At 39.2% G+C, this 72,089-nt stretch overlaps 2 protein-coding genes across 2 annotated transcripts in view; one reads left to right on the top strand and one right to left on the bottom strand.

The window, feature by feature from the left end:
• Window positions 1-23,228: 23,228 nt before the first annotated feature.
• On the bottom strand, window positions 23,229-60,731 carry ugcg (UDP-glucose ceramide glucosyltransferase). Its single transcript, XM_036595326.1, has 9 exons — window positions 60,551-60,731; window positions 49,532-49,673; window positions 34,723-34,825; window positions 30,267-30,368; window positions 29,217-29,329; window positions 26,248-26,426; window positions 25,713-25,799; window positions 24,177-24,363; window positions 23,229-23,438 (listed from the first exon to the last, which is right to left on the bottom strand). The coding sequence occupies exons 1-9, from the start codon at window positions 60,646-60,648 to the stop codon at window positions 23,268-23,270; spliced, it is 1,182 nt and encodes a 393-aa protein (XP_036451219.1). The 5' UTR covers window positions 60,649-60,731; the 3' UTR covers window positions 23,229-23,267.
• A 10,304-nt stretch (window positions 60,732-71,035) lies between these two features.
• ak3 (adenylate kinase 3) overlaps window positions 71,036-72,089 on the top strand; it is an 11,592-nt gene continuing 10,538 nt past the window's right edge. The window contains exon 1 of the mRNA XM_036595840.1: window positions 71,036-71,346. Coding sequence (XP_036451733.1) covers window positions 71,199-71,346 — 148 coding nt within the window. The 5' untranslated portion in view covers window positions 71,036-71,198. The remainder of the gene's footprint in view (window positions 71,347-72,089) is intronic.

The following is a 72,089-nucleotide window of genomic DNA, read 5'->3' as shown; positions in this document are numbered from 1 at the left end:
GACTTCAATGCAAACGAATGGAGCTTTTATTAGGTTATAGAAGCGTGTAATAAAACTTTATAGAAGTGTGTAAAAAAACATGGCGTGGTAGGGAGTTAATAGTCAGGACCTCCAGAGGACCACCACTGAGCAAATACACTGTTATGAATGTCAATAGCATACTGTAAAGTCATTTCAGTGTATTTTTATTGTGAACCACAACGCACTTTGGTCCTTTTGTTTTAAATTATAATTCTACAGTACATATTGCCATATTACAGCATATTATAACAGATCCAAATAAAAGACATTATTTTTCTTTTTAAAAATTGCTTAATTCTAATGGCCGTGTTGTGCAGTTTAGTAAGCAGATTCATTTGGATGCTGGATTAGAAAAATCATGTTATAATCTAAATTGTCATAGCTGGAACTTGCAAAAAAAAATTTACATATATTTCTTTGTATTTACATATATTTATATGTATATGTCAACTTTGTAATTTATTTACATATATTATACCATAGATGTAAATATAAAACGTGACACTATTACATATTTAATCTACATATGTGCATATATTTCAATATATTGACATATATGTGCACGTATTGGTAACTAAATATTATGAAAATGGCACATTTATATATATTTATCACATAGATTGTATAGCATTACATATACAGCACATATGTTTTTGCTGTAAGTAAATATTACATGTGCATATATTTTTCTTCCATATGTGATGTGCTTCTGTGTACATGAGTGAACTTGTTTGTAAATATGTTCATGTGTATGTGATAAAGATCAAGATGTTTCAAAGAGAGGAGGGTGGAGTTCAGTGGATTCCAGCACAATTTGCTGATTTTCCTGCTCAAACACACCCACTGAACATGTCAAGGAACTGTTGAGTTTAGTCAGGTGTGTTTGAGCAGGAAAATCACCAAACTGTGTCTCAATCCGGCCCTCCAGGATCAGAGTTTCCCACACCTGTTTTAGAGGTCGTCAGTGTTTGATGTTGTGTATAGACCTCTGAAGTCATGCAGTCTTTTGTAAACTAACATACTCCAAAGCTAATGTTTTGTCATGTGTATATTTTTTTCCTTGAGTGTCACTGGATCTTCTAAAACATAAGATTGTTTAGGAGTCAAAATACAGATAATGCTACAAGCTAACACTACTGAAGTGATATACTATAAAAAAAAAGTCTACTATTAAACTTCAGCACTATGATATAGCAACACCAGCCACTCCAACTGCAGCCTAAAACTGTCAAAGCCTCTAAACTTCCAAAAAATGTCTGTATGGCAAAACATATTGGCTTTAAAACATTTTAGTTTACCACTGGACACATCAGCAGCAATTTTACAAAACACTATTCATTTCTGTCAAAGAGAAAACCAGCTATACCAACTATATATTTACATGTGCTGATATTTGATTAACTGGCAAGTACAGTAATTAAAGATATTTTACAGTAGTTCTGAAAATTCAAACTTATAATTTACAATGACTTACTAGCAACTGAGCTGCAGTGAAATTACAGTAAAACTTACTGTAAAACTGTAAGTAAAATCGGAATGGCCTGGTAAATTTACAGTAACTGGCAAAACATCTACACAGTTAAAATAAGTTTACAGCTAGTTGGGCATCACTGTGCTGTACATTTACAGTGATGTCTTATATCACTTTACAGTAATAATACTGTAATAATACAGTAATAATACTAATGCACAGAAATTTTACTTTAAGCAGTTGCCAGTAATTTACTGTAAAATTACGAGAAATTTTTAATAGTGAAAATAATCTAGTACAATAGAGTGTCCAGTGAGTGTATATACATATATAGGTTATCAGTAGGTTTAAACTGAGACATTCTGTCATATGTTCTGTTATATTAATATGTGCAGCCTGCCATACCCGCTTGGCCTTAGCTGATCCTTCTGATTTGATCATCTGAACAAATGAAAAACACTCGCTCTGATGCATTCTGAATGAAGCAGTGCTTCCTCTGCCAGCATGCAGCTTTTAAAAGCTCTCTGGCTCGTGTTGTTGGTCCTGAGAGTGTGCCGATTGCAGCATGGGACGACTCCAATGCAGGCTGCCGTCACTAGTGAGAGAACAGCAGCTCTACTTGTACCACAGTGCCCATGCTTGTCCTCCTCAAGGACTTAAGTGCCTTCCAGCTCTCTGGCCTACAGCCATGCACCAAATGAAGCCCAGTTACAGGCCTTCAGTTAAAGGATTATTTTTATTTTTTGTAGGAAACACATGCTTCTTACTGCTCCACACTTGAGTTGTGATGTGTTTCAAAACTGCATTTTTACAGGCTTAAAATACTTGTTGATCCTTCCAAAGAAGTACCTGAGTACTCACTCTCAAAAGCCCCTTTCAAAGCAATCTTATTTGAAGAATTTTTAGTCATCTGTCTGAAGGAACAGATATGTTTCCATTTTAATCAATGTTTTAGTTCACACTGGCTGCACTAGGCTCACATGTTATGTCTGTAAAACCCCCCCTTGTGCTCAAGTGAAGGGTAAACTCCACAGAGATCATATCAAATCCCATCCTCACACTTATTCTGCTGTGTAGGTCCAGCTCTGCTTTGTGATTTGTCACATATAGACCACATATGTGCCGGTATAAACAATGTTTTTAATTATCTAAACTTTTATCAGGGTTTACCATAATTATCACAACATCGCATTAAAATAGACATTTCAAGAAGATGTTCTGAATGTCATTTTAACTAGCAATAGATACATGCAATGTTTACAATAAAATAATAAACATAACTCCACATAATTATTCTTAATATTATTACACAGTTTAGACTGGAACCTCACCACCGAAAACTGAGACCCTTACCAAGAGCTGTGAAGCTGCTCCAACATAAAATACAGCATGGAACAAACTGCTAGTACCTGTACTTTACTACCGCATGAATGCTGTACACTGCACTGTCATTTAATCATGAACATGCCACAACAGTGCTTGATGTGGAAACCTTTATTAGTAGCTTCTGTTTATCAGCTTAATGCTAATGTGTGCTAACAGGAATATGATATTTACCATTATATGTTAGCATCAAGCTAACCACAAGAGTTGTTTTACACACTGGGTTCAATACTACATGGCTTGATTCTATGCTCGGACTTAAAGCCTAACTCTGGATATTCTTCTGTTAACCCATTAGTAGTCTTGCTAGCTGCTTGTTAATCAAAACTAGTTCCAGTTTTTACTCTATACACATGAAGTTTGTGACTGCAGACTTTCATGCATTTATGAGACTGGGCACTTTTTCCTTCTCTAAGCTGTGTGGAACATATGTTTTCACCTTTCTGAGGTAGGGAAGTTCTCTGTCTGCTCCTCCTTCTGCCGTGCTGTGGCTGCATGCATTGCGGTTATTTGCAAGCTCAGCTCAGAGGAGGATTGTCTAACGCAATCAGAGCATGAGAGTGCAGTGTGAGCTTGTCCCTAAAAAATCTCTGGCGAAACTGCAACTTGTTTATGTAAATTGAAGGGTCCACAATAATTTTACTGCATGTAGCGTCACATTTAATTGTATTTATCATTTTGGAGCCTGATCATTTTACATATCCAAAAAAGACAGAAATAGAGTCTAACTAATGTAAGTTCCTGTGCTAATAGACAGGAAGTTCTAGGAAGTTCCACCGCAGTTCTGTAAGTTACTCAGTACTTAAGCAGTTTTTTGAGCTGCTACTTTTGCTTCTACCTGAGTCATTAGCTGCGTTCGAAAGCCTAGGCTGTGGGTTCTCGGTAGGACTGTCCTATGAAGATTCCTCCTTAGTCGCCTATTGGTCACACAAATCTTGCAATTGCAATGCAAAACTTGTGAGGGAACTGGTGAGAGAAAACAGAGCCTGTTGCATTGTTTTTGTTGCTTTTTCCTTTCTTCACAGAACTGGAGGACATGTTCTTATTTAGTACGATAAACTACATGTATACAAATACTTCTAAATAAAATACGATACATAGACAATATAAGATAAATGGACAAATAATTAATCAGTCTTTTTACACTTTATAAGGTAATGAAGACGAATTCAAGGACATGAACAACTTACATTTTAAAACAAGCTTTGCTCCAGCGGATTTGTTTTCTGTCAATTTCGTGGTGCTGTTTTTTCTTTTACATCATTGGTGCGCAGAGCACTGTGGGTACTGAAGGCCTGGCAAGATACATCAGTTGCGTCCTCAAAATCACTCAGGCTGCATTTCTAGGCTGTATACGGGTACTTCACTTTGGAATGGCCTTCTAGGTGTAGCGGCCGAGAAATGCAGCCTTCCTGGGCTGCAGCCGAGACTTTGGAACACAGCTATTATTTTAACGAAGTACAATACTTCCACTGGAGTATGGTTTAGTCTTTATTTCTGGTAAGTTCTGCAACTTGTTAGTTATTAGCTTACATGGCTTTACATTAGTAACACATATGCACCTTTAGTGGCACACTGAAATCAGTAAGAACGACATTTGGTTAATCAGTACCATCAGGTTAGCCTGTATTATTTTCAAGACACTTAGGGACATAATTAGAAGAACATACAGGCCTAGCCTACATGCTAAGAAGGAATTTCCAGTTGTTTTATGGCTGACGTTATGCTCTAGTAGAGCAGCAGGTGAGATCCAGACAAGTAAAAAATTTACCCTGCATGCAGGCTAAGTGGTTTGGAATAACTTACTGAGTCAGCCTTTACAACCACTCACATATTTAATTACTAATTACATGGCAGCTAAAGCTCTAGCAGAAGCTAATATGCCCTGAATGTGCGCCTCCTCTACTGACTCATGTGTGTTGGTCTTGCTGCAAGGTGAGTGGTAGGGGGGCACATTGGCCTTGAATGGCACTCACTTACAGGATATACTTAGAAGCATAGAGCAAGATCTAAAAGAGGAAGCTTTTATTAAAACGTATTTATATCACTTACTTTATCAGCAGCTCTTAAGAGGACAGAAGAGGCAGTGCTTTTACAGAGAGAGTGATGCTGAACAGTGAACAGGCCTTTACTCAGACCACCAGCTATACTTCCTTTCACTTCAAGGTTTTATATGATGTATATAACCTGGTTGGTACAAGCAGACAGCAGTACATTTTTATGTGTGCTAAAAAACACAGCACATATTAGTAAGAGGGTGATTTCAGGGGACACATACAAAATCTGTATGTTAAAAAATAATAATAGTTACTAAATAATTCATAGTTGTACTGAATAATTCATAGTAGTTACTGATTAAGCTTGTATGAATGAACCATTGTAGATTGTAGTATAAGAGTCATGCTTTTTCAGAGTCATGTGCACTGAATGTGAGGGGATTTAGTGAGAGTGGGGGCACAGGGCTTTTACAGCTCCTACAGCGACAAATTCAAATTTCAAATCCATATTTATTGAAATACAGTACTGTGCAATTCAATTTCTAGTATAAACAGCCATTGAGTTCAACCTAATCTACATAATCAGTGTCAGAAAAAAGCAGGACACATATTTTAACAGACAATTGCACAGAATCCTCAACATCTAAATGTAATATCAAATTTATCGGTACTTAATTTGTCCACTCTTTACTTCATGCATGTGGGATTAAGGTGACTTAGATCATGAGAAGCAGAAAATACAATCAGCTTCCAGGGCCGTAACTAGGATTAAACTTTTAGTGAGGTCCATTTTGCAGAAATGTGACCTACAGCTCATACTGAATAAACTAACTGCTGAATATGGTATTACATCAACCACAAGCTCCTTTTTTACCCCTCCATAACTGTCATGCACCTTTTCCTTTCATTTGTTCCTTCCCCATCCCTCCATTCTTCCATAACCTGCTATTACTCTTCCATAACCTGATTCGACTCCTACCCTGTTTGTTTACTCAAATACTTTTCAGTTGAAAATACATGTTGAAACATACACTAAATCAAGTGATAGTTTCAAATTGATTAAATGAAAATTTGTTTTATTTATCTCTCTCTCTCGCTCTTTCGCATCTCTGTTCTTAGTGAATACTGAAAAAGCACACATTAAACATGTTATAAAATTTATTTGCAAGCATAATATGTAAATTAGTCTCATAAACTCTTACATATTTACCATAGCGATGTTATATGTAAGCCTATAGCATGTGTGCTGCATACCTGAACATCTCAAGAAGCCAAAGTCACTCTGGTACTCAGGGCAGTGTAGCATCTCATATAGAGATGAACAGAGCCTGGCACTGCTCGCTGTGTAGTTTCATCACTTTTTCCACATGAAATCTCATAAAACCCTTCAGAAACTTCCCTGGACCTCAATGTCCTAACACTAGTCACGAAAAAGACGGGTGCTGATAATGTACAGAAGCAATTGCTCATAGCAACGGTTGCTAAGCAGTGATTGGAGGGTTTCGAAAATAAAAAGAAATTCTAAATAAAATGTAAAAAATTTTGATTGGCCATGATACAGTGACAGTGCTCACAGAAAACAAATCAAATTTCATTTTCATAGAAATGCAGCATAATAAAAATCCAGTCCCCGTTTGATTGGATAGCCTGTGATACTGTGGTTGCGCCACTTAGTAGACTGTATTATCATAATGGTGCTGTGTCTAATTTTAGTCTCACGAATGGAGAAAAGTAGAAAAACTCTGGACCTCGATGTCCTCATAGCTAGATACGGCCATGCCAGCTTCGAAGACTGAACTTTGAAAGTTTAGAGTTTCTTTGAGAGACAAAAGAAAATCAAGCTCCACACTTGCTTCAGAAGCAAAAAATGCAACCAACTTCTTAGACTGAACTTTGGATGTGTGAAAAAATATCCCTGCAGAAAAATTGAAAGCGAGTCTCCTGAAAAGAACGGAAGCTGTAACAAAGATAAAGAGTGAATACTGAAAAATGTAAGGTATATGTAGTTGAATCTGTAGTTAAATCTGTGTTACATGCATGTTTCCAGCTTTTTTCCTGATGCTGAGAAATGAATAATTTATATTTAATGGCCTTTTAGACTGGAAAATAAATCATTCATAGGGTGGTCTCTGACTTGTGTACAGTACTATATTATAAATCCAGATATATAGAGTGTGCATCTACTTACACACACATACAAAGCTAGGATGTTCTTTGCATTTTCATCAGCTACACTTTACCTTCCGTCTGAGTTCTGCTGAGCTGATCAGTTATCTCGATTAGCAAATAGCAAGATGCTTATCTCACTGGCTGCAGTATCTGTAGGTTGCACTAAAGTGAACCTGTTTTCACACATTTACACCAGAGCACATGCATGTGAGAACAAAATGAAAAATGCTGAGGAATGACTGTGCACCACATACAGACTGTTAGAGAGCTCACTATTTTAATAACTGGCTAACACTTCTAACCACACCGCTGCTGCAAACTAGTGGCTCCTTCAGTTTGCACTTTCGTAATGCTAGCGCTGCATCACTCTGCTGTATTTGCACTCCTCAAAACAGACAGTAGTAGTTTAGAGTCATTATCATGTTACACCTCTATATCTCATGTCATTTTTCGTATTTATGTCCTCCTCTTTTGGCCCTTTGGGCTTGTCTTGTACTTGTTTACCATGGTGTTGTACACACAGGAATCCACATACCACCAACGTTATTGTGTCACAGTAAAGAATCTTAAACTGAGTCACATGTCAGTTCTTCACTCTCATAACTACATAACTTACATATTAGTTTCGTAGTAGTTACTAACCGAGTAACAGCCCTGTAGTCTAATGGGTTAACAGGTTAAGCTGTGTCCCAATTCAGGGGCTGCATCCTTCGAAGGAATATGTTGGCTGGTGAAGGATCCACCCGTTGGATTCTTCGTTTCCATGGAAAAGAAGGATATGGAGGAGTCTTCGAAATGGGACAGCCTATTCGCACTGCTGTCACGCAGTCAGCCTTCAAATGCAGCCTCTGAAGGATGCAGCCCCTGAATTGGGACACAGCTACTGTCTCATAATCACTCGTTTGTGATACCTAATGTTGGATTTACTTACAATATTATGTCAAGTGGTTTCATGCAACCATGTTAAGGAGCTTCTAAGATCAGTAATATGTACATAATGAAATTACGTAAATCACACTAAAATAATCTGAATAAATTCTTATTAACTGGACTGATTATTTTTATGTACTAATCAAAAACTAAATGTGAATTTGCTTAAAAAATGTCAGGTGGTCAACCAGATTGAGCAGCTTTTAAGATGTTCAGTAGAGTAACATACAGTTACATGAATCACAGTAAAAAAAAAAAGCAAAGTTAAAAGGTTTAGGTTCTACATAGAACTACACCCCATAGGTTACATGGTAACATACATTTACAACCAACAACTAACCAGTAGTTAACCAGGAGTAAACCAAAGATGAACACACAATGGAAAGAAAGCCAAGGGAAACACAACACAAAGAGGGTGAGTACAACAAGTGAAAGAATATGCAAATAGATGATGCCAGGAGGCTTTATGTTGTGCTCAACAAGATTACACTGACCAAACAAACACTTACCAAGCTAACACTTAACAAGGATGCAAGTGTGAACAGTTTTATTGTTCTCCATGGAGAAAGTAGCAAATAAAAAAACAGAAACAAAAGAAAAGCTAAACAAAAAAGTACTAAAGAAATGAAAAGAACCACCAAAAGCTAAGAACAAAGAACAAAATACACTACTCGAACTAAGAACCAGCAAAACACACTACAAGGAACAGGCCACACCAAGGGGAATAAATAGACAAAGAACACATGAGAAACACCTGGGGCTAATGAGAGAGTGGGGCTACAGATGACACACAGGTGGGACAGATGACCAAGGGGCTGGACCAGGGAGGATACGCAGACCAAAACAACAACAAAAGCAGATGGCAAACGTAAACACAAAAACACATGGAACAAGACATATAAGGGAAGAAAAACAAAGACAGAGACCAGGAAATAAAAGCATTGCAAGACAAGATGTTACACTTATTTAATTGAAAGAGCACAACTAACAGTTTCACTGACTTACATTAACTTTTTGAAGCAACATCAACAAGAGAAAACTAATTAAAACCAACAACAGAGCAATTGCATTTTTTGAGTCCAAAAGAAATATTTCATATTTATAGAAATGCTTTTAATTCTTTTAAATGCTTTTAAAATAATCAAGCAATGCGCCTTGCTGTCCTTTACTATAAGCACTACTATAAAAAGCCATATGAAAATGTGATATAATCTTCTATAGACCAAAGGAAATGACTGAACAGCTTTAAGTAGACTTAGCAAGTAAGAATGTGCCTCTACGCTGGATCTGTCACTCTACCTACCAGTCACCACCAGCCACACACAACCAGACAACAAGCCCAGGGCCTAGAGGGGCACACAGGCCTTCTATAGGTGGCATCGGTATGTAACACAGTAAAGGACATACAGGACAAGATCATGAGAAATGCTAAGAAAACGTATAAATGAAATGAAATGAAAACCTCAGCTGTGGGAACGTGTAAATGTGTGCAGAGCAATGGAGTCTATGCCTAATTTGTAAGGCCACAGTATTAGAAACAACTACTTTGTATCAACAATACTGTGCAAAAATCAGAGAGCACCTTCATTTATTTAATTTCCAGTCAAATCAGCAATTAAAATACTAGAGCTCAAAATTATTAACCCCTCAAATGTCCTGGACCAACTGGCAGGCCCGAAGTGTTATTACACACTTTTATAACCTAAGAAAATCTCAGCCAGTTTGCATTGAAGTCCCTGTAGCTACTGAATAATAAGGGATTGTAAAAGAGACTTTGACTTTTAACCCCCTTTTTATTGAAGCATTAATAATTAAAGAATTTTACATCCTATGATAAAGAGCTAATAGTTATATTAATAATAATGAGGATCCCCAAAGAGAATCCACCCATCCACAAAGATTCACCAATGAAATGATATCACACCCAGATCACTGACAGATACGATACTTTCACCAGCACACCACTTTCTCTCAAAACAGGAAATGTTCTGAGTACTTTGGTAAAAAACAAACTCAACTCTAATGTGTGACTCTACTAGAGCTCGGAACAGTTTCAGAACATCCACCTCCTGCCCTTCAGACACCAACCTGAAGGACTTCCACACTGATAACTTCGCTTGTCCCACTAAAAAATTAGCCAAGGTACATTTATAACGCTGAGCTTTAGAATATTTACAGCCAAAGATAAACAGAGTCCGGGTGAACAGAAACCCCAGCCCTCTGAGCGCCCTGTCCAGGAGTTTGAAAAGAGGAATCAGTCTTTGACAGTCGGAAAAAGCATGAAAAACAGTATCAGGGTTATTACAGAAAATGCAAAGTGGTTGAACAGCCGGGTTAAATTTTGACACAAACCCATTTGTGGGTACAGCACAGTGAAGGATCCTCCACTGGAGGTCTCCTGACCGTTTGGGCAAGGGGCTTTTGTACAAGAGCCTCCATGAAGGCCGCAGACCCTCAGGGACAGAGAGATGGGCTCTCCATTTGGAGTCACATCTCCCCTTCAGCTCATGAAAGTGCAAGTTTTTAACACAGCTCTGGTACAAAGCCTTCTTTCCAGCTGTTGAGAAAGGCAACTTCTGTAACCCACTCAGATTGTAAAAGAGACAGAGGGTGTGATTCATAACAACCACCTGCAAGACCTAGTAGACCACCAAAACTATCACCATCAGATAAACAGCACTTAAATCTTTCATCTTTGAGAGAGAGGAGAAAACCAAGCTGCTTCAGATCTGATAAAGTTCACAGGTATTTCTGTCCATCCTTCCACTGTGAGAAGACAACTCAGTGCTATGGGTCTGAAATGATGCGTAGCTGCCAAGAAGCTCTTACTGAGAAAAGGAAACAGACACATCAAACAAAGAAGCTGCTGATGTTCTCAGAACAATGGACTCGCCACCCCAGAGTCCAGCAACATTACTGAATGTGTTTGTGATTTCTTGGATGGCGAAAAGCAGAAAAGGCAACCAATTTCTAAGACTGAACTTTGGAGGTGTGGCTGCAGGTTTGTTTGAAAAACTGAAAGTGAGTCTCCTGAAAAGAATGGAAGATGTAATAAAGGTAAAGTGTTGACACACTGAACACTGAAAATTTTCATATTACATTTGTTTGTTGAGGCTTCTTTAATTTACATTACATGTATGTTTTCTGCTTTTGCTGGTGCTGACAAATGAATAACTTGTATATAATGGCTGTTTTGACTGTAAATGTAATAAATAAAGGGTCTCTTGATGAATACTATACACTCATTGGGTACTTTATCAAAAACTGTACAATAGGTGTAAATGGAGACTAGTTCAGTCTGGCACTGAAAGGGTTGAGGCAGCAGTGCAGTAGTGCAGGGAGGTGAGAGGCTGTTGTCACTTTGGCTGGATTAGCTCAAGTATGTGAGCAGAGGCCTACAGGGGGAACTGCACAGGAGCAGCATACATAACCTGGACCAAATCTCATGCCCCACTTCCCTACACGCACACACTCCGCCTAGTTCCACCACACGCCTAGATACATCAGCACACAGCGCATCAGGAGGAAATTGGCTGTAGAGATGTTAAAGGTCTCATATCATGGGAAGAAAATTTCCTTCGCTATCGTAAAATAGTGTAGTATGTGATCTCTAAATTCTTTAAAATTCCAAAACACGACATATACAAGTTGCAAATACGTGTTCTGAATGTGTTGTGACTGTGATGTCACTACCATGAAAATATTTGCATATGAAGTAATGTGGAGTGTTGTTACTGCAGACAGTCTGTAGCAGAGTTATTGGAGTGGACATTGTACTACTCCTGGCTGCCAGGAAGCAAATGGATCACTGCAACCTTGTAAAGAATCCACACATCCAAAAGGAGCGGCTGCAGTTTAATGTTTCCGTTGTATTTAAGAATTTTATAGTAGTACAGTTAGTAGTATAGCCCTGGATGCTCTTTGAAACAAGGCACAATACAACACAGGCAATCAGAATAGAGGTCATTTACACAGATCAGTCTTAAGGGCACAGTAACGAAACACAGCCTGTGTCGCCTCTTTCTAAGCCGCCTTGGTTGCAGTTCCACTGGTGGAATGGAAATCGACTAGGGTGGCAACAACATTATCAATACAGTTGATAATAGCAAATCAAATCTTGTTGTGGATGGATGGATGGATGGATGGATAGATAAATAGATCCCAAAGGGAAATTGCTGTCTTTCAGGAGCAAGACATATAATTTCCCATAAACATACATATACTATGCAGTAAATAAGAAAATAGAAATAAGACTAGACATAAGTATAAGAGTAGAAATAAAGTATATCTATTTGCATATTTACAGAGCATAGGAGACGGATTTGCTGTATTTACACAATAGCAGGCACTGAGCGGTATGAGGTAAACTAAAAGCACAATGAGTATGGGAACATTTCACTTTGCATCATCTAAGATCACTTTTGATGGCACCTTTGACTTTTGTCATGTGTAATGATCTAGAGAAACACATTCCTGGCAGAAAATAGCAACAGCTCAGCATTGTGAGTAAACTGCAGTACTTCTGTAGTCAAAGGTTAACCCATTAAATGGCCAGGGCCCACAGGGAAGTGTTATTACACACTTCTATAACCCAAGAAAAACAGAGCCAGTTTGCACTGAAGTCCGTGTAGTTACTGAATAATAATAACCCCTTAAAATCCCAGACTTATTACATACTAAGGCGTATTATAAGTAAGTACAGTGACTTCAATGCAAACTGACCGAGCTATTCTTAGGCTATAGAAGTGTGTAATAACACTTTGGGCCTGCCAGTGGGCCCTGGCCATTTAGAACCCACATGTCATCTGCTTTTCTGCCATCTTTGTTCTGATTTAGCAAAATAAACACTGTTGGCTTAAAAATGAGCTGCATTTTTGTGTAAGCTGTGTGGCTAAATTAGACCTATTCATTGCTTATTCCACACAGATTTGATTGGATTGGAAAAGAATGGATTTTTTTTGGAAAACATGCTTCTTTCTCGGCATTTAGTCCTCCCTCCCACATAAAAAACAGTGTTTTAGGTCACTGTAAACGGAGCTTGGGAAATGCTCTCCAGAATGGAGATTTAAAAAGAAAGTCCTCTTCGTGTATTTTTATGTGGAAATATGTTTTGCTGACATCATGCTGATGGTTATTGGTGTTTCACAGGTGGTCAGCATGCTTTAGAACACTGTGTGTCTGATATGGCTGATAACCAGGCTGCTTCAGTATGCTTGCTAGTATCAAGTTTGATCATATGATAATACTAACCACACATATGAACTCATCTGCTTAAGCCTTAGAGGAGAAATTTTGTGAACAGCACTGTGAAGATCTTGTAGAATCAATCCCATATCTCTTTAATAGTACTTGGGCTGCCATGTAAGACTTGTAGATTTGTTAATGTGTTGTTTCTTTATTGTGTCTGGACATTTCACACTGAGCAAAAGCAATTTTGACAGCATTGCGGAAGAACTGTACATCTTGATTTAGAGCACATGGTACGAGTGTAAAAGGAGGAATAATACTTGTATTTTTAGTTTGTTGATTATATATACATACATATATATATATATATGCAGAGATAAAACAGACTGCACAACTGCAGCTTTCTTCATATCAAAGATAAATCGTGCAAGAGCCATAATAAAAAATAGCATTTAAGCACAATAAAAATACTTCTATAAATGTTGACTTTCTCAGAAAATCCAGTTCGCTTCAGATTTTGCAAATCAAACACATTTACATTGAAATATATTCCATCAGCAATACTGAAGAAAAAACATGCACAGGTCAGCTGAGGGACCTAAAACAGGCATGCAGGAGGGATTCTGGGGCTCTAGGCAAAAGACAGGAATGACATCTGTGATGCACATCTTTAAATTAGACAAGGCTCTAGACTCCCGAGTGGACTAACTAAAACTCACTTGGCAAGTGAAATCATCTGAAATCTAGTTGATGTATCTAATACATCCCATTTTGAGATGGTTGCAAGAATATTAAAATATATAATATTCTGTACAGTCCTGTGCAGCACTCGCTTTTAAAGGAAAAAAAAAACACAGGTTAGCTCTGGGAATGTAACAGCACTCTTTTCTTTCCTCCCCCATTTTGTGCTTCTCTGCTGCACTTGAAAGCCTTTTTTTGATTTTCCCTGTCAACTCCTAGAATATCACACTGAAGAATCTCCTCTACACAATGTAGATTACTGCCTAATTGCCCTGTCTTCACACAGACTCAACAGGAACACAGAGTGAAATAGTCCGTTATGAACATGACTGGGGTGGGGCTGCACTGACATTATGTTTAAAATGCATGTATATTTCAGAATAGATCATTTAACATCAACACATACAGTAGATCTAATTAGTACTTTCATGGGGCCCTTGGCTCACGAAGGACCTAGATGGCTGCCTCCTTTTGCTTTTGTCTAGTGTAAAGGCCGCCCCTGATTGCATTTGCAGTATTAAGGGACCAAGAGAGGGAGCCTCTTGGGAGCTGTTAGACTCTCTCTCACTTGGTCCCTGAACACCAGCAGCATCCACAAAGAGTGGTTGCATCATGGTGTGGGTAGGATCTCAGACTCCTACAAAGAACTGTCAGAACTGCTTCCTAAATCACAGGCCCTGACCTCCCACAACTTCAGGACATTTAGGCACCCTGTTGCAAGGTGAAGGCACAGTCTATCATCTCTGATTCCTCCCACTCAACTTATGCTGTTCTTCCTTTTTACATCAAACATTTCCAAAGCATCACAGTGCATACCACCAGCCTCAGAAACATCCCCCCCCAGGCCATCTCATTCTACCACATCCCAAAGGTGTTCTATTGGATTCAGATCTGGCTGGGAAGGCCCCTGACATCTTTTGCTTTGTGATATGGTGCATTGCCATGCTGGAAGTAGCCATTAGAAGCTGGTAAATTGTGGCCATGAAGGGATGCACATGGTCAGCAACAATACTCAAATAGGCTGTGGCATTTAAGCAATGATTGATTGGTATTTATGGGCCCTAAGTGTGCCAAGAATCCCCCCCAAAGCATCACACCACCTCCACCAGCCTGGACTGTTGACACAAGGCAGGATGGGTCCATGTTGACACCGAATTCTGAAAGAAAAGATTCATTAGACCAGGCTATGTTTTTCCAGTCTTCAAATATCCAGTTTTGGTGAGTCTGTGCCCACTGCAGCCTCAGCTTTCTGTTCTGGGCTGACAGAAGTGGACCCTGACATGGTCTTGTGCTGTTGTAGCCTATCCACCTCAAGGTTTAATATGTTGTGCATTCTAAGATGCTTTTCTGCTCACCACAACTGTACAGAGTGGTTAACTGAGTTACCATAGCCTTTCTGTTAGCCAATGTTGACCTCTCTCATCAACAAGGTGTGTCCTCCGCAGAACTGCTGCTGAATGTGTTTTTTTATTATTGCACTATTCCAAGTACCTGAATAAATTAGGGGGTCGTAACGGAGTGCTCAGTTAGTGAATATTTGATCATGCATCTTTCTCCACTGCAGTAGTACATACTGTAGCATAGTCTAGATAATAAATTGTTATTGCTGGCACGCTTGTTTAGTACGTTCAATACTTCCTCTGCTATTATACCTATTTATATTTACATCTTTGTAAGTAGGGGCATGCTCCTGTTGTACAAGAACTATTGTGAAAGGAGAGTATAATGAAGTACAAAGTAAAATGACCACGTAAAATTGAATGACTACAATAAACCCCACATACGATATGAGTGGACTTAAGGGGGAAGAATACATAGAATACGTCTACCTAAAAATTTATAAAATTGATGTCTGTCAGAGCACAAAATACAATAAGGGTAGGTAGAAACAGGTCAGGTGGTAAAAGTGTATTGCACAATGTATGCCAATAGGTCACCATAAAGCTGAAAGGAGTGAACAGTGAGCAGGTGGTAAGTAAATTCTAGTTCAATGCCCACAAACAGTATTTACCCTGGCTGATGCGTTTCCTGTGGGCATGAGAGAAACTGCTCCTCCCGCAAATGAGTCACTTGTTTTCTCTCTATGAAGCCTGGCACTGGAAGGTGAACCGGTAGATTAACATGCTGCCTTTGAAGTGCACTTCTACCTGAGCAAAGACATGAGATTTGCAAAGTGCCATTGTGATACAATGCTGGCCAAACCACACAGAGCAGATACAGAGCAAACAAAAGACACAACAAAGCACAGCCAGCAAGGCATGTAGAACCACATACAAAAGATCTAATCAGCTCCACCTAAACAGCCATGGAGGATAACAGAGGACAAGCAGGACAAAAACACCCTTCTGATGTTGGTTTGATAAAGCTTTAATTTCTCTGTAATGGCACAGTTCCCTGCTGTGGATTACAAGTTCATCTTCTGAACACAGTACAGAACAATCAACATATCTACAAAAAGGAACGATTTAAAAAACAACAAAAAAACAAGTTTATCCAGGTTCTACACTGCAGACAGATAAAAGAACTACAAAAATCAAAAAGAAAACAGTATGTCCAGCGAGAATAAATTAAGCTTCAATAAGCATTGTATTTGACAGTCATCAAACAAAATTCATAAATATAACTGTACATATGTATTAAAAAAAAACATTTTTTTTCCTTTCATCTTAGCGCACATAAAATAAATAGTGGATCATGACTGGATCTTTTCTTTCCCGCTCAAGTTTGGCTGGTGGCGTTATGGCAAGCTAAGTACCGACAACTTCTCAGGCAAGGTCATTCTGAGAATTCAGAGATCAGAAAAAGCAACATTCATTCATGAGCGTTGTATTTAGAGGTGGTAATGAGTGATATGGATATGGTTTATATCTCCCCAGCAACACATATAATGCAATTTATGATGTGTAGAACAGCCCAGTCCCCTAGTTTTCTCTTTTTTTGGGCCTTAAGAAAAAAAATTACAATGTAGTGCTCCTGGAGAAAGAAGAAAGAGATATTAAGGGTGCAACCATATAAACATTTTTAGGTCCAAACACACGATCAAGATTCGAGTTGATAACAATATAAGCCCCAAATATTGCAACCCCTGAAATTTATAACAAACTTCAGAAAAAAAAAGGAAAAAAAAACAATTATCAGTCATTTGACTGTGGGTGCATACAAGGCATTAGCCTCTTGTTCTCCCCACCCACTTTACTCTGACAGGATGAACCCAGATACATAGTTCTGATCATTGACTTCTAAAAATGATAACAATTAGGTTTTAAATGTTTTTCTGCTTTATGTGACATTAAAATAAGTTTGGCCAATAAATTTACACAATTTCCACTTTTACCCCTAGATGTAGTCAGCGAAGACATGATTGGTGCCCAAATTGTTCTAATTTTAGTTTATAATGGGAACTGTGAGGCTAATATTGCTAAGAAACACTAGAATAGTCATTTGGGTTGCACTTCATTAAGGTTGCACAGTCTAGCTGAAGTGGTTTCAGACAGAGTATGACTTGCAAACTGTAAAAATTAGCAAAACTAAATACAGCCATGTATTTAGCAAAACATCAAGGCTGACTGTGACAAATTTGTCAAACTGTGAATACAGACTCTTGTCACTGACGTGTTCAGCTACACGGTGAAGTTTTGTTCCATTTTATTTTTCACAGTAAGTCATACTGCTGACTAAACCACACTGACAAGTCTGCACAACCTTAATAAAGATCTTTTGGTGAAGTATTGACAGAAAGGATTTGGGTGACTACTGAGTTCTAGTGTTTGTTAGAAACATCAGATTTGTAGCTCCAGCTCAAGCAAAATTTGGACACCAAACATGTCTTGGCTGACTGAGTACATCTGAGGTACATAGAAAACAGCAAATTTGATTTCTAATCCATTTAGTCTGAGGGATCTGGAGTGCATCAGTGTCTTTATCACCACAGATAACGGTCTGCTCATGCAACTCTGCTAAAATTGCACATAAAAAGCTGCAGTTTGTTCTTGCATACTTTCTTGTTTAATGCTCTGGTTTCTCAACTCACTATTTTCAGTCACAAGCATGTTTAGAAAAAAGCCAGGAGATGTTTGTTCGTAATAGAGGCCACACCACCAGCCTTCTACAAAGCACATGAACCTAACACACATGCACATGATGGAACCTCATACGCACATCAACACAATCAGACATAATCTAAAAAAGCAAGAGGGGAAAAAAGTCCAGTTCCCCACAGTACATTACAATAATACAATCATTTTCAATAGCAATATGAAAAAAGGCTGTCAACAGAACACAAACTTGCACTCAGAGCACATACAGCACATATACATTCATACATACGCTCACTCTCACACGCGTATGCGCAACAGGAGATGTATAAACAAAGAAAACGTACAGTGCGTTGTAGTCCTGCTGTCAAGTGAGGTGGAAATAAACTAAGTTGCTTTCTTTCTCAGCCAAAAAATCCAAAAAAGAAGGCAAGGAACAGCAGATTTGCTTCAGACAGCTGTTGCAGAAAACATCCACCTCCTAACCTCCTTTAACCCACTGTGAACTACAGCTGCATCTACTGTGGCATAATCTGATTCACTGCACATGAGAAAAGAGCATTAACACTTATTTACATGCAATGGTAAATTCAGTTCTACTTTGCTGAAATATGCTTCTTTGCTTCTGAAGATACAATGATTTGAAATGGTCAATAAAATCTGAAATGTTTACTATACAGATATACAGCTATAACCAGTTGTAGTTTCACAGACTAAGCAGAGCATGACTTTCAGACCTTATTGCTGACTGATTGGCGAGCATGCATTCGTACTCACTGTCAAGGTAAAATGACACTGGTTTCTCATACCTTACAAAAAGAATTCACCTGATTAGATGTGTGTTGTTGTAAGTGGTAGAACGACTGATGAAAAACCTGACAGCGGCTGAGAGATCGGGGCTTGTTTTCCAGACATCGATTAAGCCTTTTAAGATGACATATTGGCCTGAATTGTGGTGACAATGGGGAATCTCCGCTGGAAACTCTTCTTAGTCTAGGAGAAGGCTTCATCTGGATCTGATAAACTGGCCCCAGAGGTTTTGCCATTGGACTACAGTACCTAGCTTGCCTTTGCAAAGAGGAGGGCGTGAGCAAAATGGCAGCTGTTAAGCTGAATCTCAAGTGGCTCCTTTTTCCTACATAGGGCATAAAATGATGGCTTCTACACCCAAATAGTGGACCAGTTGCTAATCCTAGACTAAAAGGAATTTTCAATGGGGATTCACCATTGGCACTGCAATTTAGTCCAAGACTAGACTTAACTCATGTCCAGGAAAGTGAGAGTAGGGCTGCACAATATATTACCTACTAATTGTTATTGTGCTATAAGCCTTGACAACATTTAGCAAATGAGCCTCTAACTAGTCTAAGCCTAAGCTTATGACTAGTCAAGTCTCAGCCTAGAGTAAATTTTTAATGGTAAAGCATTAGGCTGAAAAGCTGACCAATCACAGATAGTTGTTTGGATGAATCCAGGCATTTACATGATTAAATACATTTAAATAGTTGTGGCCAAAATAACACATATCTATAACCATGTCACATTAACGGTTTACTGGTAGCTTTTTAGTATATCGCATGGTATATCGCAATGGATATGTAGCAATATAATCGCAATATGGTTTTTTGTCCATATTGTGCAACCCTAAGAGGAAGCCATTTGGGATTTAGCCTATGCTAGTGTTACCCATCTCCAGTCCTGTAGTGCACCTACACTTTCCTTGTCGTAATGTCCCTGATTCAACTCGTGGAGGGCTTGATTGTTAGCTAATGATACAATTTATTTGCAGAAAATCACAAATCTGTGCAGCACCGTGCAGGACTGAAGGCAGGAAGCACCAATTTAGGTCATGGGTCCCACTGTTTGCCAACTTATTTTTGTTTGTTCCACTAACAGACCAAAAAAAGTTCCACTAAACAGATAATCTCCCGCATAACACTGTCAGTGAGGAACCTGAAAGAATGAAACTGAACAGGGTGAGAGGGAAGCTGAAGTATGAGCAAAATGTGGCTAGGGGAAGTTTTTGTGTTTGTTTTTAACCCCATTTGTTTCACTGACAATGCTAACGCTATGATAAAGTATCAGTGAAGTGTTGTGATGAAAACTGCGCACCAGTCTATGAGGAAAAGAATGCAGATTTACAACCCCAAACTCTGAGCGGTTTGGCCATTTACGACACTGGAAGTGCTTTTATTGACTGCTATTTGAAATGTGTCAAGGAAAAAAAAAATCAACTTGTCAGTTTAGAAAAAACAGTGTTTATTCAACAGAAACCATAAAAAAGGCCTAATTAATCAATAGATCCATGATGAAAAAAATGGCACAAAAGGCTCTGGACTAAGTTTGAAATGCAATAGGAATAAATGAGTTTTAAAAAAAAAATAATAATAAACTCAGTGTGCAATTTAGAGATCGCACTTCAAGTCCTTTGGTGCACACACTTCCATGAAGTAAACATCAAACGACTCAGGAAATACTGACAATGCTTCTATAAGGTCGATAAAGCAGCATTGGGGGGGGAGACGGGAGGGTGGATGTCAGGGTGAGTAGGGATGAGGGGGTGGATGTCGGGGGATGGGGGGGTCTGGTTAATGCCCTGTGTGCAATCGATTCACACTGGTGCAGGAATGTGTGTTCTTTACACATTGGCACGTTAAGCAAAAAGCCTTTAGTGAGGGTATGCTGTTCTGTTCGTTAGTCCCTTGCCTGGTCCACATCTAGTAACAACACAGCAAACTCTGGAGAGGTGAAAATGACAGAGGATCTGAAACACAACCACGGCTTCCATGTTGAACACTTGTGTAAGCAGGTGCGCAGACGCTGACCACATGTGGCCAAGAGCGTGGGTTTAGTAGGGATGGGCAATATGACGATATTTTATATATTTTATCATTACTGGATAAATAACATCACAATATGCTTTTCTGTGCATATGAAGGATATCATCAGTACACCGAGCAACTGTATGCTCCATTTCAAAGAGAGTATAATTAGTCCTACTTAATTGGATTTAGCGCAGCGCAGTATGTGGACACACACACACACACACACACACACACACACACACACACACACATTTTCTGAGTCTCTTAACCTCCCGGGTCACAGGGGGTGCTGGAACCTATCCCAGCGCTCACTGGAAGGAAGGCAGGAAATACCCTGGACAGGTTGCCAGTCCATCACAGTGTATGTGAACAATTAAATAAAATTAAATAAAAGTAATTAAATTCATAGTTTTTGATAGAATTTTTAACTGGTATTTTATATTTTACTGGATCTTTTTGTCTGTTCCAGCTTATCAACCCTCAGAAAAACGAAATGGTGATAATCTTTGTACATCGTGAACATGTATTGAAGTATTGTGATGTTGCCATATTGCCCACCCCCATGATGGGCTAAATTCTGAAATGCAACAAAGGGTGTATATATCCTGTAGCAGCTTAAGTTAGTGCTCACTGCAAGGCTTTAGAATAATTAGTAGAGCTGCACAATATATAATTTGTATATATAAATATATAAAGTGATCTCAATACCAGCCTTCACAATACTGATATTGCAGAAGGCTGCAGTATGCAAATGAACAATCACTACATGTTTTAATGTGTGTTGTGACCAATCACAGACATCTCTTTTCACATTTGGATGAATCAATAAGCTGATGTGATCCAAGAAACTATAGTAAGATATAATAATATATATTGTGCAGGCCTAATAACAAATACAGCAATGCAAGAGGCAACCATTCAGAGGTCCGTTATGTCCAACTCGAGAGTCAGTTTTGGACTAGCCGTGGAAGTGTTTCAGCAACTGGGGATTTAATTCCTACATTGGGTACAAATGTTAATCAAGCACACAAGTTATTTCTGTAACGCTGTCTTCATTAGACTATATGACACCAATTTAAGCTTGGCATGACAAGTGACATAAACCTACATAACCATTTATAAAGGCTTATTCCAATAGGTGTTGTCTAGGTGGCATTGAACCTTTCTGACATAACTGTGTCATAACATTTTCTTGGGTGAAATAGTGTGTTACATCAAATTTGTAGCTGACGTAATGCTGACGTTGTGCCATAGCTTGAAACTTGAATCTAAGGGCCACAGAAAATGCTCACTTTTATTCAACCAGCCTGACTTGACAAGCTGCTATATTATCATCACTATGTGACTGTGACATTATGACTGAGCTATAAAATCTGAAATTTCACCCTATAAAAACCATGACAACCTAATTTTAGAAAAAGATTAAACGTTATGTCAATGACCTACTAAAATAAGTATCAATAAATGTTTATGTAGGTCTATTGTCATGAAGCACTTATGTAGAGGTCACGTGGCCTTACGAACACAGGAAAGTGTTACCATCACCTGTCTAACAACAGATGTTGATGTGAAATTTCATTTCGTACCTCTGTTACTCAAGTTCTCCAGCCCTGCACATTTTTAGTGTTTTCTCTACTGCAACATAATTAGAACTAATTCGACGAGTTCTAATTCAACTAATCAGCCGATTAACAAGCCTGTTCTGCTGAAATGGCTGTATTAGAGCAAAGAAAACACTATATCTGGAGGGCCTACAAAACCAAAGGAACTGCTCTAACCAGTAAATGCAGTATTGACCTGTCTTTAAGGTTCAGTAAGCCCCATGTTTTTTAAAAAGATGGCAACAGAGACTTCAGTTGAGAGCAACACTGCATTAAGCAAGTGATCCAACCACATACTGAACTAAAATGCCTCCCTGAAAGCTATCCACAGGCAGTTTCTTAAGATTATTTTTGTGGCAAACTGTGATTATCTTTAAAAAAGTCCTAATCTTCAAAAGGCTTGGTAAAATGCATCACATATGCAGTGCTGTTCATAACCACAAAACATGTTACCAGCATATTAAAAAAGAGGGTAAAAATTCCTATGGATCATCATATAGGCTTCCGGAAATCCACTGAAGCACTAAGACATGGCTCGAGCAACTTAGCCCTGCATCCATCCACATACCTGGGCATTGTCCTGTGTCATTACCCCTTCTGTTCCTCCACTCATCTGTCACTATTGGCTCATTTTGGAACTCAAGCCCCCTGACTGGTCCAGAAGACCACAACGAGGCCAACGAAAGCACCGAGAACATAAATACTCAATACACGCTCTCCAACACGCCACAGGTTTTTAAAAACAATTAAATAAAAAAATCTAATTTCTCTCTTAAAACTCACACAAATCAAAACAAAAAAACAAAGTTGATGCAGTTTTTTTTCTGTGTGTTCCGGCTTCTCTTGTTTTGTCCTAAGTCTTTCTCTAAGCTCCAGGTGCTTTTTTTTCTCTTTTTCTTTTTTTTTTTCTATACGTCCAATATTTCCTCAGCCGTGCCGCCGCAGCGTAGTCTGTAGCGACCTGTTCTCCAGCTGATGGTGGGGTCCCAAAGAGCAGACAGGAAAATCTGGATGGTCATGGATTCCCTGATGAACCAGGCAACTGCGTAGTCCAGCTTGGAAAAGGATGGAGGGCCACCCTGAGTGGGGAGAGGGAGAGAAAACAAAGGCAAACATTATGAAGGTCAGCCAATTAGAAATTTGTACTAGAGAAATGCAGGAAGAGCAGATGAAGCCTGCAGGGAATATGTCAGCTAGCAGGTTCCTTTTTACCCATTTACCTGAATCAGAGGTATTCAGTCTCTGCCCTGAGGAAACCCCTGAACTGCAGTTTGAGTTTGTTTAAACTCAAATTATTCAACTCATGAGCTAATTGCCAAACCCTTTGAGAACCAGGACTGAGACTGAATAGCAGTTACCTAAATGACTATTCTCCTTCAAGCTAATGTGCAATATGCTGTGTGTACGTATGAAACATGGCTTTGTTTGCCATTTGTTCACTTCCAGTCCAAAATGTCTGTGAAGCAGTGTTTATGTCTGTAAACAACACTTGTTTGGGTGAATGTACAGTACTGTGCAAAATTCAGACCATGCTTCATTTTATTTTATTTAAATAATTTTTAAATAAATAAAATTTACATTTTAAATTTCTCAGAAACGGTTCTTAGGTGTCCCATTGTCTTTTAATCATTTTTTGAACTCCAGTTTTGGAAACTCTAGATTTTTCTCTTGATTTTCTCCTTCCTTATGTACGTGGATTATTATATATCTAATCAGAAATATCTCCTGAAAAATGAATAACTTAATTTGAATAACTTAATTTGAATGGCCTGAGTTTAGCACAGTAGTGTATGTAAACAAAAGCAAGGTGTTATTACTTGTACTCCTCGGAGCTGGATGTAGTCAGAGATGAACCAAGCCAGGCAGTGGCACATGAAGAACACCATGATGTCCCAGCGGAACACGTGGTGAGCAGCCCAACCGATGATGAGGCTTGCCACGAAGCACTCGGAGATGGGCTCGATGATGGTGGCTGGCAGCATGTTGATGCGAAGCTTGGCCCATCTGAGTGGCAACAGACACCGAAGATTAGCAAGGTGCACATGCAATGCGTGACATTCAGATTTTGGTACATGTGTTCTGTACACTTCATTCACAGTTTCAATTACAGCGTTTCACAGACATTATTTTCATCACTATTATACAAGTTATAGAAGTATGTGATAAAAGTTTGGACTTGTCCACAGATCCTTGCTATTTGAAGGGGTAAATTATGTTGCAAAGGTAGGTGAACACAGCATTAGGCATCTTGCATAGTGTGCTTGCCCATGCTGGAATCATGTTTCATTCCTCTATGCACATAAAAAAAAAAAATTAAAACCAAAAAAAAAAACAAACAAAAAAACTTGCTATTATAACTGGAGGACATCTACTGAAAATGTAAAATTAACATTAAGTTGAAAAAGTGATTAGAATTTATAGAAGATTGATTCTCCTTCAATTATAATGAAGTATGACAGAATTTGTGAGAACTTCAATAGGGTTAAAGAAAATTTTGAACATCTCATTATGAAAGTACATTAAAGGGCATACATTATGAGGACGTGACTTTTCCTTGCTTTCTAAAAAAAATCTTGATGTAGTATGTAAATATAAAAGTTTTAAAAATGTACCATTCACTCCCCAATTTATAAATGGAAACTAAGCCGCAAAAAAACAGCCTATTTTGAATTCAGTTTTTGTGATGTCACAAAAATAATGCATTTACATAGATCTACCTATTTAGTCTAGAGATGTTTAGCCCTGCCCATTCACACTGAAGTTATAAAGAGTGTTTCAGCCAGGATTCCTTTTTTGTTTAAGGCACAATACAGGACAGCCAATCAGAACAAATATTTATATAGAATCGACCTACACGCACTGTAACAAATGAAGCTTATTAATACAGCAAATACAGTTTAATTGTAATCTTGCAAATGTTATAAGGGGGCCTTTGGGGAAAATGTAAAAGAAAAATGTAGGACATGGGCATAATTATTAAAATAATTATTGCCACTGGATTAGGCAAAAAGTCAGTTTTTCCCTTCTCATATAACATGTCCATTTTGAGGTATACAGCTTTTAACAGTGACATGCCTTTTTATTTAGGTTTAACAATTTTGATTAACAATTTACACTGAGTGTAGTTCACTATTAACATGGCCACCATGTGGCCTTCAAAATCTACGTTAACATCTACAATTTCGCACCTTGTTACATTAAAGAACACAGACTGCGGTTGCAACACAGTCAAAATCGCGCTGCACAAGCATACACAGTCAGAGTAAACTGCAGAGCAGCCGCACCACAAAGCGGAAAGACCAGAGAGTAGCTCGGCTCCACAGACGAGACAAGAATGGCTGACTGCACAATACCTGATCATGCGTGACTGGAACTGGGCGATGGAGTATGAGCCTGAGTTCTGCATGGCTACCTGCGTTGCCATGGAGAATTTCCATCCTCTGCAAGACAAAAAGGAAGGGGTTATTGGCCACCCGGAGGAAGACGTGACAGTTCAGCTGACAGAGTCAATAAAAGCAAACAACACTCTCCTGAGGAGGCAATCTCCATGAAAGCAAATTTCCTCCCAAAAAACCCCAGAGGCAGAGGCAATGAATTCTGAATTAGCTGTAATTTGCAATAATAATAATATTCTTATTGATTCCGTAAAACACATGTAAGAATGTGAGGCCTTCAGAAAGCATCCATGTTCACATGGTTTGGTTTTTATGGTATTTTATAAATGGAGAGGGGAAACGAGTAATAAAAAGACAGTTTTCACATAATTGGTATCTTAATCACTCTTTATTGCCGTTCCTGCTGCATGTGGTGATGAATAAATCTACACTAAGAGCCCCACTCTGAAGACTCACTGCTACAGCTTCATTTCAGTAAAAAGTCTGAGCCAACCTGTCTGCAATGGCTTTGGCCATGAAGTAATCTTCAGCGATGTACTGGGCGAAAGCAATGAGGCCTCCAGCCTGGTCCAGGACGTCCTTCCTCATCAAACAAGACATCCCTGTCACGCACTTAATCCCCGTCACGTTGGCAGATATGTATGAACGAGGGTGTGATGTTCCAAAATACACCTGCAGGATTACACAGTTAGACACACCTTGAGGATTACACAGTGGACACTGCCTGGAGGATTATGCTCAAGACTCTTACATCAGGTTTAGTTGTTGAATAAGTTTACGTAGTTTCTGACACTGTATGACATACCATTATCTTTAAGGGTACTTTCCCCCTATAACCTTTAACTTTAAATTAACAAAGTTCTTCACGTAAGTCAGAGACCATCCCTCAAGTATTAAAGGTCACATTTTTCAGGAGAAATAAACTGAAAGTGAGTCAAGGCGAAGCATGGAAACTAAATACTAAAAATCTTACATAATCTCTGCTTGCTATAATTTTCTGTTAAATATTCTGTGCTTTTTCCTGATGCTGAAAAATTAATAACTTAATGAAAGAACTTAAATAAAGGTGGTTTCTGACATTCCCACAGTACTATAAACAACAAACAAACAAAAAAAAACATGGGTTCCACTTCAAAGTGGCAGTTATTTGAGTGAATATTTTATTTCATCATCATACTTCAAAAAATTCAGTCCTAGAAGCATACTGTTGATGAATAATCCAGCAGAGGCAGCCCTCAATAAAATGAATATTGCATTGATTTGGTTGAGGGGCTATAAAACCCCATGAGGGAAAAAGATACCATAAGGCTCCTCCTCCACTTTGGGGTTGGAATGTTTCTACTCAAAACTCATACGGCCTCTATAAAGTTTCACAGTCTTCTGACAGATTACACTCACTGTTCATCCCTCCCTGTCCAGCACAGCCACACCACTGAACATGTCCACATTTTCCACTCTCTGACACACCTGGACACACCTAAACCTGGATAAAGTGATCTGACTGTATAATAAACAAAGGAAACAAGAACATTAAATAAAACCGGGAGTGACGACTACTGAACTAAACTAGCATGCCCTTATTTACAATTCGGCATGTTCAGTTTCTCACAGTCGGGTGAACCAGAAAGTCCAGCTTCATAATGGAGACTCTCCTATTGAAATAACAAATATCTCTCACACACTCCAGGCTGGTTTCTCTGACGTGGATAAGCACAGTTCTGGACTAAATCAGCCTCAGCATTTACTCCAACTTAGCCTGGCATGATGTTTATTCCTGAGGTGATGCCAACTGCAGGCCAGCTCTGTGTTCTTCACTGTAATTTAGAGACCATAAATCTCCAACAGAAGTGTGCTTTTTGTTTTTTTAACAGTCTAAGGCAAGACTCTAGCTGGGCCAAAAGAAACTGGCCCAAATCTGACGGATCTAAAGCCATTAGTTATAATCATTCCACTGTGATTATAACTGAAGTGCACTGCTTTCAAAACAGTCCAACATAGTCTAGCAAGTCAAGTAATGTACTGATTAGGTCAATGATTAATGGAGTAATCAGAGTTTGAAACAAAGGACAAACAATAAAAATTAACTGGACAGTAAACAGTAAAAGTCAAAAGTAAACAGTAAACCTTCAAAAATCTCAAAATACTATATCAGAAAAAGCCAAGAGGGCAAACGTTAATCAAAATTTTTTAAATCGAGTAATTGACGTGAATCATGACCGTCATAGTGTACTGTTGAGCCCAACTGCCAATCCTTCAATTGCGAAAGACAACTCAACAATGAGTCTGAAAGGATGTGTAACAGGTAAGAAGTCCTGACTGAGGAAAGGAAACAGACAAAAAGAAGAAACAAGAAGGCTGCTGGTGTTTTCAGAAAAATGGACTGACCACCCCACAGTCCAGACCTCAACATCAAAGTATTGGGGATTACTTGGATAGTGGGAAGCAGAAAATGCAACCAACTTCAAAGACTTATCTTTAAAAGCTTGGAAAATTGGGCTATTCCTGGAAATTTCTTTGAAAAACTGAAAGCAAGTCTGCCAAAAAGAATGGGAGATCTAATAGAGGCAAAATGTGGACACACTAAATACTAAAGCACTGATATATTGCAAGTAAAAAAAAATAAAATAAAAAATCCAAAAACATAGACAGTTCCATGCCATTCCTCAGTGCCAGTAGGGAGCCCAATCAGAGACACCCTCAGTTGAACTATTTGACACCAATACTGGCTGATGTGGTGAATTTGTACACAAAATAGCATCATGGTTATATTATTTTACTCATTTAACTATTTATTCCAGTCTAACCTTAGAAAGGTTGAGGCGGTGATTCTGACCATTTCCAAGTTTTGAGATGTGATAACTATGATGTAATAAAGCTCCCATGTCTACTGTTCCCTACATATTTTAGTCTGACATGGTTATGAGATCAATATTACAAAGCACAAAAAAGTTCTGAGTATTTCCACCATAGCTGCTATACAGCGGATATATATATATATATATATATATATATATATATATATATATATATATATATATATATATATATACACACACACACACACACACACACACACACACACACACACACACACACATTAGACTGCACTTCGTTTCCATAAACCAGATCCTTTTCCCGCTATTCCAGCTAGTCGGGCATTATTTTGGCCGTGGCTAATCAGACGCCTACTCACCACCTTAGATTTACCTAAAATATAAACTACATCTTATCAGTTATCTACATTTTTACCCCCTTAAAATGGGCTACAGCCACAAAATGTTCATAATGGTTATGCCAGTATTGTACAGTATTATTAGACAGCTGGTATGAGTCTAATATTAGCTTGGTAATAAACAGTCTTGTCAGGAGCATTCAAATAAATCCCTGCAGGCCATTAGCACGCCATTAGACAGTGTTCTGTTGAAGAATTCCAAAGGTCAGAGTTGACAAGGGCTCCCTCACCTGCTCCAGTGTAGCGGCGAAGCCTTGTCTGTCTGCCACGTACGGCAGGCCGTGAACCAGTCCCACCTTCTCAGTCATCTGATTAGCCATATCAGTTAGTGTGTCTGGCCTCACTGTGGGAGATCAGCACACAGTCAGCAGAGCAGCTACAGGCAGAGTCTTTCAAACCTTACTATTGCTGCTCATACTCATAGACCTTTGTTATGCCATTGGCATAGGCATTAATAAAGGTATAAAGCTACTACAGAAAGAGTTATAATTAATGAAAGCATGACACTACAATGTCTGCATGTACTTTTAGAAGTTATAGAATTAACTATAGGTCCATAACCACATTAGTAAAGGGGAATTCCACTGATTTATTTAAATGCATGCATGATTTGGAGTGGTTTGATGTGAAATGCTCTATTCCAGAGAACTTAAGTTCACAGTGGTGGTGATAGGAACCAGACACCTGAAGAGATTAATGCCTCTAAAAGCTTCCTCATAGAATGTTTGTGACTTAAATTGGTTACATATATGCTGCCTTATGTCTGAGACATCGTTGCACAATAGTTTTGAGATAATGTTATAGATTAAAACATATAATTTAAATACATTCATAGTAGAGGCTTACACACACACACACACACACACACAAAATAGTGCTCACAGAACACATATTTTGCAGATTTACTACAACTATTTTACCATTATTAACATTATATATAAAACTATAAAAACTCTGATGATGTGATTTTGGACAGCAAATAAAATGCCAAACCACTCTGAATGACATTGTTTACATCTCAGCCACTGAATTAAGCTGAATTTTTGACAAATCAGTGGGATTTCCCTTTAAATGGAAAAGACAATCTAACAAAACTACACGGGTATATAGCTTCCACATTAACAGTTATATATAGATCAAAGTATGCTATTAAATCCCTAGCATTTGTTGTAACACTGTTTAAAAGAAAGCACTTTATGATTCTCAAGAAGGTTGGTCGTGTCATTGAATGAGTTTCGTTTCCACAGCGTGTTTACATGTGAAACCTGTGGGAATCCTACCTCGAATGCCACTGTCACAGATCCACACCAGATCGTACTTTGCACCCTCGTAGCCTGGCATGAGGTTGTTTATTTTTGGATTGATGCCGACCTTCTTCCCGCCTGAGAGAAAAAGAACAGAACAGAAGGATAAGCACTTCACTTCCTGTCTCATAACTCATTAATATGGCTCTCCCTGACATGGGCCTGCTTTGAACGGACGTCTTTCTCCCAGCGAGTGTTTGTCCTTCATCCAGCACATTAACTACATTCATTGATCCATCTGAAAGCACCAGTTATGGACATCAATAAAAATAATTTATATATATGCAGAATTACACATGCGGAAGATTACAGCTTCTAAGAGCCGATCGAACGCCTGGAGGCCTTCTGTCTGTGATCGGTCCCAGAGCAGGACTGAGGTACTTCTGATGGGAATTGCTAACGCACTTAACTTACCATTTTTACGCATATGCAGATTTTAATAGCTTTTTTTGTCTTAAATACAGATTCACACAAGTTTAGGGTTACAGAATTTAAAGGCTGATCAGGTACTTGCTGTTCTATTTGAGCCAGGCCCTCACAGAAGCCTAAAGAACTGCTTCTTGGCCAACAACATACAACATAGCACCTACACACTTCTTCAAGGGTTCTTTAGCAAAGAAAAGGGCTCTATATAGAACCATGAACACACAAAGAACTTTCTGCATGATTAAAGGGTTATTTGCATTGTAATGCATTCTTCAGATTGATGAGGAATGTGCTGTAGATGGATCTATACAGAACCTTTTTGGAAAGCGTTCTATATAGCACCAAAAGGAGGTTCTTCTTTTTAACAAGCTTGACTTTGTAACAACAGAACCCTTTTTGGTGTTTATCGCTTTATATCTATATGTCAAAACCTTCAACAACTAATGAATTTTGTTGACCGATTGACTGTGTTCACTTTTAGCTGCGACAGTCTGCTGTGGATGCATTCTCACTGACTGCAAAGCTAAAGACCACAAACATCGACCAGCTCACTTTATAAGCAAAGTTCAGCAGGTGAAGGAGTGGTTATGTTTTAATGTCCAAACTGCAGAAGAGCAGTGTGTCAAACACAAGGCCCACAGGCCAGGTCAGACCTGTGGCACATTCCTATTCGGCCCGCAAAATTATTTTAATTTTCTGTTAATATTACCCCATTTCACCATGAGCTGCACTACAGTTCCCAGCATGAACTGTAATGTGATGTGTGCTCCCACCCCCTACCCAACAGCAATCTTTGGGACAGCACAACAAAAACAAAAGGAAAAAGGTGCCAGGCGTCTAGTTCAAGTGAATGGGCAGTTTTAAAAAATCTACTGTGCACTGGGGACATTAAAAGAGGTTTAAGAGTCTATTGTTTTATATAAAACAATTCATTTTTACTTAATTATTTTTAATCGTTCAGGTATTCAGTGCCTATTCTTTGCCATATTTTGAACAAGCAATGGCCAGTTGTGGTAAAAGGAAAATGTTAAGTAAAAATAAAATAACACCACTGATCTAAACCATGGTCTGAAGTTTTTGACCCTAATCACAGTTATGGCAGAAAGACATACATGCTTAGAAAAGGAGATCAGGGAGCAGACAGTATTGTTGTACAAGTCAACGGAGTCGTAAGCAATGTGCCTGAATTTAACGTTGGATTTACTAAGACTGTAGCTTATCACGCAAACTGTGCATCACTCCGCCCACTTACTGGACACGAAACAGAACATGAAGGTTCAGTGATGACAAGAAAATAGTGTTAAATTTAGTTCTTTCCCACAAAATCATTCTACAGGCGTGTTACTTTACTTCAGCTAAGAAACTAGATTGTGTGAAACAATAACACTGATTGTTTGCGCATATTACAGCCGCATCACTGCATGGTTTGAGCTGTGGTTTTAAAAGGCGAGGGAAAACCAATGGAACTAGCTGCTAAAACGTCAGTAAACAGAATTAGTCACACATCTTCACCCATGTTTTGCATGACCCTCCCTCAAACGCCTCCCTCAAAACATGTGCACATTTGGATTTTCCAGGCACACGGTACAAAACTGTGTGTTCAAGCTTGTGGTTTTGACCGTAACACGTGGGCAGAATGTGTGTGATTTCTCAAGAAAGTCTCAAAAGCGGAATTCCACCAATTTTTCAGAGTTTCTGTACTATACCACAGCTGAGATGTTAGAGTGGTTTGATGTGAAACGGTGCATTAAAAATTGAACACTTGCTGACTTTGATTTATTTACAGTGGTGGAGAAAGGAACCAGAGGTTGAGATGTCTACAATGCAAATAAAGCAATTTTATTCACTATCCAAATGACCAGTGAGCCTACATCATCAGTTTTACATGTTTTGTTGATAATGGTACAACAGTGGTAAATCTGAAAAAAAAAAAAAGTTTACTTTATTCACTATTTTGCCTCACTACTCCCTGCATCAGCCTTTTAGTAGTACACACACACACACACACACACACACACACACACACACACACACAAAACTTCTACTACTAAACTATGAACCTTCTAAAAATTACAGTAAAACAATGTCTCAGGCATTAGGCAGTGTATTTGTAACCATTTCATGTACTAACTTTCTGACTATGAGGGAGATCTGAAAGGCATTAAACTCTTTAGGCATCTGGTTCGTATCACCACCACTGTGAACAATTGTGACTCTAGAACAGAGCATTTCATATTAAACAACTGTGAATAATTCAAATACAAATTAAAGATTTTACTACGCAGAAATGTTGAAAAATAGGTGGAATTCCCCTTTAATACAACCCTCTGACTCCAGACTCGGCCCACTCTGTCTTGGTCTTCTTCAGTAGCATAGAGCTCCCATCAGGTGCTTTAAAACACTGAAATTTTAAAATATTGTTGATACAACACAAAACTTCAGAGGACTGGTTATGCTAATCATAAAAAATATATGACAGCAGGAAGTGGTACCAAATTAGCTGCTGAAATGAAGTCTGGGGATTTACAGGACGTGCGTGTTTGTTTTTGATTAACAAGTTTCATTATCTGTGGACAATGAGGTTTATCTCTAGGGGATACTGAAGACTCTCCAAAAGCTTTTTTTAGCCAAGTTAATGCATTTCTGCTATTTTATCTGCTTTCATCTCTCCAATTGCCAATTATCTGCCTTTCCAAAGGGCATCTAGATTTTTATGTAATCCTTCAGATATTTGGCATATTACACTTCTCCCTGGTAACAGTGGAAGAAATGGCCAATGGCTTTGAAATGTTGGGACTTGAGCTGTTCACTTTAAGTATTAAAGAGTGGGATTGTTCAATTTACAGTTTCAGTTTTTAAACTCTAACATTCATGGTGAGTATTCAACATTCTGAGTTATGTTTTCCACTTCCATAACTTAGAGGAAATTCCACTGATTGTTCACAATTTCAGCATAATTCAATCAGTAAGATGTAAACAAAGTTCTTCAGAGAGGCTAAAGTGAAAAGCTCTGTTCTAGAGAAACTAACAGTCAGAAATGTTCACAGTGGTCGTGACAGGAACCAGACATCCGCCTCTAAAAGCTCTCTCACAAAAGATTATTACATTGTTTGGTTCTGAATACACTGCCTGAAGCATCGTATTTTTAAATATATATTCATGGAGAGGTACATGCAGGGTGAAGTAGTCCTGAAAGAAACTTTTTTTTTCAAATTTACCAATATTTTACCATTATCATTACATACAAAACCTCAGAAGATGTTCACTGGTCAGTTTGGAAAGTAAATAAAATTATTACATTTGCGTTATGATTATTACATTTGTGACCCCTGGCTCCTATCATCAACATTATAAGGAAAATCAAGTCAGCATGTTTCTCAAGAATTAACCATTTTACATCAAACCACTCTGAAAGATTTTGTTTATATCTCAGTGATTGAATCATAAAAAGTTCCCCTTTAAATACATGACAACTCTTACATTCTGCAATGTCTTTTGCAAATTTTGCTAATTTGAAGGGGTTAAGTAGTATGTGACGCCACCCCTACACAGTAGTAGTCAAGTTTGCCAAGCTGCATTAGCAGCAGCTTACGTCACTGAGCCCGTCTGCCTCCCCTGACTCTCTGCACATTAACAGATGGGCAGAATGAGACAGAATTATGAAAGGAGGATAACAGGACCCTGGAGAACGGTGCAAACGGAGTCATTGCGTGCTCCTAATGAGCGCGAATCAATATTCCGTCCCAGAGGTGCATCCGTAGACGCACAGCTGGGCTGGAGTCGTATACACATAGGCTCACTGCGCTTAGAGGAGACCTTTTTAAATGACACTTATCTGCCCTTGGGTTCTGCCCACGCAAACTAATTCCCTTGCAAAGAAGCCATGGGGGGACAGGAGAAAGGGGTGACACACTCATTATTTTCCCCTGGCAGCTTTATTTCACTTAGGCAATACAGCAAGTGGCTGTAAAATAATAGAAAAACAATTTGTTTATAGAGTGCTTACCTATAAATAATCTGGCATCAACATTGGGATATTTGCCCAGCAGCTTTTTACAGACGTCGATGGCTGGATCGTCATGGTCTTGGACACAGAGTAGAATTTCATACTGAGAAAAAAAGAGGGACAAAGGGGCGTTTTTAACGATCTCTCCCATATCATCATGGAAAAAACAGACAAACAGGAAGGCAACACTGGCTTCAAAGTACACATTAAATCACTGACAATTAAAAAAGCTGCAGCATCTAAAGGAAAGCCAACTGCATGTCTGTGCACTTGCCCACCAAAACCACACATCGTCCCCATTTAGAGAAAGTGTCAGCAACTACAGTGCTCTCAGAAACCTACACTAAATCCACCACAATACACAACAGAAACAGGCAATAAATGTGTCATTCATGTGATGGTTGGCCAAAAAATCTCATTTACACAATTTTCATCTTAGCCCAAAAGTAGGCGATCAACCAACGACAACATTTGAATTCAAAAGGAAAACTGCATAAAACCTGCACTGTATAAATGCGACAGAAATAAGACAAAGATATAATGAAGCACTTGCGGAGAGCAGAAAGTCTTACTGTATCAGGCAGTGTATTACTGATCGATTAGCCTTTTTTTTGGGTAGGAGACCAAACACACTCAACCTCCACTTGTATTTGTTAGCTTCTATTAGTATAGCCTCGCATTACCAGACATGATCGCATAACAAGAACACACATCTGGGGAAAACTGGTCAACTTTTGGTGGATAATCGCAGCTCTAACAAGGGTACGTCACCTTTAAAAACTAGCCCCAAATGCCTCAATTTCGTGCTCTTTTAATGTAACAAATACAACCAATAACACAAGCAAACCAAGCTAGCTAGCAAAATGCCATTGTTGGTGGACAAAACAGTTTTTTTCTTGCAAGAGGTAAATGTTTATTTTTATCATATCTACATCCACACACTTAACACATCTACGTGCATATTTGGAGTTTTCTGGGGGAATTTTTTAGTCATGCTGACTTACACAACAGCTTACAAGCTTGTTGTCTGTCTGACAATAATGACAAGCAAACTATTGCCCCCTACTCTGAGCTCCACCCTCACAAAAAATTGGATTGGGTAAGAAATTTCACGCTCAGTTTATTCCCACCTTAGTGAGTCTATGTTCCCATGCACATTTATCCCAAGGGTATAAGCTTCCAGTAACAAACATGTCTTGACTCATCAACCACATTTAGGTTAAAGGCATATTGTGTAAATTTGATTTCTTTCTCAACCATGACTTTAAGAGTCCTTGCAAGATCTCTCTGTACATTTCAGCATTGCACCATCTGCTGACTGCTTAGTTTGCCAGTTAATCAGTTTACTAACTGAAACATGTGGGCCACTTCATTCTGGCCTGAGCAAAACGCATGGGCTTTTCAGAGCTGTTGACATCTGGGCTGACAAAAGAACGCCCTCATTCAACACTCCCCCCACTCTTTCCTGCAATAGTCACAAAACAAGCCACTCGTAACATGAACTAAGAGAGACCATTGAGGAGAGAACGCCTTCTCTGATACTGAGGTTTGGCTCCGAGCCTCGCTAAAAGATGGCCAGAGGAAGAACAGGCACACACTATGAGGACAGCCTGTCCGACAGCAGACACCACTCCAAACTGGACTGCATTTAGTCCTGCACGCTGCCGTCTTCTGAGCCCAGGCCATTGAGACCATGTTGCCATGGCTATGGCTGGGGGACCTGGGGGCTTGGAGACAAAGACCCTTTTTCTGCATGACCAGGGACACAGGGAATCCACAATGGCCCAGGGCACAGTAATGGAGCTGTGCTGAAAGAGTGGGAGGGCTTTAATGAATGATTGATGAGGCAGATCCTAGACCAGTGCTCTCAGCAAAAGGACAAGCAAAACTCAGCATGATGAACTGGCCTGAGACCAGACACAAGCAGGGGAATTCTGTGCACTCCATCTGTTCATGCTGGACGGACGATTCGGCTGCAGTGCTGATAGACTTGCTCTGGGCTGTGACCCCGCATGAAGTGCAGCATTAGTAATGAGGAGTAATAAAGTTTTTTGTTGGTTTTACTGCAACAAGTATAGATTCAGGGAGAATATACTAGACCTAATCAAGTCAAAACAACCATTAAGTACAAGATATTTATTTTATCTGGAGATATTTTTGAAGAGATTAGATAATCAACTTGCATAAGGAAGGTGAAAGTCTAAAGAACAGCAAGAGGAAAAAAAAACAGTTCAAAAAAGTTCAAAAAATGAGTTAAAAGAATTTTTAAAAGTCACAGAGACAATGGGACTTAACACATGCAAGACCTGGCTGACCATCAAAACCATTAGATAAACAGCATTTAAAGCTTATCTTTGAGAGAGAGGAGAAAATTGAGCTGCCTCAGATCTGAAAAAATCCACAGGTGTTTCTGTCCATCCTTACACTGCGAGAAGACAACTCAACACTATGAGTCTGAAAGGATGTGTAGCTGTCAAGAAGCCCTTACTGAGAACATCTGACTTGCCACCCCATCACTGAATGTGTTTGGGATTACCTGAAAGGTCTAAAAGTCTTCTAAAACTTTGGAGGTGTGAAAAAATATCCCTGCAGATTTCTTTGAAAAACAAAGTGAGTCTCCTAAAAAAGAACGGAAGATGTAATAAGGCAAATGGTGGATAAACTAAATACTGAAAATGTGGTATTATATTCAGTTTGCAAATGCAGACCACACCTTGGGTTGAAGCAGATAATGAGAGGAGGGGAACTCTGAGGAATTTGGGGCTGGAGTTCTGTCACTAAAAGGCCGATCCCCCTGTATATACAGATCATGTGAAGGCATGGATAAAGTGGAGGAGGGAAAAGGTGAGGTGCGAAATTTCATCACGAGAATGAGGAGTGAAGGACTGGTATTTATAGGAAGCTGGAATTGAGAAGGAGGAGTTTCAGGAGTGTTCTTTTCTCAAGCTTCAGTTTCACCATAACTCCATTTGTTGGGGCTTCTGTGTATTTTTCTGTTAAATACATGGAAATTAAATAAATGAAGGATGCTACAGTACTCTATATCTCATTCCAAATCTCACCCACAGTGGTTAGTATTTCTTAAAACTTTTGGCCCCTTTTTGTTCTCCTAAAGAAGGAATTTATGACCTCAAAACTTGTCTAGGCATACTCAACACTTGAGGAAAGCAGAAAATCATGTAAATCTGACTTCTTACTGAGCTGAAATGCCAGTAAGAGATTCTACCAAAACTACAAACCAAACTGAGACCTATAAAAGGTCAATCAAGTTAAAAGAGAAGACTAAGCTTCTTTTAGCTGACATCAGCAACACACTGAAATCATTACTACTGCTAAAACGAATTCTTCGTCCATTGCAGGGCTAAAGTCTTTTACCGCCTTTGCCCCAACAGCAGCGTCTCCACAGCAACAACTGTCCAAACATAGCTTCAGTGAGCTACTGTAACTAGTCATTAGCACTGGCTTCTCTGTGCTTACTTCAAGAAGAAAGACTGCCATACAGGCCCATTCTTTTCCTGATGCCAGAAGAGTTCACAACAGTCCGGCGTGGTTTGACAAAGGAGAGTACAATGGAAAGGTGTATGGCGCAGGGAGCTCAGCCAAAGTGTGGTCAAGATATCCACAAAGTCGCAATGCACTACAGCCATGTTTAGATTCCTCAGAGGTCAGACCACCACTGTTTGTGGGCCCATTCCAGAGAAAAACAAGAAATAGGGGTAGAAATACATGAAAATGAAACGTAAGAGGACAAAAACAGGCTATTTCAGATGCTGAAAACTGAACACTGAAGTTACATTCGTCCCATTGATGCCATAATCACGACCATAGAAAAACAAAACTACTCTGAAACAGCATTCACTCACTTTGTGTGTTATGATGGTGTTAGTTATGTAAGTCTCCCTATAGGGAAGTTGAGTGTTTTAGCATGATGGCCTAGTTATAGATGCTCATTCTAAGTAACTCATTTTAAAGCACAGTCAAAGTCATTGTGTTGTTCTAACGTAACTGCTGCATCCAAAGCATCCAGCAGTTGACACTGATTAGCACATGGCAGAACATGGATGAAGGAACGGGTTAGGCTGTGGTCTTTTCTCTGGTCCTTTATGGATGAGAAAGCTGTATAATAAAAAAGCAAGACAGGAAAAATATTGATGCCTTTGGACTTGACCAAATCAAGCCTCACCTCTCATTCGAAGCCCAAAGTGAAGCTCCTATTTTGGACATATTATTATCATCATCATATTATCATTGGAAAAGACAGAACATTTGAAGGTAAAAGAGGAAGAGGATGGCCAAATAAAAGATGGAATCACAAACAAGCAATTAAGAAGCCCAAACAGATGACAAGATATTATAGAGAGACACCATCCACATGGTCGCCTGGAATTGGAAGCAACTTGATGGCACTTGGGGGAAAAAAAAACAAAAAAAAACAGTGGTGCTACAAAGTGATATTTATGCAATCAGAGTAATAATTTCACACACTTCTCTGCTCAATGACGCATTTCCTGTGTTTGTGCCAGTCTGCCATCTTCACTTGACAAACCCAGCGAACACCAAGCCACTGTGGCACTTTTGCACAATTACAAGCAACCATGAGGCATGCATGATAAAAAAAACAAAAAGCTTCAATAGCTTCTACTCTGGCTCTTCAGCGAGCCAGTATCTGGTGGAAAGGACTAGTGCTGGGGAGAACTGATAAAATATAATATCACAAAATGTTCCAGATATATCACAGTATCAGACGATGGTTACGTTTATGTTAGTAAAGTTTGAGCATATGCTTTCTGAGAGCTGCTACTCTACACTAAAGGAATGCTTTACAAACCTGACACAGCCTGTTTTAATTAAACTGTTTTGGTCTTTCTTCCATTTTCATAAAATTAAACTAAAGAGAATCTTACACTACTGTTAACCAGAAAGAAAACACATCTCCAAAAAGGAAACTTAGTATGCAGTTGTCTTTAACTGTCCTTTCAAAACAATCTGACGCACCCAGAAAACAGGCAAATGTCTCAAAATGTCTCAAACAGTCTATTCAGTTATTAACAAAAAATTAAAGCAATTGCAAAAATATTTAGTAACCACTATGAAACTAATACGCAAATGATGCAGTTATGAGAGGAGCTGCAGAGCATGTCTACATCCACACATTCACTAGATCTAAAACTACACATAAGCCATCTGCACTCACAAGGGTAGCGGGGAACAAAACAGTAAGCCCTCATGTAGCCACTTGTTATTCAAGCAGGAGTTTACCTTCAGTGGTCATGAAGGGGCATTAGCTGAACTAAACTGAAGTCAAACACTGTCTAGCTGAATAAGTATTTCCCACTAAGGCTTTCAATGTAAAGTTAAACAAGATAAGACCCTATTTAAGCATGTTTGCACAGGGACAATGTGTTAACACTCACAAAGAAATGTGCTTTACATAAACATTGAGAAATGGGTGTTAAGTCAATGTCACATTCTTACTTGCGACAAAGCTGCAACATAGAGACTTTGGTGGTTGAGTGATTAACATGATACTCAGCTGAGTGCTAGCTGACAAGAGGCTGGTTAAAAATGTCCACGAACTACTACTTTTTAAGATAGCCAACAGGCTTTTGTCCAGTTTATAGATAACAGTGCGCCATACAGTGTCAGAAACCAGACAAGCAAGTCTATTTGAGGTTACTTAGGCTACACTCACACTTCATGGTCACATTCATGTGTGTGAACGACCTTATCTGTTTATATGGTGTGAACGAACCTGCGCTCTGAAAGTCCACATCCTAAGTAATAGTATCACATGAATGCACACCATGTCATCAACAACAGCAACAAATGAACAATGAACAAACTTGCAGCACAAACCTTTACAGCAAAGAAAATGAGCTCTCAGCTGTTCATGATTAGTTCTGAAAGTGAAAACAGGCCAGAGGTTTTGATGGTTTTGATGTGTTTACTGCCAGAAGCTTCAAGTTAGCCACTGCTACTACATTGTGAACACGAGATGATGGCCATAATATGTGCATGGGCATGGATAATAAGGAAAAAAATGATTTGGTTGTTCTCATTAAGGTCGCAAGTGAAGTGGCCATGGATCAGATACATATCTGATCTTGGATCACACATGAAAGTGGCTCTGAAATCAGATCTGGGTCACACTATGGCAAAAGATCAGTGCCACTTTAACCTGGTGATGTGACTGTAGCCTAAAGGTCAAGCTGAAATGAAAAGGGACCTTGTTTATCTTGTTAGTTCATGTCTCTGGTGCTATTAAAGGGGATTTCCACAGATATTTCAAAACACTGATGATCGGAATCGATTCAGAGTCAGAAGTCATTCAGAGTGGTTTGATGTGAAACGGTTCATTCTCATGAAACCTACCGACTGAGATTTCCTTACAGTGGTGGTGATAGGAACCAGGGGTCACAGTGTGTACAATGCAAATATAGCCATTGTATTTACTATCCAAAACCACTAGTGAACCTACATGCGTGTTCTAAGTTTCTATATGTAATATAATAATGGCAACATAGTGGCAAACCTTTGTGCACTATTTTTCCTTACAATACCATATATGCACTTCCTTGCCAAGAATGTGTGTTAAAAATACATTTTAGGCCAAAAACTTAAACTGTAAAGCAATGTCATATTCATACCCATTTCATGCAATAGCCTTTGGTGATGTAGCTTTTAGAGACATTAAATGCTTCAGACGTCTGGTTCCTATGACTACCACTGTGAACAATTCCAAGCATTTCTAATCAAATCACTCTGAATGACTTTGTGTACATCTTAAAAGATTTAATTGTGCAAAAATTCCCTTTTGAGCACAATTCACTACATTAAATCATCAGAGACAAAACTCTTGTTTTCCTTTAGTCTTCAATCATGTAGTGACTTTTGGCCACCTCTGACACATCATCTGAGTTTTGATTATATAATCATGCACTAGCAATAACCAATATCATGCTTCGTCTGCCTTTCTCTTTAAGCTAAATGCTAAGCTAGCCGATGTAAAACCACTTTTCAGTAGGAGATTCATCATGACGTGGGATGAAAATAAGTTATGATCACATTCAAGTTGACTTTAATGATTAACATGGTTCGAAGCAAGCATGTAATGATTTAGGCATGCAGCTGGCATGATTTAGAGCTGGTGTACATTAGCTTCCATTACTTGTAAGCCACACAGGCCTCTAGTGCTAAAGACACTAAGCATGTCTTCAACTATCAGTCACATTAAAGGTAACGGGGAAAATTTGATTTTTCACCAAATTTGCTCATATCTTATGACTTATAGCTGCTCAAACATATGACCTTTCTTATGACTGTTTCAGCAGCCTGTTTTGCATACTGCAGCTCTTTCATTTCAAAGGCCACAGGTGGTAAGAGGAACGTCCTTTAAGTGGAAAAATGATCTTGACTGGTATCAACATCAATGAAAACCACAAAGTCATAACTCTTTTTTTCTCACTTCTCCCATCAGAGACATGACATAAACTCCTGGGGTTATACTGCGCTACACAGGCCTGTCATAATCACTACATAACTGCCATAAGCAGGCTGTTTACTACATGATCCCAACTATTTTCTACAGTTGTTGTTCAGAGTCATATGTTTATGTCACAACAAACAATGTTGTCATGGGTCTACTAACCTCTGACTGGTACCTTTCGAGGCCAGTGGTGAATAAGTTTATTTGAGCTCAACCTGTTTCTGTTGCCACTTGGGAGCTACTAAGTATCGAAAGTTAGATAGCAAGATAGCTAATCAGCCAATTTGGAAACCTGTACTTTCATCGTTACACACAAACAAAAAGGCAAACTGTTAATTGGAATGATTTATATGGCAATTAATCATCAGTTAAAACTTCATGATTGCAACAGGCCTAGCGCCAGCCTCATGTGGAGGGCAAATCTGGACTGTTACAGAAGTGTGTTTGCATTATGGACACACCAATCCCATTTTCTGAAAGCCACAACAGAGGCAAAACACTCCATTAACAGTACCGGCTGATACCAAGCACCATTTTAAGCACATTCATTTGATCAGCATCAGCGTCAGTCAGCAGGCAATTCATTAGCAATCAGAGCAGTTCTGTAATAGAGACTTTAGCATGGCGCCGACATAGAGAGACACACATCCTGCCCAGCTGAGAGATCTGCTGTGTTCTACTCAGCTCGCTGGAGTTACTGATAGCACAAATATGCCACTGGCATGCACATGTCTTGCAGATCTGAGACCAGATTAAATGAGATAAAATAAAGAATGTGCTGCAAAAACAAAGCTCGACATGAATAGAGTGTTTATTTTAAGAAACGAACATTACTGAAAGTGGCTTCATTTCCTCTTTGTAATTACAGAGCCCTGGGCTTCATTTCTGCTTTTTTGGAAGAAAACAACTCCATCGTGGTTGCGCTGGGTGGTTTTGTAATTTGTTTTGGCCCTCCTGTTGACGCTATCGGATCAGTTCAGAAAATAAACCCTAAATGACTTAACATGAGTATAGGGGTCTTATTTCCTAGTCCCTGAATTTTGAAATTATCTCAAAATGAAAAATGTCTCAGGGTAGAAGTGCTAATACAGGATCAACTGTTGACCTTTTTGTGCTATTTAACATATCGAAAAGAGCCTGATCGAAGATCAGTTTTCTTATTCTGAGGCGATTTTTGTATATGGGCTCTGGTCCTCAATTAACCTGCAAAAACCTTCAAAAGAATTTAATAAGGATGCAAAATCGGAATCTGGCAGATTTTTTGCTACAAACAAGCGATCAGCCAATTTATTATTTTGATTTTGGCTGATCTATATTGCAATTTTATGATAGAAATAACAACTGCATGCTGCTGCTACACCTGTACCAAAATGCATGCATAACTACGCATGACTCATTGTGCTAAACAGCCAACTGCCTTTTATGTTAGGACTTTATTTTATTCATCCAATTTAAATAGCTAACGGATTTTTCAATTACATATTTAAACTGCCAGTTTGGCAGGATAAAGTATTGCAAATGTGTTTCAATTAGCTCTCATGTGAGCTTTGGCTTAAAAAAGGCTAATAAAAATCATCCCAAAGAGAAATTCTGTCGTCAGCCAATTTGGTTGTTAAGAAACCAGAACCGGCTATAAAAATCCATGCTTGGTGATTATCTAACATCTAAACTATCTTGCCCTTTGCACAAACCTTCAATAAATTATTCATAAAGATGAACAACAGTGATAACTTTAACATGCATCACTGTGAGAGATCCTAGAATGGATGATAGAAACTGGCAAAACTTTGTCTCTTCTTACAGAAATAAAGATTTTATTTTCCTTTTCTTGCTCACCATCTCACCACATTGTAGTAGTGGTCTGGCCTACTAACCTACTATCCTAAACCACCTCTCTTACTCACAGACATGCACAAACATGTACAACCCCATTTCCAAAAATGTTGGGACGCTGTGCAGAATTTAAATAAAAATAGAATGCAATGATATGCAAATCATGTAAACCATATTTTTAAAGGAAAATACTACAAAAACAACATATCAAACGTTGAAACTGAGAAATTTTATTGTTGTTTGAAAAACATATGCCCATTTCGAATTTGAGGCCAACAACACGTTCTAAAAAAGTTGGGACAGGAGCATGTTTACCACTGTGTTTCATCACCTCTTCTTTTAACAACACTCTGTAAGCATTTGGGAACTGAGGAGACAGAGGCCTTCTTTGAGGAAGACTTCATCAGCATATGTTGCCAAAACCTGTATATATCGTTCAACATTAATGGTGCATTCACAGATGTGCACGTCACCCATGCCATGTGCACTAATGCCCCCCCACACCATCATGAATACTGGCTTTTGAACTGTGCACTGATAACAAGCTGAGCGGTCTTTAGCCCAGAGATTTCCAAAAAGAATTTCAAATGTTGATTTGTTGGACCACAGGACACTTTCCCACTTCCTCCTTTTTAAAATGAGCTCAGGCCCAGAGAAGGAGGCGGCGTTTCTGGATCCTGTTTATATACGGTTTCTTATTTGCATTTTTGAGTTTTAGCTTGCATTTGTAGATGCAGCGACAAACTGTTTTCACTGACAGTGGTTTTCAGAAGTGTTCCTGAGTCCATGCAGTGATTTCCTCTACAGACTCATGTCTGTTTTTAATACAGTGCTGTGGGCCCAAAGATCACAGCCAACAAATACTGGTTTTTGGCCTTGTCCCTTGCATACAGAGATTTCTCCACATTTTCTGAATCTTTTAATGTTATTATGTACCGTAGATGATGAAAAGCAAAAGTTCTTTGCTATTTTATGTTGAGAAACGTTATTCTTAAATTGCACTAGTTGACCTTCAGTTTCACAGAGTGGCGAACCCCTCCTCATCTTTACTTCAGAAAAACTCAGGCTCTCTGGGATACTCTTTTATACCCAATCATGTTACTGACCTGTTGTCAATCGACCACCAGATGTTTTTTCTAGCATTACACAACAGCCTTTTGTTGTCCCCTGTCCCAACTTTTTTGGAACACAGGCACAGATTTTTCAAAAAACAATAAAATTTCTTGGTTTCTACATTTGATATGAGGTTTTTGTACAATTTAAATCAAATATAGGATTTAAATGATTTCCACATCATTGCATTTTCTTTTTGTTTACATTTTGCCCAGCATCCCAACTTTTTTGGAAATGGGGTTGCTGTAACACAGCAGCTCTGGTAAGGTGGGCCACAGACTAGAGCTTGCCCAAATCCAACGGGACACAACTACTCACATCAGGTTTGGTCATGTTCAGACATTGCTTTGCCTTGGGTCAGCTTTAAATTACACACTGACATTCATTTTCACAGCCTGTCTATCACCTTCAATTGACTCTAGCTTGCATTTACGCTTGCTTTAGTTTTTCTCCCTACTTCCTCATTACTTTCAACAATTTATAATCTGACACACTGAACTTACTTGTATTGTTGCCCCAGAGGTCCACAAAGCCAGCATGAGAACATGTAAATTATATCCAGACTGAAAAGCTTTGGGATGCTGGTAGAAGGCACTGACTGATGAACAAATTCATCAAGTGGAATTTAAAAGTAATTTTGGTTAGGTGATAATAAGGATATTCATTCTGTGTAACAATGATCTGTCAGGGTTGCTGTAATTTAACAAGTACCATCTTTAGGAATGTGGAGTTTTCCACAAGTTTCCGGCTGATTGCGGTTGGGTTGGGACAGAATTCTGTCAAGCTACAGCTGACTTCAGACACATTTTTGTATGTATACAGTTGGGCTCAGACAGAATTTTCTCTCTTTACTCTTGGGTTTCTGATTTTATCAGTCAGGTTCTGACTGAAAAAAGTTAGATTGTAATAGAACTTGTTGGGCTACAGGGAACTTGAGACAGACATTTCTCAGACTACAGTTGAATAAGGACACAATTTTGTCAAACTACGGTCGGACTGAGACAGAATTTTGTTGTGTCACATTCGGGAACTAAATTTTACTGGTCATCAGTAAAGTCCAGACAGAATTTTTTCAGGCTACAACCGAAAAATGTTGCTGTCCTACAGTCAACATCAGAAAGAATTTTGTTGGGCTACGGTTGGGTCGAACTACAGTTTGGGACAGATTTTTTTTTTGGCTACCATCAGGTTGGGACAGAATTTTGTCCAGCAGTCAGGTAGTGAGAGAACTTTACAGTTGGATTTGGACACGAAACCTGTTGCTGTGGGTCAAATCAGACTCATCGGATGATCTTGGGCCATAGTCTGCTTCGGTTCAAAAGTTCAAGCCTGACTGAAGCTCTTCTGGAGACGAAGAGCCAATCTCTGTCCAGCAGCAGACAAAGCAGGACGAAGAGGAGGGTGAGGATACCCCCGTCTCTTTGAATCAGCATCAGAGCTGCTCAGATGGCTGTCTGATGAAGACTAAATGAAGCAGAAAGGCCCATCTGCAGAACTGCACAGCAGAACCCGACACAGCATGGCTACTGCACACAGTCACTCTGGACACTGAGAAACATTAGGTTCAACATTGAAATCACGTGTATTCAAACCAGTAGAATAACAAGAACAACACGTTCCAGATGATGCGGAGTACCATGATATGTTCCACATGAAGGCCTGTCTTCCTCTACCAGCTGCTTGAATTGAATCAATTGTTTATGTCCACACCTATCATTTACATTCAGGCTTAGAGGCGACTCCTTCATCTGACAATGTGACTCATCCTTTTATGACCCCAAGTCTTTCATGACTTAATGTGATGAACTTTCTTCTACAGTTAATGCTGAAAGTTTAAGTCTATAACTAGTTCTAGCTTTAATAAGCAAGATTCCACTTCTATTCATGCAACAGTTGGTAAACACGGCTGTTTTTTGAAGAGCTTTACTGGCAGGTACTCTTTGCACCTGCAAACACTGCTGATCAGATTACTCATCAGATTGAGAGTATCAGCAACAAATCCACAGCCTTGCACTGCAATTAAAAATAGAAACCGTCTCATGGCTGCGCTGTAATTATGTGGTACTAATCTTCAGCTAGTATAAAAGACAAATATGCAGTCTCAAAGACTCTGCTTCTCAGTCTATTCTGCAATAAGCTGTTTACTATAATGTGACTAAACCAAAGGGTGGGAAATAAATACTTTTTAAGGGGCAGTTTTTACCTTTACTGTTTAATATACAGTGGTGTTTTGTACATAAACTGGGACAATTAAAAACCTGCAAAATAACGTTTATTTTACAATTGCTAACTAGCAAATACATTTCAATTGCCGCAGTATGTGATATGTATGTTCATTTTAAGGACGGATGAGCATGTTTATGCTAACAGTTCAAGCAATGTGTGACGTATCGGCTACTTTACTGCTGTGATAGTTACATTTATTTATTACATTCAGAAGGTAATTCATATTGCGTAATTACATGTTATTTTGTAGGCCTGTAATTTATAGGACAGGTTAAATATTTCATTAACACAATGCACCACATGCATGACTGTATACTTTCACTTGAGTACTGGTGCCCTTCAAAGTAAGCAAATGGACAAACCATTGGTGAGTTTTGGTGCCAGCTCAGATAATACAAATGCATTTGCATGGGAAATATTTTGCATTGCACCTATTCAAATGAAGAAAAAGGCAACGCAAATTCTGCTGCAGCAGTGTAGTCAAGAGCGCAAACACTGTTGATTAGCTAAACCTTGCAGCTCAATATCGTAACACTCTATTGCATACCAGAAGAGTACTGCAATAGTGGTGACCACACCCACTCCAAAGCAAAAACAGTGAATAGTAAACGGTTACTGCCCTGCAATCACATGTTGTTGTAAAAGCCATACCAACAGCCAAACCACCTGACAGGAGTATCTGTCATAACAGGTCTCACACAGATGTTTTGAGAATATTTCCTTTGACAGGAGATACCAGTCACACTATTGCAGCCTGTTTCTGTTACAGCCCTGTTTCTTAATGAGTGGTTTCTTAACAAATGGTTCCTGAGGCAATCGCAGAAAGTCCATGGGATCTTGCATGTTCGTCCATTCACAAAACATAGCAGTAGGGTTAAGCAGCGTTAATAAAAAATTCAGTATAAGAGTAGCTTCCAAATATATTACATTATCAGATCATATTTAGGTTTGTGTTATTAATTTAAAGAACGTTATTGTGTTGCATTATTAATTTAATTAACTCATGCTTTTAGATACGCGTTACTCTATGCATTTAATGCATTAAAAATAGCTCATTTTGAAGTAACTGTTTGTGTGATGTCACAAAAACCAACACATTTACATTTTCTGCCAATTCAGCCGTCAGCAGTTTAGCTCCACCCACATATGCTGAAGTTCTAAGAATATTTTAGCCTGGATTGCTTTTTGAATGAGGCACAATCAAAACAGAGGTCATTTAAATATATAAATCCTACAAGCACAGAAGCAAACCAGGCACAAAAAGGGGTGGGAAAACTGTCATGTAAAAAAATCATTTTGACTGTTTTTGGTGGTAAAAGTACACAAAACATTAGCACTGGATGGAAAAAAGCACAACATAAATACATGTAGTATATGGGTCTTTTAGAACCTGATATAGTACATACTGATTGTTTTGTACTATTTATTTAGCTGTTATGTATTTTAAACTGAAGAAATAATCTAAAGTTCCCAGTAAATGACAGAAATTACAGTTATCCACAATTTTGTTTGCTATCAATCTTATCCACCTCACTAAAACTATGAGTTAATACTGCTGTATGGCACCATTACTGCTAGACCGGAACCACCCAACACTACATGACAGACACGAATGCAACACCGCAGGGCGGCACGCAATATTTTAACATTCGGAGCCAAGCGATACTGCTCTTTAATCTCACTGGTGTAACCCAGCAACAATGAGTCACAGAGCAGTGGGAACATCATTAATGCTGTTTGCCTGGGCACAGTTTGAGGAACGCCCATCAAAGTGACTGAGGGAGAGCGCTCAAGTTCAGCACCATATGACCATATGACAAATCTCTCTAGTGAACTGTAGCAGCAAGGCTGATGGAGTCATCCATTAAAAGCGGGTTTTTCCAAACCCAAGACGTAAAAAATGGCAAAATAAGTGTTTTTTTGAAACAAGCTGATGGGGAAAGTATGCAGCCTTAGGCTAGTTGCCATTTTACACATGTGCGAACCCTCTAAAGGGCAGCAGCAATGCACACAAATAAGCGGTGCTGACAGTGTCTCAGCTAACAGAGCAATCATTATCTTTTGAGGCAAGGTTTTGCCCTTCAGCTCTGGGTAATAGAACAAGTTAATCTGAATGATGGATGGGTCAGTGAATACCACAGGTGACCTTACCTTTGGGTAATCCAGCTCGAAGAATGTCTCGAGGTTATTTACTAAGTTTGGGTCCACTCCTTTCAGGGGCTTCAGCAGCGAGACCCCTGCAAGTTTGCTGTATGGCTGCTTATCTGTTGTCTTCTTATTGAGATGCAAGCGGCTGCAAAGAAAGAAAAAACAAGTGCAGTAACATGAATAAAATGCAGGTATTTCAGCAAAATAAGCCACAGTTGCCTAAGCGTTCATAATAATAATACATCATCAAATATCAGTCAAAACTAAACATCCATTCTGATAGAGATAATTGTTTTAAAGCAAATATTTGCAGACACCGATATAACTCCAATATCACTGTACATCCATAAAAAGCCATGGCCAACATAGCTATCCATGTTATTCATTGCTATTGATCAGTGACTGATCAAAACTGCAGCCCAAAACGGTTCTGATGGGCTCACTGGGGAGTTGGGAATGCTGTGAAGAACATGATTAGCATATGTTTTGCTGCTGTTTTGTCTGCAGCTGTAATTGTTAAGCTTCTCAGCCTAATTCTCCTTCTTTTCTCTGCATGACTTTCATGCATTAGCCTCCTCAAAGAATAATCTTTTCAACCGAATGATGAATTGTCTTCTTGGTATCGTTTAGTCTGATGTCATTTTCTTCAGTTTTGACTTTGTTATTTACACTATAAGTCAACTGAAAGCAGCAAGTATCGCGCACAAGGCCATACAGGAATGTGATAAAGGTAGACAGTTTATGAACACTTTAATGGTAAGAACTGAGCTAAAAAATACAATTATAATTAGGGGTGTGGGAAAAATAAAATCGATTCTTTGATGCATCGCGATGCAGACGTGGACGATTCTGAATCGATTCACAAATGTCAAAAATCGATTTTCTAAATATTTAATTTATAACGTAATGTTGACGGAACGCAAAGGGCGGAACTTGGAAGTGCGGAAGTGCAGCGCCCGGACAGTCTGTGATGGCACATAACAAAAACACAACTGGATGAGCGAGAAATCTGACCGGCTCCCTCTGCATTAAAGCCAGGTTAGGTCAGGAGTCACAACCCGAATATTAAGAAGAGCCGTTTTGTCCTTTCAACAAAAATCAAACCACCTTGGGAGCCGCAACATTTAATGTCCAGTATGTCTCAGTATGTGATAATGTCCTAGTATAGACTAAACAATATAAACGAAAACGCGGACTTACTCTGCTCTGCTTTAAGCTTTAGCTATAACCGCTTTCCTCCCATCTCCGCCAGAAAACTTTTCCTCAAAAGTTGAATAGTTTCTTGTAAAATGTCTCTCAGCTTTCGGCTGTTTTACGAGGCTGAAGTCGCTTCTCACTTGCCAGCTTCTTGCTGAACTTTCCCGTTCCACCTTAAATTCTGACTGAGACGCTGAATGTAATTGCGGCACCATTTAAGGTGGAACGGGAAAATTAGACAGAGAAGCGACTTCATCTTCGCAACATTTTAGTTAGTGTTTGACAGTCTCTCGTTGCAGATTTAACGTACCAGGAAACCAAGTGTGCTGCTTATAAATGCAAATAAGTCCATTTGTCTCCAAATGTTTGTCTGTCTTTCTCTTTTCCTTTTTCGTTCGCTACTAGCTCGGCGAAACCTCGTTGCTACGTGACCTGCAGTCTTTGCCCCCCAAGACCAAAACCGAAGTTATAAAATCACTAAAGAATATATAATGTGCTGCGTGGTCATCCATTACCACTGGATCTTATTTCACCATAACAGCGCATTTTATCACAGATGAGTGGCAGCAGCGTCTCCAAACAAGAGCAGTGAATGAGAGCCTTCTAGTTCACTTGCCACACCACTTCCATTTGATTTATTAATAAAAGATATTGGATGTAAATGCATTACAAATACTTTGTTTTAAAACTACTAAGTCATCAGACAGTAAGAAAACAGAAATCATGTATAGAAAAAAAAAGATGCATCGAGATGCATCGATAATCATTTTATAATTGCATTGCAGCCCTCTGTATCGTAATCGAATCGAATCGTGAGGTGCCTAAAGATTCCCACCCCTAATTATAATCATATATCCATTAATAACAATAATAAAATAGAGGCTTTCAACAGTTATGCTACTATCCCCCCCCCCAACTAACTGCTGCATTGCTGTGGTCTAGTGGGGACCTCTGTTACTGATGATTTTCTTCAGACAGAGCAGTTCTCTTTCCCATGTTGAGCATCTGCAATGAGGAAGTGACAAACACGCAACAGTATACCAGTTGGACAGTCTAGCTGTAGCCATTTACTGCACTCAGTATTTTGAAATTTGGGTAAATGGACAATGACTTGCACCACTCAGAGGCAAACTAAAGAATCAGAAGAAAAAAAAAAACAAAAAAAACAAATCACATTCTGCTAATAATGAAATGTAGTACTTAAAATTTCAAAATGAACACAGTGGAAAGGAGGCTGTTTTTAATTAGCTATGCGTCAGTCATGTGATCAGCTCTGCACATCGTTGTGGCATGAGGAATCAGCATGCAGAACTCTTTTCTATGAAAAATCAAACGCATAATCCATAATACAGTCACTGTGTGACTATATTGCCTAAATGTTCACTGTTCTGCATCAGGGCTCATGCTAAACTACGTTAAGATAAATGCTATGCGTGAAATCATAATGACACAGACCCAATCAACTCTTCCTCACTCTTAGACATGCATGCTAGTCCGCTGTTTGGTTCAGATCATAGAGTTCAGAGGTTAACTGGCACTAACTGGACCTTAAAGGGCCCGTATCAACACCCAACACCCATATGGAACACCCAACTATTCTAATTTTTTTTTAAAAAAAAACAGATTTTGATATGGTATGTAAACATTGCTAAACTTTCAAAACATACCATTCAATCCCCAGTCCATATATGAAAATTAAGCCTGCTTTGCATTATTTGTTTTTGTGATGTCATTAAACACCAACACATTTACATACATCGACGTATTTCCCCATCAGCAGTTCCGCCTGCTCATATTGACGTTATACGGAGCGTTTCAGCCTGGACTGTTTTCTGAATAAGCTGAGAAAAATAAATTATGGCTGTTTTTGTACATAAAACTCACACAAATATCATTAGTGAATTAAACACTAAAATCAAAGAAAAACGTAGAATATGGGCCCTACATATTTGTTGTGAATTGAACGTCAGCATATTTTCCATATCGTGACATATTTCCAAGTGAAACACAGTTTCACAAAGGGTCTCAGAGCTAGCTGAGTGTGGGTGGGAGGAATCATCATGTGGTAAAGTGCAGGTGGAACAGTACTGTCCATGAACCTTTACGAACTAACTTAGATTTTCCAATTACCCACACAGAAGAAAGCGTAGTTAAGCAAAACCAAAATAATCCCACAGTTAAGTGAGTAAAAAACACCTGTCTCACAGACGCAAAGTGATCCAACTGGTTGGGTTGCGGATCTAGTTTCATCAAGCCTCCCACGGTTTCGTCCTGAGACTTTTTACAACAGACACAGATGTTCTAGACAAGCATATAAATGCTCCACATATCAAATTGTGGTTCCATTGACTTACATTAAAAGTAAAGTATGTCTTCTCCTGTAAAGGAGACAACAGCGAGATTATATTGTATGTATATATGTGTGTGTGTATATATATATATATATATATATACACATATATATATATATATATATATATATACATATATATACACACACACATATATATATACATATATATATACATATATATACACATATATATACACACACACACAGAAAGGCCCCAAAATTAAACAGATTAAATACTTTTGCTATAGTTTGTATAACAGTACTGCAAATAAATAAATAACTACATGCAGCCTTTTTAATCTCTGTACATCTGTATATCACCACTGTATGTTTCTATGCTTCTGCTGTGTGGAGGGTTCCACTTGATCAGTGGCATTAATATTTAGCATTTATGGAAACCCTTCATCTTTGGAGAAACTGCAGGAAATAAGGCTTTTGGTTTGATGACTGCAGCTGCAGCTGGTCCTATTCAAACCAGAAAAACTGGTGAAACAAATTTAAAAGAAAAAAGAAAAAAGACAAATGGTATCAAAGACATGGGGGGAAATACACAGTCCTGGAGAAGGCATTTTAGAGTTCCTGATTTCAGCTCCCCACCCCTCTTTCCTTTCGTCAGCTCCACATCATTTCCCATCTATTCATTTTTGGCCCAGTGTCCAGGAAGAATCTGGATTCCATCCTGTTTCACTCTGTGGTTCACCAGCACTGTGCAGGAACAGCTGAGGGGCTTCAAGAGCAGCCACATCCGTCAAAGCCAGAGCACACTGACCTAGCAAATGGCAATATTCTAATGTTATCACTTGACTTTAGTTTGGCTGGAAACAGAACTGACCAGCCAAATAAACCAGTGTGAACAATACGGACAGCAATAAACCACTACAAAAGGGTAAATGGGAGGAAAGTCTATAATGTGAATGCCAAGGGACTCCATTCTTCAGTGTAAAAGGTGGCAACATTCTAGAACAGTGTAAACTGTGTTAATATTCTAGAACAGTGTGAATGGAGTTAACATTCTAGATTAGTGTAAATTCGGAGATGGCATTCTAGAAAGGTGTGAACGGGGGATACCATTCTAGAACACTGTGAATGGAAGGAGAACATTCTCAAACAAAATGAATGGGCATAACGTTCTAGAATGTTAAAACAATATGAATGGGGATGTCATTCTAGAACAGTGTGAACAGTGTCTGTTGGGTCAGTGTGCACTGGGCTCTAGACGTGTAGAAAACTCCTATGCAGGTGAATTAGATGCATTTGGTTCCTTCCAAATGTAAGAGTTTGGGCTGAGTGATACAGATCAGTTAAACTCACATTTCATTTGAAAGTACTTGCATGATTATGGCATCTCTTACTTTTTAAAGGCTTCCTAACTTCTACTTCTAGTCCTCTTTCAGAACATTAGAAATACTATGCATGATTTGTTAAGGTTCAGGTAAGTCCACTGTTTCTGTTCTAACTCTGAATTCTCCTTTCATCATCCAAAATCACTTGATTACTGATATAATGAACAGCGACAGCACTAACCATATCTTGATCTACATATTGAGACCGTGATACATTAAAAACACTCTAATGAACACTTGATGTGGTTAAAGATTAATCTCCGTAATTTGGATTAAAGTTGATTAAATGTGTTGGTTCAGGTAAACGCCTTTGTTTGTCAAAATAGCAAAGTTACACTCATCAGATTCTCAAAGCACACAACAAACAATAGTGTTACTGGTTAGTGGCCCATTTGTATATATAATACATGCCCCCCCCCCCACCCCCACCCCCACCCTCAAACAATATATTGTGCTCTAACAAAACCAAGGCTCAGCATCAACATTTCTTCAAGGCTTTCTGGCTGTCGGTTGAGCTTGACTGCTAAGGTACCAGTATGCTGCAGACGTTCCCGGCGACATTTCATTTCTTAAATGTCAAACAACAGGGCTTATCACTTATACAGGGACGCATGCCGATAGAGAAGGGCTGATATGTAAGAAAGAAAGTGCAGTACTAGGACTGAGTCACCACACACACACACACACACACACACACACGTTACAGTTTTCCGCTAAACCCCCCCTCTCCTTTGTGGTATGTGACCTCTACATATCATGAAGTCTAAGATGAGGGAACATGACTTGCCAAAGCAAGATAAGAATCCGACCTACCATGTTCTGTGTTACAGAGCCACTAAGCCTAAAATTAGAATGCCCACGAAACCGATTCTTTGTTACCAGGGCTTGGGAGCGGGAAAAGGGGCTCGAGTTCACTGTACCACATTTGTAGACCTAAAGAAATCATTCTTATATTTCTGACCTACAAACCTATATATCTGCATAGGCAGACATGCATATCGAAAATATATCAGCATAAGCCCACAACTCCCATACTGGTGTATTCGTGCACTATGTTGTTTGTTAATCATTGCTGGTCTTAACAGTAGCGATATCACAAAAAGCTGCAATATGCAAATCATGCTGTTTTTACAGTGTGTGTTGAGTATTTTGACCAATCGCAGTTCTTATTTCTGGTGTTCTGACAAATCAAGGTATTTAGTTAAAGATTCAGTTTTGTTCAACCTAAAACAGGGCAGTCTTTAACATACAATTAGTCCAGCAATGTTTTAGATGCTGTTGAAAGCACAATTTATATCCATTTGCTGAGTTTAACATATTAGAAAAAAATAAAACAAAATACTAAATGTGCCATAACTTTGCTTGGGCCACATTTTATTTTACTTTTCCACAATATGCACAATTCAGGAAATACACAGTAACTGTGCAGAAGTATGTTCTCTGTAGAGTGTGTATACACCTAGAAAATCAACATAACATGTAATTTGATGGTAGATGCCCAAACCTTTGCATACAACTGTGTATCATGAGGTGCATCATAACTGCAGTATGAAGTAATAAAATTGGATTGCTGAAAATCCAAAATTTGAGTGCTGACTTACTAAAAATTTAGGGTATTAGTCCATCTTTCCTCTAGTAGTAATTTTAGTAAATTAGTAAATTGTTTCCTTATTCAATTCAATCAGTTACATTAACATTTTAGACGATCCAAAGCAACAAATTAAAATGGCAGCACATCTAATATGAAGCATCATCTTTGCCAGCTTGGTGGTGCGTGAAATCCAGGCAAGCCAAAGCACAGCTTCAGACTAGCCAAGGGGAAGTCAGAGACTTGCCAGATCAACACACACACACACACACACACACACACGCACACACACATGTTCAAACTGCATCCAGAAAGGTGATATCTTGGAGGCATACATGTGACTAAAGCTGCCAAGTAGGTTGAGGTCAAGTAGGACATATTTCACACTTGACTCTCTAGCACAAGCCCGGCCATCTCTTCAGTACTAGAATACTAAGTCTGAGACAAAGAGATTCCTTTTCTTCGTTAAGAGGAAATGCATTTAACTTCTCTTTCAGCCTCAATGAAGTAATTGTGCTCCCGACTCCAATCACAGAGACTGCATTATAATCCAGTAAAGCCTCCCTGGCTCACTGTATAGAAGCCCACTCTGGTATTATGTTCAGAGATATTAATTAATTAAGGTCACTGATGACCATTCCCAAGAAAACAGCAAGAATAAGGAGTGACTCTCTGCCCAGTAGTACCAGTGGACAAACAAGTGGCCCGTTGTCTACATATGCTCAGTTCCTGGACAGTCTTGTTAGCTAAACAAACCCACAACAAGCAGATCTTCATAAAAGAGCCTTTAGCACCAGAGTGATGTGAATGACCTCATGAGTAAGCCGGGAGGTGGAAAGTGTGCTGGCAGCGGGGGCATGACCGAGCACGTCGGGCGATGCAGTCAAAGAAAGCCCACAGTGTGGATCGCAGGAATAGCTCTTCACTTTTAAAGGTGTCCAACAGCAACTGTTCAGTGGACATCCCGAATTTTACATCAGGGATGACCAGTTCTGGTCCTGGAGAGCTGGTGTCCAACACAGTCGCGTGACCGTCCTGCTGAAACTTATCCTGGTAACGACCTAATGAGGTGAACTAGGGGTGTCTGAGCAGCTGCACTGGACACCAGCCCTCCAGGACTGTAACTCATGACCCCTGTTGTACAGGTTCACTGACCTACAAACATAATACCCACTGACAGTGTCTCATAAAGGTTTTTTTAATTTAAGAAACACTTTTAAGTGACTAAATGCTGCAAATGTGTCAGAGAAGTAGCCATCTCTGTAGGGCTGAAAGATGTGGAGAAAATATGTGATTTTCCTGACCAATACTGTGATATCAATTTAAATGTGCAATTGTATTTTTTTTCTTTTTCACCAAAAATACTAATTTTACCAAGACTGGCACCAGCATTGATTTTTTTAGGTTTCAGACTTTAACGCAAAACACAGTATGCCAGACTGCTTTCTCTTTAATAGGTTAAATTTCCCCATAAAAATTAGAACAGCACAGAATAATGAAGCAAATAAAATTACAGCTTGAGCCATTTAAAAATGGCACACTTGTAAATTGCTATTTCCACATAAAAATTATTCATTGCTCAGTCATACATCTCTGGTACTTTGCCCAAAAATAAAAAACACCAATTGTAATACTTCTGACTGGAATTTAACAAAAAAAGGGGAAAATAAGTTCACAGAAGTTGCCCAGACTTGTAATGGAACATTCATAATGAAACACTACAAGCGCACATTTGATGAAATAAAACTGAGTCATAATGGAAACAAGATGTACTTTAAGATGTACTTTAAGATAATGTGTGCTCAACTGGGCAGGTATCATGCACAAGTGGTGAGCAGAAGGTCAACAAAAAGGATTTTGTTGTTGTGTTCTTACACTATTATTACTGACCAAGCTTGGTCTGAAAAGCCAAGCTGGTAATTATTCGTCCAGCACACTTATTTAACCACTGTACATAAATAGAGTAGGGTACGACTGAAAAAAATACTTTGTAGGCCGAACAAAAGATCTGCAGTACTATTATAGGGTACTACAGTCCTACATCACTACTACACTACTACTACAGGAATCCTATAGCTTCCTACAGTTTGACAGGGTACCAGATATATACAGTATTACTGGAATATAATGCAGAGGTGAAAAGATTATAGATTATTCTATAAGAATTAAACAGCATTACAGAAAATTATACAGCACTCACAGTTGGTTATTGTAATATTACAGTTCTTTTTATAAGCGACTGACAAAGTCTTTAAGTATAAACGTGTGACTGCGGTCAGCAGGCGCATGGTCTTAAGACTCGAGACCCAGTCAGAGTTTTTGACCTTGTCCTATTACATCTCAGCATATCTACCTTCTGATTAGCCAGATCAGACGGAGGCCCACGGCAAGGCATAAAGCTTAAGACAGTAGACTGTGTAGTAGAACCTCTACCAATCGAGGAAAGAACGCATTGCCAAAGCCGTTTAGTCTGCAATTCCAGCAGACAGACAGCAAACTGAGCATCACTGATGAGAGTATAATGTATGGTAACTGAAGGACAGTCTCATTTACAAGCAGCGCAGGGCAGACCCAGATCACATGATCATCACAGAGAGGTGACAAGAGAAGGAGGAAGTTTCAGCTACAGCAGTGTATATACACCCACCTCTGTCTATATAAACAGTGAAATGTCATTTTCCTTATGCTAAAAAAATGCCATAAGATGCCCTTGTTATCTAAACTACACTCATAAAAAAGATTTTTTCAAGGGTTCCTTACTAAAGGGACTGGCTCTATTTAGAATCATGAGTTCTATATAGAACCTTTTCATGCTTAAATGTTTCTTTGCATCCTGCCTTTCACCCAATGACCGCTGGGATAGGCTCCAACATCCCCTGCGACCCAGAAGGATAAGCAGCTTAGATAGTGTGTGTGTGTTTCTTTGCATGGTGAAATCGATCTTCAAGGAGAATGTGTTCCATACGGTTCTATGTAGAACCTTTTTGTAACAATAGCAGAGGCCTTTTTGATGCTATAAAGAAACCTTTTCAGAAACATAGCACCACATACAACACATTCTCCATCAATCTGAAGAACCATTTCACCATGCAAAGTACACCCTTAAAAAAAGATGGTTCTTCAAGTGTTCTTTAGTAAAGAAAATGGTTCTATACAGAACCATGAACACTCAAAGGACCCTTTGCATGATTAGAAGGTTCTTTGCATCATAAAAGCGTTCTTCAGATTGAGGAGGAAGGTCCTGTAGATGGTTCTACTTGGAACCTTTTTGAAAAGGCTTCGATGTAGTACCCAAAAGGGTTCTTCTATTGTTACAAGCTTGACACTGTAACAACAGAAGAACCCTCTTCTAAAAAAATGTTTTATATAGAAGCATCTACAGCACATTCTGAAGAACCTTCATGATGCAAAGGGTTCTTTGAGTGTTTATGGCTCTTTATAAAACCATTTTCTTTACTCAAGAACCCTTAAAGAATCTTTTTTAAGAGTATACAATCCAAGTATAAAATGGTTCTATATAGAACTCACGGTTCTTCCTTTTCTAAAAAAAGATCTGAAGAACCATCTTTTTTTAAGTGTGTATATGATCAGTTCAGCTGCATTAATCCAGTAATTGATTCCACAGAGCCTCAGTGAGGACAGTTCAAAGAGCAGCGACAGCCGCTGCATAGCGAGAGAGAGAGAGAGAGAGAGAGAGAGCGAGAGAGAGAGAGAGAGAGAGAGAGAGAGAGAGAGAGAGAGAGAGAGAGAGAGAGAGATGACTAACACAAATACGACAAACACCGAGGCTAACGCGTGTTTCTTAGCACTAACACGGTCTTTCTGAGAGGTTTCGGAGCAGACTGGATCTACAGGATCCCAGCTCGGAGTCCCAGAGGCACAGAGAAGACCACATTAGCGCTTGTACTAAAACATGCACCTTCACACACATAGACTTCAAACTAGCTCGCTTCCCGAAAGGAATATAAGATACAAGACGGAAATAATAAGCCTTTTATGAAAGACGACTTTCAGGGGCTGCTCAGTATATCGCCAGTAACCGAAATTGAAAGAAAGCCGGCTTGTACTGAGTTCCTGAGCCCGGGCAGCTAGCTTAACTAAGCTAACGCTAGCCAGCTCCCCAAACGAAACCCCATTTAAAGACGAGTCAGTCACAGGCTCAGCGATTAACTTACTCACTGCCCAGGGGCAAAAACACCTTTTTGTAAGGCTCAGACCCAAGAAACCCAGCCACTACCTGAACACACTGCAGAACGTTACCAGCTGCTAAATCTCCACAGAATGAACCTTCACGTAAGTTAGCTGTTAGCCATTTAACTAACCCAGCTAGCTTAGCCACTACCTGTGATAAAACCCATATCCTGGTCTTCGACAACTCGTTATTATTCACAAACACCCTGTTTATCTATCTTCTACAACGACACAGAAATGACAAAATCATTAAAAATGGAAAATCCGTCGGCTAACTCGTCTCATTCGGGGTCCCACGAGTCAACGCTGTGTTATGCACAAAAATGAGCATTAACGCTTTGGCTACTTACACGTAGATGATGGACATGAAATGCATGAGCCAGAGAACAATAAATAAGAGAAATCCGAAGATGGAGAACGCTTGCATAGCGACATCGAGCAGGGCCATGGCTGTGCCTTCAGTGCAGTGACAGACACGGCTGTTTTGGCCCTGATTAGTGAAACGATGCGAAGACGAGAGTCAGACTAAAAGAGGCGGGACCTGCTGCTTAGTAAGCGGGTGGGTTACGGAATTGGAGGTGAGTTACGGAGTTGGGGGTGGGGCAGGGGGCGGTCAGGACTAGGTTTAGATTTAAGGTGGAACTGGTCTTAAGGTGCTCCTAGATATGGGCTGTGTTAGGTCAGAACTGGATTAGTGGTGGGCTTGTGTAGGGGTGGGTTAGTGTCAGGCTTGTGTTGTGGTGGGTTAGCGGTGGGCTAGTGTCGAGCTTGTGTTGGGGTGCGTTAGCGGTGGGTTTGTGTAGGGGTGGGATAGAAATAGGCTAGTGAAGGGGAGGGTTAGTAGTGGGCTTGTATTAGGGTGGGTTCGTGCTGGGCTTGTATTAGGGTGAGTTAGTGGTGGGTAAGTGGTTGATTAGTAGAGGGCTTGTGTTTGGTTGGGTTAATGGTGGATTAGTGTCAGGCTTGTGTTGGATGGGTTAGCGGTGGGCTAGTGCCGAGCTTGTGTTGGGGTGGGTTAGCGGTGGGTTTGTGTAGGGGTGGGATAGGAGTAGGCTTGTGTAGGGGAGGGTTAGTGGTGGACTTGTATTAGGGTGGGTTAGTGGTGGGCTTGTGTAGGTGAGGGTTAGTGGTGGGTTAGTGATGGGCTTGTGTTGGGGTGCGTTAGTGGTAGGCTCATGTTGGGTGGGTTAGTGGTGCTGAGGTCAGTTTAGGGTGTTATGGAGTTGGGGTTGGGTTTGCAGTTAGTTAGGGTTGGGGTAGGTTTGTAGTGGGTTTAAGGTAAACTTGGATTAAGGATGTTCTTAGGTATGGTCAGGGCAAAGTTTGAATTTAGTAGTGGGTTTGTATTGGGGTGGGTCAGTGGTGGGTTTTTGTTGATGGTATGGTTGTATTGGAGTGGGTCAGTGGTGGGTTTTTGTTGATGGTATGGTTGTATTGGAGCGGGTCAGTGGTGGGTTTGTGTTGGGATGAGTTGATGGTGTGCTTGTGTTTCGGTGGGTTTGAGCTGGGGTTAGAGTTGGTTTGGATTTGGGGTAGGTTAGTGGTGGGCTTGTCTTGGGGTGGGTTTGGGGTGAGTTTGGAGTGAGTTTGGGGTGGGTTTGGATTTGTGATGGGATTGAGGTGGGCGTAGGATGAGCAGACTTGGGGTGGGTTTTAGATTTGGGGTGGGTTTGTATTTGAGAGGATTTGGAATGGGTTTGGGATGGGCAGTGGCAGATGTTTTTTTTTAATTTTAGAATGTTGCTTTATTAATACTTCTTAAATTAAATTATTCAACTTATTTACAGGTTCAGTTTTTCAGATCCCGAGTGCTCACCTGCCTGCTTATGTTGATTATAATTTATCGTCCTTGCCACACCCTCCCAAAGTTTCAGATCTAGAATCAATGTTGCAATCTGCAGTCTCCAAATAGATGGTTTGCTTTCAGGTTGTGTTTAGAACAAAACATAGGAATATAGACTACACAAAAACAGTACTAGAAAAAAATACTTTAAAATTAGTTTTCTGAAAAACCCTTATATAATTCTTCCACATCTGCTTACTGAGCCTCACATCCACACAATGAACTACAAACAACAAATCTGCCAAGCCTTAAACATGTGACACAGGTAGATGTCAAGGACAGCAAACACGAAACCTGATTGTGATTATATGATAAAATGGTTTACATGCCACAGTACATTTCTAAATATATCAACATCTGACCTGTACAACTGACAGAGAAAAGGGTGAGGACCAACTTCGGAAGGACTGCCATACTTAACATATGGCAGTGCAATACTGATTGGGCCTCACAGCTAACTCTCTATTAATTAGCAACTGTAAGCTGAGATCAACTTTCTGTTTTCTGAGCAGCAGAAACTTAATGTGCATCAGCTTTGAAAGTTTTGAAATTTCAAAGCGGAAGAAATGTGAGCACTAAGAAGAGACGATTACTTCTCAGAAATATTGTATGTGAGGAGGACACGTGACTTGTGTCTTGGTAAAAAAAAAATGGAGGCTCAAACCTGCTCAGGTTTAAATAACAGGGGAAGCTCATTCAGTAACAGGTACCGACACTGATCCAGATGTATGCCTTTAGGATTTAGAATGCCAGCTGCTCAAAGTGTTTTGTGTAAACCCATTAGAACAGTTGGAAAATTGTGCCTCTTTTGGCCACACACCTATTTATTTTATTCACAGTGGAATTTCTGTGAATATGACCACTGGCTCCACTATAATCATGTTTGCACAAAACATCTCATTATGTCATATGATATCTTCTGGACCGAGGCCTTTTCTTGATGATAGTGCTGGATTTTGTTTCTGTGAAACTAGCCAGGAATGAACTAAGTGAAAACAGTACAGTCATGGCTGTTCCTTTATCAGTCATAAGGCTATGACATCACTGCTGACATCACTGTTTGGAAACCAGCATGACCTGGTGAAGGGTGACACAGAAAGAGAGGGTAAGTACATTGTATTCAGGATTTAGTAATGCTGCTGCCCTGAAGCAGTACTACTACGCCCTAAAAACATGGTTCTTCAAGGGTTCTTTAGCAAAGCTAGTGGCTCTATATAGAACCGTGAACACTCAGAACACTGTGAATGCATGAACAGTTATTTGCCTGGTCAAATGGTTCTGATCTATGATGGAACAGTTGTACATGTTTTTTAAGGACGCTTTTTAATATTGGTTTTATATAGCGACATAAAGAGCATTTTATGGTACTATATAGAACCTTTTTGCTAAGAGTGTACTTTTTGGGCATTAAAAAGTGTGTTTAATTTAAATTTGACAGTGATGTATCGTCACTCATTGATAAAAGTTATTTAATCATAAGTGTTTAAATATTTATTATTATTATGCCTAAAATTTTTCTATATAACACCAAAAAAAGTTCCACTATCGTGTGTATATCTATATAATTAATAATAATTATTTAATCTGAATAATTATACATGTACATATATATTTTCTCACTATTATGATCTTTATTTCATTACATTTATATTATATTATTATAACATCCACAAAATGGTTCTATATAGCACCAAAAAGAGTTGTATATATATATATATATATATATATATATATATATATATATATATATATACACATATTATTTAATCCAAATAATTATATGTGTACATATCTCAAGATTATGGTCTTTATTTCATTATTATATTATAATTATGTCCAAAGAATGTTTCTATATAACACCAAAAAGGTTCCATTATTGTTGCAAGACAAATAACATTTTATTTTCATGGTACTATATAGAAATATTTTTTGCTAAAAGTGAACTTTGTGACATTATAAAAATATCATTACTAATTCCTGAATAAAATGTAATTTCCCTTTCTTCCTGTGTCACCTTTCACTAGATCATGCGGGTTTCTAAACAGTGACGCCAGGGCCAATAAAGGTGTGGCTGTTATCGTGTGGTTTCACTTGATGCATTGTTGACCATTGTTGTTGTTCTTGTCCTTCTTATTACTATTGTTACTACTATTACAAAGTGCTTTACAGTAAAACTAAAACCACAACAGAGGAAAAAGAAGAAAAAGGACTAAACAACATATAGTAAACTACAAAGAGAAGAAACGAAAAAAATGATGCTAAATGATGAAAGCTGTATGTAGCTCTCTGAGCATTGTCCAATCTCGGTTGATATACCCAAACTCAGAGTCAGGAGACCTGATCAGATGGGAGTACTCCATCTTTGCTCTATTATGTAATAAAAGTTGAACAGGTTAGGTTGCACTGTAAAGACCGAATTGTGAAGTCAAGTTCGGATTTCCATTTGTGGTGCGTGTTGCAATCATCTTATGCAAATCATTTTTTTCACTCAGCAGGAAGTTGTGCTTCATATGAATACATACCAGTGTGACTGAATCATGTTTGTTTCTATCTACAACAACGCAGTACTTTCTGTGAAAAATCAGTTTTCTGAAAAACTCTCATTGAGTAATTCTTCCATATTTGCTTATTGAGCTCCATGTCCACACCTTGGCATACAAGCAACAAATCTGCCACCCTTAAACATGTGACACAAGTAAATGTCAAGGACAGCAAAGGCGAAAGCTGACGGTGATTATGTGATAAAAAGGTTTACACGCCACAGTGCATTTCCAAATATATCAACACTTGGGCTATACAACTGACAGATAAAGCTTTATTAGTAAGAGTAAAGGACGAGGGCCAACTTCGGAGGGAGTGCCATGCGGAACATACGGTGGCGTGATACTGATTGGGCCTTACAGCTAACAGTCTGTAAGCTGAGATCATCTTTGTATTTTCAGTGGAAACTGAACATGTCTAAAAAAAAACTAACCAATATCACAGTGTGGTTGAATCCTCTTTGTCTCTACCTAGAACAGCGTAGTGGTTTCTGTGATGGAAAGAGACAGCATATCCCCACTAATGTTTTGAGTATACAGCTATAAAGATTTCTGGGAAAGTGCCTTCACACTCTCACACCACAGAGCTCTACTCCAGGGCTTTGAGGATTAATTTGGTGTGTCTAGTTAATTAACATAACTTTCAGGGTGAATAGTTTTTTCAAGAGGTTTCTAACTATGACAGGCCTACATATTAGTAGACTATCATAATAACAGCCTATTAAACAATCACTTTTAATACTGTGGCAAAGACTATGACACAAATCAATAGTGAATGAAAAGGTAATACAGGAATCTGCACTAACATATCCATCAGGATGTCCACAGCGAGAGCCATAGATTTTCTAGGAAGATTAGACACTGCCATCTTGTGGTCATGTTAAAGAGTTGCAGCTGTTGCGAGAAGGGTCTGGCTGCAAGACATGCACTCTCAGCCTACATCCGCCGCCAGCCTATTGATGACGTCAGTGCACGCTCTGCCACGTGTTTTTGTCGGTTTTATGAGGAAAAACAGAGAATCACGTACTGTTTGGACAACAAGAGTTACACTGAATGTATATTAACGTTACCAGACTGATAATAAGATAATCAAATATGGAAACTTTCAAAATAAAACCTGCCACGACGATAAGAGTTAAATGTTGGGTTTATTCGCAGAAAAAACAAACTACTGAAAGTAATGAAAGCCATGCTGAAGACGGTTAGAACCGGTTATCAAAAACTGTAATACTGAATAAAATAGAACTTATTAAGGATTCTGAGAGGTTGTGCCAACATACAGTCAACGTAGTATCGATTACCTTTGCTGTCTCGTCAACGTCGTCACAACCTCCTAGAAAGTTGTCAGACAACGTTGTCTTAACTTTCTGAGGAATTACATTTCAACGTTGTGACAATGTAGAGAGCACCAAGCAGGCGACGCTGTGGGCACCAAAACAGTAGTCACAACGTACCTGTGTTTGCATGACCGTTGGTTTTGCTTCCTAACGGGAATTGGCTTGATGGCTGCTGTTAGAGGCCATTAGGAAACGATCATATTTATCTGGAATCAGTCCCAAAACACCTGATTAAACGACCAGAATCCTTTACACCGTGCTATCAACCCATCAGGAAAACACAGAATACCATTAGCGACTACTGAAAACCACCAGGAACCAGCAGACACTTTAATGGTTTCTATGATTTTTTCAGCAGGGAGGTACATTAAATGTAACTTTCTAGCCGTTTTATGGATGAAAAATGGATTACGTGATGATATCGCTAAGCAGCAGCAGCCAAAAGTTACCGCGCCTTTGGGCTGTTTCTGCTATTGTGGCAGAGAGTGCACGTGCCCATGACGTCACTGGGGCTGAGAGTGCATCTGGCTGAGAGTGCATGTCTGCAGCCTGACTCTATTGTGGGGGGCTGTTGCAGCTATAATAGCTGACCACAAGTTGCCTATTTATAAGAATATAGGGGCTTAGTATGCAGAGCTGTCCCTTGTATAAGCATTTGCTTAGGGACTCCAAACCCCCAGGGGGCTCCACAGGTACAGTTATGTGCAAAGTCACAGACCACCCTTCGTTTATTTCATGTCCAGTCGAAAAAGCCACTAAATACAAGTTCGAATTTTTCAGGAGATACTGAGGAGATATAAAATTATACACTTGCACAAAGTTTCCAAAACTGCAGGTTAAACATTTAACAATTAAATCTTTCATCTTTGAGAGAGAGGAGAAAATCAAGCTGCTTCAGATCTGAAAAAGTTCATGGGTGTTTCTGTTCATCCTTCCACTGTGAGAAGACAACTCAGCGCAATCAGTCTGAAAGGATGAGTAACTGTCAAGAAGCCTCACTGAGAAAAGAAAATTGATAAAAAAAAGAAAATTTGCACCAAAACTGGACATCTGAGATGTGGATAAGTCCAAATTTGCAATTGAAATTTCTTGAATTGTTAGAAAAAGAAAATGCAACCAACTTCTAAGACTGAACTTTGGAGGTGTGAAAAAATATGCCTGCAGATTTCTTTGAAAAATGAAAAGTGAGTCTCCTGAAAAGAATGGAAGCTGTAATAAAGGAAAAAAGTGAACACACTAAATTAGGAAGGCATCGATACTGACACTGCTATTGGGCCGATACCGTGATCATTTACTCAGTACACAGAATTCACAGACACCAACACACCGATACCCCCAGATACCTTGAGACGTAAGCTGAGTTTAGCTGCCACACTAATGAACGAACACAGTGAAGAGTTACTGATTGTGACAGTTGGGCACAAAGTTGTCGATCACTATAAACATTCTGTCTTGGCAGATTCCCACCAGACCTCCACTGTGTGATTTTAGCCAGTTTTAAACACACAATCACAGCCACTTCCCCAATATGAGTGGAGACACGTAGGCCAGCGAAACAGAGACAGAAAAAAAACTCAACGTCTGCTACCAAAGTCTGACTTTACTTTGTTTGACTGAATAGAATTCTTGTAAATAGGCTGCAGGGAGACTGTATTGTACTATCGTGTACATCACCGCCTGGTTTTAGCTTCAATGCACAGTGTTAGCAGCGCTGCTCAGTTTCTCAGTGTGTTTGCGCAGTACTCGGAGCTCAGAATATTATTTTGAGTGAAACAGCTTTATTTGGAATTGTTCATGGACAGAGCTGACTGTATAGGCTGCATTTCAGACAGTATGAACAGAGCATTTTGTACAGTGTGAATTTAGAAATTGTTGGCTTTGTCTGCACATGATGGACTGTTTAAATGTACAAACTCACTGAAGAACAAGATTTCTAAAATTGCACAGTGTATGTTTGGTTTAGAGGACATTCAGATACAGCTCAATCTGCCAAACAAAAGACCCCAAGAAGACAAACTCCTCAACTGAGCTCCTCAGATGCATTTTCTGCGGTCACTGTTGTTGAAGGACACAGATGAGGAGCAAAACTACAGCTGTACAGAAGTGCTTTTCTGACATTAAAAAAAACAAAGCCCACTCTTTTTCTACTCAGTACAAGGTAGCGTTAAATAATATAGCATGGCTAGCTGATGCACTTCATTTACACCACCAGCAACTTAATTGTAAGTAGATTACACAGTATGGTGTCGGACTCGCGATCGGCAAGAAACAAAAAAATATGTATTCAAATGTATTATATTGTTTTTAGTTGATAAAGCCAAAGTTTTCTGTTTGTACTTATGTACTTATACTTAATGGCCGTTTTAACTGGAAACTTAGTTAATGAAAGGTGGTCTCTGACTTTTGCACAGTACTAATTGTATTGTTTATTTACTTTGTTTTCTGTATTATTCATGTATTTTATTCATATATAAATTTTCTGTATATGCTTATTTATTAGCTTTTTTATGTATCGGTGGGGTGGGAAGCCAGTCCCCAAGTAGGATGCCACTTAAATGTGACTCAAATGTTCAGGAACACTTATGTTAGTATGTGTATGTACTTGACGGTTCGACTCAGGTGTGTTAGAACAGGTAAACTAGGAAAATATGCAGTGTGGGATGTTCTAGTCTGGAAGTCTGTTTTTTAAGTACAAAATTAAAGTTTCAAAATATATTATTCACTTTCTGGTTCATACTATCCAAATAATGAAAAAAAAACCCAGCCCATTTATAATTTGTAACGTCACAAAAAACATTGCACTCACATATGTCTGTCTATTCAGTCTGCAGCAGTTTAGCCCCACCTGTTGACAATGAAAGAATGTTTCAGTCCAGACTGCTTTTTGAATGAGACACAACACAGGCAGCCAATCAGAACAGAGTGCATTTACATATATCAATCTTAAAGGATTGTAAAGGATAAAGAGAGGTTGGCCACTTGTCCAATGATTTATGACTGTCTTTGGTGTATAAAACCACATAAACATCGTAAGTAGACTGCAGAAATGGAATACTCTAAAGTTGTAGGATATGGACCCTTTAAGTTTGTTCTCTGTATAGGATGTGCAACTTATACTTACGTATATTTACAGCAGTCCACTATAACCACACACATAAGAAGAGCTCATTTACAGGTCTAAAGAGACGCTGCCATTGTAGCTGAGCTTGCTAATCCTACTCAGAGAAGTTGTGCACGAATCTTCAAACCACACAACACAATGCATTGTGGGTATCCCCTATCCACTAGGGTATATCAGTTGTACACTACTTATTGCAGTGCATTGTGGGATTGTGTGAGTGCACTGGATCTTCTGCACTTTGTTTTTGGATACCGATAGAAAATGGCAGAACCCCAAAATAGTGCACTATATAGTGAATAGGGTGCAGTTTTGGACACAGTTTGAGACTCACTGCTGCACTCTATATGTTGTCTCATGCTATTAAGTATTGAAGCTATTAAGTGGTCTTTGTTTGGCTTATCATGACTCACTGTGCACACCTGTGCATTTTCTCAGCTAGTCAGCTATTTCTTTTTGCCCAAAGCCTTCTGTGCCTTACAGTGTGAGCAACTGTGGAGCAATTTGCACACCATTCTGCCAGTGGTGGGTTTAAAACATTTTACCAGGAGTGGCAGAGGGTGGCAGGATGTTTCAACAGGGTGGCAGTGTTACAGATGCTCTTGCAATTTTAATGTGTGATCAGGGGTGAGGAAAGGGGGATGTGGAGAGAGTTTGTAGTGTTTTTCCATCAATAGCAAAATAACTCTACCATTAATGGCAAAGCGGGACTGACCAGACGTACTCACAATGATAACGTGGGACCAGGAGAGGGGGTGGGGGAGTTATTGGAGAGTTATTCCACCGATAGCAAAATTACTCTCCCTTTAAAGGCGCAAATCACCCCACACCGAGGTGGAAGCCAATGACGTAGCAGTAATTTTGGGGTGGCATCTGGGGCGGCCAGTCGGATTATAGGAATGGCACTGGCCATTCTGGCCACCCCTTAAAAACCGGACAGGTATTACTCAAACACAGATAACTTTGCCAACTATCAGGCCTACTGACCCATACACAAGAAGCATCAGAAGCGTTATATAATCATATTATATAATAAATGGAGCAGAATCGGAGCCCTTTGTGTTCATGTGTCTACAATAAGCTATCGCCAACCCTCTGTGCGGTGGGACTGACCTTACTGTTGTATTTTCTTTCACCCACATTAAGGAAATTTCCTGCCTAGGACTGGCTTCCAGTGTCCAGACGTGGTTAGGAAGCAGTCACACTTACTCAGTTCCGCAGATGGAATGTTTTTTAAATTATAATACTTATAATACTCATCAATACTAATAATATAATACTATTATCCTTCACATTTAGTTTGGGGTGAGTTTGAATAAAGCTTTGGAATACCTCAGTTTTTATATCGTGTATATATATATATATATATATGTATATATATATATATATATATATATATATATATATATATATATATATATATGTGTGTGTGTGTGTGTGTGTGTGTATGTATATATATATATATATATATATATATATATATACACACCTCCGTTTGACCAGAGATATATATTAGTCCCTAGCTCATAATTTTGAGCTTTGTAAAAAGTAAACAAATAACTACAAACAAATAAATAGTAAACAATACAAATAAATTAATACTGCTGCATGCTTCTTACAAAGTTTTTTTTCTTACAAAGAAAAAGTTTACGTAAAAGTTTTTCGTAGCATGAGTTTGGACGCACAGCTGTGCAGTGCAGAGGCCACAAATCAAGTTTTTGTGACCGGAAGTTGTGCTCACAGGGGCTGAGGAGCAGTTCAGGCATGCCTGTGATACTCAAACGCAAACTCTTTCCGACACGCCTCTGCGAAAAAGTCCAAGAAAATGAAAAAACCCACAACTCAACAGTCAACTCCGAGCGTTTCGACTCTCTGACTCGTTGGCCAAGAGTCGACTCACACTTCCAGGCGAGTCAGAGAGGAAGAATCGACTCTTTTGGAGTCGACTCCCATAGTTTATCGCCCTCCTCCAAATCCACGTCACGGCTGTGTGGATTCCTGCAGGCTGAAGCTCTTCGTCGGTTCCTCCGTCTGACCAGAGATGGCCACACAACTCTGGACACCGCTAAACTAGGGCTGCTCGACTGCGTCTGCGTTTGGATTTTGACGTTGTTATCGTCCGGCTGTGAGACGTGTTTTCGTGCAGACAGGGCTTGCAAGATGGTCTTGGAAAGAATTTTCCGTGCAGTTATCATGGGTCCTCCGGGCTCAGGGAAAGGGACGGTGTCGAGCAGGATAGTGCAAAGTTTTGGACTCAAGCATCTGTCCAGCGGGGACATCCTGAGAACCAACATCAATGCGAAGACGGGTAAGATGGACAAGACGAGCTCTGACACAGTCTGTGTGTTAGAGAGGAAACGTCTTCTTTATCAGGGCATGTAGTTTAGCAGCAGCACGCAAGTCAGCTTCCTATCCGCCCGCTTCTCCCTCGATTTTTTTCCGTTCCACCTTAAATGGTGCAGCAGCTGCCAGAATGCTGCACCATTTAAGGTGGAACTGGAAAATTCGAATAAGAACGTGACTGCTGCCTCGTTTTTCCTCCTACTTTGGGGGGTTGGTGTGTGTGTTTATGTTGGGGGGGGGTCGGTTGTAGTCCTCCTCGATGTACTCCACCCAGGAGCATAAAAGGTGGAAAAGCTGCATGCATAGGTTACAGAATTCATGTAAGGGACAGTTACTCTGCACTTTAGCCGACTGTAAAGCTGTTAGTCATAACTTAGGCTGCAAATCATTGCTTGAATTGGTCATTAAGTAGGTAGGAGTGTCCTGCTGTTGTAATCTGCTCCCTCCCCCTAAACTCCTCCTAGTCCACCCACCACGTCTCATCAGCAGCGCTGGCCAGCGAGCTGGAGTTTCTTTCTTGTCCACCTCGCCTGATTAGCCACAGATCAGTGACCTTTGACCTTTTATTATTCTTATGGATCTTGAAACCCTTTTCTCCACTTGATCAACCACCATCAACTTAGTTTCAACACTAAATCTATTTAGTTCCAGCTTAATGCCCCTGATGACCTGATCATCTGAAATTGGTGAGATGTTAAAAACCTTTGT

Source organism: Colossoma macropomum, unplaced genomic scaffold, assembly GCF_904425465.1.
Source record: "Colossoma macropomum unplaced genomic scaffold, Colossoma_macropomum, whole genome shotgun sequence".
NCBI lineage: Eukaryota > Metazoa > Chordata > Actinopteri > Characiformes > Serrasalmidae > Colossoma > Colossoma macropomum.
The sequence above is the reverse complement of the archived record's forward strand: the minus strand, read 5'-3'. Positions and strand labels throughout refer to the sequence as shown.

What these genes read in the sequence shown, in the direction of transcription:
- ugcg (XM_036595326.1), bottom strand. Translation starts at nt 60,648, where the DNA reads ATGGCCCTGCTCGATGTCGCTATGCAAGCGTTCTCCATCTTCGGATTT. An exon ending in CTGTGACAGTGGCATTCGAG is followed by an intron (nt 29,330 to 30,266) that starts GTAGGATTCCCA and finishes GATCTCCCACAG; the next exon opens with TGAGGCCAGACACACTAACT. An exon ending in TCGCCGCTACACTGGAGCAG is followed by an intron (nt 26,427 to 29,216) that starts GTGAGGGAGCCC and finishes GTAATCCTGCAG; the next exon opens with GTGTATTTTGGAACATCACA.